We start from the raw sequence: 72089 nt of genomic DNA, 5'->3' as shown, positions 1-72089 counted from the left end.
GGCAGTTAACCATGGTTAGCGGCTCTTAACCACACCCGAACGCCAAAAAAAAAAGTATTTTTTGAAAAAAAAAAGAGTATTTTTTTTTAGCATAACAGAAACTTTTTCGTTCTTTGAAGAGCTCGCCCCCGATAGAGCTTATCGGCAAAACGAATCAAAACGCACCTGTTATTGCCAAAATTAACGAAAATGCCATCTTCCTAAAATGTCAGGACGTAAATACCCTTGTGTTTCGTAAATATAGACTAACCGGTATCCGGTTGTCGTAAGATGAAGACCGTCCAGGGTTTTGATGAATTCGAAGAAAACGTATTAATGAGCGCACGAGTACTTCGAGGGGGTTGTCAGTTGTCTTCGTTCGTCTCGCTCAGGGACGTATACGTGATTTTAAAAAATCTTAATCTCTTTCCTTACCCCTGAGTAGCCGATTCATATTCCGGGCACTTCTATAGAATGACGAAACTATCCCTCCTTCCTTCCTTCCCTCTTCGAACCTTTTTGAAAATTGAAAAAAAAATAATAATAAAGAAAATTATAAAAGAGGTATTGACGCAAGTAGTTTGTCAATCTGGAAAATCTTTCATTATAAAAAAATCTCGGTCAAATCTCGCATAAATGATGAGAATGACCCTGCCCTTTCTTAAATGGCGAATACGCCCCCCTTAAACACTTCGACCGTCCGATCTCCGACCACGACAACATCTTGACCGTCCATCCCCCGGGGTGCTACGAGTATGACGTTCTGACGGGGGTGGGCTCAGATGAGTAACAGGGCTTCATGTGAATTTATTTTGTGCTGGAGAAATGGGATGGAGTTCTCATCAATTCGTCCACAGATTTTGTCCTATGTTTGGCATATTTCGGTTCGGTCCAGTCATTTTTCCCAAATTAGCCCTCTCCATTTTTTTCGACTTCAATGGAATTTTGTCAGCTATCTATCTTGGGGATACACTGCCTGCACACAGCGCCCCCTCTGATTTTTCATGAGCACATCATCCCAAGTTTCAACTCAAAAATCCTGCTCTCCTTTGCCTTGCTAGAAAACCATTGATGAATGATGGTTCTTAAAACTCATTCAAGGTATGTGCCGACCTTATTCACCTAATCGCGACTCTATATAGAAAGTTACGGTCCCTTAAATTCTTCCTCTTCTCTTCAACAAAATTTTTCTGAAATCCGACCCGAAGAAATACACTCATCTTGCCAACTTTTTATTTACTTCAATAGGTATTTTGGTAACTTTATCACAATATTGAGCCGGGATTTTAGTAGAACCGAGTGAGAGAGAGTTTGTGTGATTGGCGTCACCGTCTGTGGACTTGTCATATAGCAGAGGGTCTGACTCTGCCATCCTCTGGGATCCATGTGGTTAGGGTTTAGGGCTTTGTTAGATATCTCTCTCTCTCTTCAGTCTTTGTATGCTCTGGCCTTGTTAAATGAATGCGAGCACACTCTCTTTAAGCAATCACACTGTTTCCTTCTTAGCAACCATTAGCACACTTCTCTTTTCAGACAAAGAAAGCTCTCCCCTTTAATTCTTGCCTTCTCTTTCCTCTTTCAGCCTTTTCTTTTCAGAGAATCAGAGATAAACGTCGACCCCAACAATTCCCTTTTTACTGCACCACACAACCCCTTCTTGCCTCTCTCTCTCTCTCTCTCTCTCTCTCTCTCTTTGCCGTTTCTTTTTCATTGATTCCCCAGAGGAGACCATACCCTTTTTTCTGTGTATTTAAGGGCACGTATAAATAAGGGTCCGGACAAAGGGAATTCATGAGAATTTCTTATGCTTCTGCTCTTTGATTCCCCAAAGGAGAGAAAGAAAAAAATGGTGGGTGTTGCCTTCTTTTTGTTTCCCTCTTATAATAAAGAAACGCTTTGAATTCATGGTGGTTTTGATTTTTTTTTTTTCTAATTCTTTGGTCCCTTTTTTCCTAATGAGTAGGTGGGCTATGCGTCTGGGAACTCATCCCCCAATCCTCTGTGGTTGGACACTCTTCTCTCTGAGAAGTTCTTCATCCCTTGCCCTCTTCACGAGGCCGCCAAGAAGAATGAGAAGAACATCTTCTGCTTGGATTGCTGCACCAGCATCTGCCCTCACTGCCTGTCTCATCACCGTTCCCATCGCCTTCTTCAGGTTTTTCTCCTTTTTCTTTCTCTTACTGAACTGCCACTCTCTTTCTTGTTTCGAGTTTTGATCGAATTCTGGTCTTACCATGACACCCTTCTGGTTTTTTCTGCATGATAGGTTCGGAGGTACGTTTACCACGACGTTATTCGGCTGGACGATCTTGAGAAGCTCATCGATTGTGCGTATGTTCAGGTTGGCTCTTTGCAAGAATTTGGTTTCCTCCCTTTTTGAGTTGAATTACTATTTTAATTATGCTTTCTTGGTATGTATTATTAAGATTTCATGAAATTGTTTGCTTTATCTTGGAAACTTTTTTTGGCTAGTTGTCAAAATTACGCTTCTCCTGATGTAATTCTCTCTACGTTGAGTGTTTTTTCACAGAGAATTCTGTATTAAATTCTTTTGCCCGAAATTTATTCCGTCTTTTAGGCTTATACGACCAATAGCGCCAAGGTTGTGTTCTTGAACCAAAGGCCTCAATCTCGCCCGTTCAGGGGCTCGGGTAACATGTGTAGTACGTGCGATCGGAGTCTGCAAGAGCCATTCCTCTTCTGCTCGCTAGCATGCAAGGTATCACTTTTTTCCTTCCTAAAATTTCTTGGTTAATTATTCGATTTCAAATTGTGGGTAGTCCTGAAGTCGATTTTGATTCGCGGGTATACCTTTTTCTGGCCTGTTTCTTGGGGAAATTAGGTGCACCACCTACTGAGAAGCGAGGGCTCGTTGTTGAACTATCTGTACGACTGCGACTACCTGCCGTTGCAGGAAGGTTTCCGGGGGGAGAGCGACGACCTCGATGATGGACAGATGACGCCGGACTCCGTTCTCGACACGCCGGTTTCGTTCCAGATGCCGCCGGCGTTCGTGTGTCCCGAGCCGGAGCTCGTGAGGAAGAAGAGGACCAGCGTCTCGGTTTCCCGGCCGTTCCGCACCTGCTCTCCGGCGACGGAGATGGTCGCCTCCATGATGAATAATCGGAGGAAGGGCGTCCCTCAGAGATCCCCCCTCTACTGACCCCTCTCTCTCTCTCTCTACCCAATTTTTTTGCTCAACTCGCCGGATCTCTGTGCGCTTTCGATTTCTCTCTTTTGGCGGGCCTCTTTCTCAATTATCGTAATCTCTGCGGCTTATATTTTTTTTACTTTTACTTTTACTGTCGAAAATTACAGTGTAGAATTATGGACATGATGGTGGTGACGATGAAGTGGGAAGGTGGGGTTGTATGGTGCTGGTGAAAACCGCCCAATTTTGTAGAGAATTTCTCTTATTGTTTTATGGGGTTCTAAATTTTTAATTTTATCGGTGAACAGAGATTTCTGCAATTTGCCGGACTCTTTTCTTTTTGAGCTTGTGTTGTCTTTTCAGTTTTCAGTTAGTATGGATATAAGATTTCATGTGTGATATATGATTTCTTTTTAAAGTTATGGTTGTTATTTTTATTGTCTTTTGATGGCTGGGGGCACATTCTCTTTGTGTCTGCAGTAGGCGAAAAGAGAGTGGATTGGACCTCACTGACAGCTAGTATGGGCGCTCTAGGTTGGAAATCAAAATCATCTTGATGGTTTTCCACTGAAATTCCTTGGCGATTTTCTCATTGAGAGAGAGAGAGAGAGAGATCGGTGGTAGTGTTTGATTGGATAATTGGAATAGCAATTAACACAGTTTAAGTAGAATTTGGGGGTGGGTCGTGATGTTAAATTAGAATAGTAACTAACAGTTTAGATAGAGAGGTGAGACCGTGATTGCGGGGAGGTGTAGCAATGGCCACATTTGAATAGTAATTAATGCATATGATGTGAGAGAGAGAGGTGAACAGCAATGGTCATGGTTCATTGGTAAGTAGTCCATGGATTACAGTTGGACATTCCTTTTAACGCAGAGCATGTGAGCTCTGAGAAAAGTATTAAAACGATTTGACTTTTCTTTTTCTTGGTGGATATGTGTGTGAGAGGTACAATTTTAACCTTTCTTTTTTTTTTCGCTTTTTTGTTTGAAAAAAGTTTTTTGAGTCACCGTGGTTTTTTACCCGTTGGCTGCCAATTGCCATTATCATAAAGAGATTTGTTGTTCCTGACCTTGTTTCACTTTAATTGTTATTTGAATAAAAAAAATCACAGTTGATAAAAATGATCATATTTATGGAGTTTTGAAAAAATTCAAACAGATAGATATAGAGGTAAGAATTTGTCGTATAGGTCAAGAGTCTATTGATGAGAAGGGGCTGGTTGTGACAAGTGATGCTCCCGATAGATTTTGAACTCGAGATGTTCCAGTGGCATTCACAAGTAGCCCCAGTGGCATGAATGGACATGCCATACTCCAGTTTATTCAATACATCACCTCGTATATACAGCTGGTGGGGTGGGTCTGTTAAATGCACTATACCTAGACCATGATATCTAGTGATTACGATACTATCCTGCTTGAGAACTTAGAATTTTTAGATGCTTTATCATCTCGAGACAGTCGCATTTGAACTGTCCTGTCCACTTATACAGTGAATGGCTGAAAGGCTGTTGGATACACTGGTGATACCTTACTGCGCTGCCAAGGTGGGGCCTAATTGGACCTCACAAGTGATATGATAGGCTTGTCCTGTACTCTTTGTGTTCCTAGTGAATCGTGGTCTTCTCTTCCATTTATGTACTCCTCAATATATATAGTGTCCCAACACAAAGGAATATGAATTCAAATGAAATGGGTATCTGGCTAACGGGTAAGTGGTTTATTTGACTTGGTAAGATTAATGGACAGTGAAATGACAGGGTCTGTACTATTAAGTCTTGGCTACTACTGTTTGGGCATGCACATACATTAGGGGTACGTTTGGTTGCATCTGATATGATTAGGAATTACATGATTGATATTTTATAAATTTAATATCAGTACCTCAAAAACAATGGAACATAAAATCTTTTTTTTAACACATAACTCAAAAGCAAAACCTCGTAAAAAAAGTGATTTGGCATAAAACTCAAAAGTAAGATTTTAGGACACATTCTATTGGGTCATTCAGTGAATTTGATTTGTATAAGCAGGCCAACATAAAAAAGTTAAACTGTGAGAAAGTGAATCTCAATTTTTTTTTTAAAATAAAAAAAAAATAAAAAATTGAGAGTCACTTTCTAATTTGCTTGAGGTTCAAAATCACATGAGACCCTATGCCATTCTGAATCTCAAGCAAATTAGAAAGTCACTATGAATCATGTTTTTTTAAAGGATCTGGCTGAAGGCACCATTAGAAAGTGAATATATGATGAGATTTTAAAAGTGAATCTCAAGCAAATTAGAAAGTCACTATGAATCCATGGGATGGCGCGGCATCGGAGCACGCCCTGACCTGATAGTTACACTATGTGTGATGCATCTACATGGTGCACAAGGACATGCTTTTGTGTGGTATAGTGGTTTTTGGGAATTCTCAAACTATGTTAACATATAGGGCTCAAGTACTGTTTGTAAATGAATGATGGATATTGCCTAGCAAAAGTATGGCATATGTTTATCTTTAGGACCTAACATTTGTTTTTTTTTTTTTGAAAGGCAAGCACCGGTTAGGCAGACCCCTACCAGCTATTCAGCGTACCACTGGGTTTTGAATCTGCAACGTCCCATCATAAGGAGACGTTTACTGACAGCTCCTACCAACCACGCAGAGCCCGTTGGTTAGTAGTACCTAAGAACTTAGTGAGAGTAATCTTGGGCAATTTTGCAGTGCTTTATGAGCATTTCAAGATTTCTGTCAAAATCGAATGGAATGGGCCAGTTTTGGATTCTATTTTGGGGGGACTAATTCAGCCCTTACTGAATTGGAAGATTAAGGCCTGATTCAGCCGAGCTGTATGAGCCAATTTGGTTCGAGTTGAGTCTGAATTGGAGTACATATATAGATTTCTTTCTTTTTGAATTTAAAAAATCATTTGTTTAAATAGACCGATTCAAAACAGTTTGATAAAATTTTTAGTGTTTTGAAAAGTTGACGCGTATTACATACACCTTGGGGTGTCATTGGGCCTGGTTTACCCGCACCGAACCCTATAGGGTCCAAGTATGGTGATAAATAAGAAGACCCAATTAAGACCCAGGTCCGGATCCAAAGGTCCAATTAATACATGAACCCAGATATAGTTTGTAAAATTTTGTACCAGACCCGGACCTGACCCGAGTTCCGATTAAGACCCACAAATTTTCAATGTAAAAATGATAACAAATATGGTTTTACCGGTTATGGTCCAGGTTTTGGTTCATTTAGTTCTTATCAAGTCTGGGTATGGTTTTTCTTATAGTGAACCTGATTAGAGCAGCCCGAGCCTGGACCCAACACCATCTCCAAAAGTCTGGTCCAAGTCCGTTTTCACCTGGGCCCGCACCAAAACCGACCTGACACCCTTAGTTACACGAGTAGTTTGGTACAAAAGCAATTAACATAAGAAACCTGACGTATAATGTCAATTTCTTATTTAGATCAGGGCGTTTAGCTCTTTTGATTGTGTTCATTCAAATTCATGAAATAGGCTTGGAAATTAGGACATGAAAAACAGCTTGTTACTTGCTGTTTTTTTTTTTTTTTTGAATTTTCACAATGTGTTTGTTTAAATAGACCGATTCAGAACAATTTGCTTCAATTTGATTCGGGCTGATTCAGGGTGTTTTCCTAAAAACTAATTGGATTCAGCAACTGATTCCAAAAATACTGCATTCCAATAATGAGAAGGTGTGCTTGTATGCTTGGCTGGTTATACTTCAAACTGTCATTTTTTTTTTGTTAAGCTCAGGGTGTAACGCATACGGCAACATGCGTTACAAGAGTAGTTTTGTCCAAAAGCAATTAAGGTAAAAAACCCAAGGTATGATATCATTTTCCTTATTTAGATTATATGCGTCAAACTCTTTTTTAGGAATGTCGTAAAAGAGCACGGATACGAGAGAAAAGAAGAAAATCAATCACATACACTGCACACGTGGTTCGCATCTTAATGATCCTACGTCCAAGGTCCCTTCTCCTCAACTATTTTTTGTGGTAAGGGTTGAGGGTTAAGATCTCTCTCTCTCTCTCTCTCTCTCTCTCTCTATATATATATATATATATATATATATATATATATATATATATATATATATATATATATATATATATATATATATATATATATATATATATATATATATATATAGTACAAGAGAAAGTTGGTAAGAATATATGGTTTTGATAAGTTCCATTGGAACTTGAACACTTGGTCATGTGAGTTTTTGGTATATGGGAGACCCACAATACAATCTTGAGTTGGTTTGTCTTTTTTGGACTCCTTGTTGGATAAGGCTTCTTGATTTTTGTGATTCTTTCTTGAACCAGACCCAGTTATTCGATCATTTGTATGATATTCTTACATCCCCCTTGTTGAGATGTAAACTTCAAGATTTCATTCATGTAAAAACTCTAATTTTACAAGGAATGAGTACAAAATATATTGAGTTACAAGCAAGAATAAAAAAAATCCCTAAAATCAAATAACCAAAACAGATATCTCCTAAATGGTTATATGCTACAACAAGGAAAGAAAAAATTAGATATTAAATTTTAGGATCTAATCGGTTAGGCTGGATCACATTCGATTTCACAAGATTATTATCTTGGTTGCTTTCTTGTTTGGCGTGATCTTCTCAATTTGTATGCACCACATGATCTGATACTGACAACTTATTTGGATCAGCCCAACCATTTGGATGAGCTTCAACACTCCCCCTCAAGATGGATTTGTGCGGATTAATTAATTATACCCATCTTGTTAACGAGCCAAATGATGGGTATAATTAATGACCCAATGTCTTTGTATAGATGTCGCCCCTTTGATCTGGAAATAAAACTGGTTTTTATAACTTGCTGTTGTAATTTCTCTCACAAAATGGCAATTTGACTCTATGTGCTTTGTTTGTTCATTAAAGACAAGATTAGCCACAATATGCATAGCTGATTGGTTATCACAAAATACTTGAGTTGGTTATCTTTGTGATATTTCAAGATGTTCAAGTAGATATCTTAACCAAGTAACTTCACAAGTGCCAAATGCTACAGCCCGATATTTTGCTTCAGCGGCGTGATGTGCTTTGCTTCTTGGAATTTTAGTAAATAGGAGATTCACCAAAGAAATTCCAATCCCGTGGTTGATCTTCTAGTGAACGAACAATTTGCCCAGTCTAAATCTAGATAACAAGATAAATTGAAATCATTACCAGATTCAAGTAAAATCCCTTGACCTAGAGTGTTCTTCAAATATCTCACAAGTTTCATGGTAGCCTCCTAATGAGGTTCTCTTGATTCTTGCATAAATTGACTAAGAATATGAACCAAATATGTAATATCTGGCCGAGTTATGGTGAGATATATGAGTCGACCCACAAGCCTTCTATAAGTTGTAGGGTCTTTGATAAGTTTACCACTATGGTCTAGCTTATGATTTAGCTTCATACAAATTTCAATAGGCTTCGATCTCATCATACCAACATCCTGTAATAACTCAAGAGTATACTTTCTTTGGTTCAAGAAGATTATTTTCTTGAATCAAGCCACTTCTATTCTAAGAAAATATTTTAACTTGCCAAGATCTTTGATATGGAAGCGTAGATTCAGAAATGTCTTTACATTTTGTATCATCGTTACCTGTGATGATGACAGTATCAACATAGACAAAGACAAACGTTCGTTGATCACCTGATATGAGAGAGAATAGTCAGCCAATGATTGTTTGAAGTTAGCTTTCTTTAGGGCAACCGAAACTTTGGCAAACCATTGTTTTGATGCTGGTCCCAATCCATATATGGATTTATGTAGCCCTTGCAAACCCAACAATTTGTGATGAACATTGAGTTTAGATTGTAAAAACTGAAACTGCAAAACAAAATATTTGCAGTTTGATTGGATAAAGGAATGCGAGATACTCTGAGTTTGCCTTGGGAAACATGGTCTTGAACAAAATAAACATTAATTTCGTGAAGAACAGGGTTAATAGCTTGATAGGTCGCTGACACATTATGGCACCAGAGGGTAGGCAGTGAATGGACAAGAACACTCAGTTCTCTAAACAGAGCATGAACCCAAAAAATTTTGACGGATACATTTGTGGCTGCTCAATACTTGGCCTCTGTGCTGGAATAGACAACCGCATGTTATTTCTCTGAACTCCAAGAAATAATGTTGGGACCAAGATACACAACATAACTTAAAGTAAATTTTTGATCATCTGGGGAACTTGCCCAGTCAGCCTCTGAAAGTTTGAAAGTGAAACCGAGGTGGATGGCCTTATCAGAAGACCATAGTGAATCTGCAGTCCCTTCACCTCAACGATTTTCTTTGGTGAGGGATAAGCTCTATTAACATACACACACATACATATATATAGTACAAGAGGAAGGTGGCCACGATACATGTCCTACAAGAGTTCACGGTTTGGAGGAGTCCCATTGGGGGATGAATGCTTAAATGGTTTCTCACATGAAGAGCCTTTGGTAAGTGGGAAACCTACAATACAATCTTGAGTTGGTTGGACTTTCTTTAACTCCTTGGATAAGGCTTGTTGATTTACGTGCACTTCTTGACTCTTCTTGATTCCTTCTTGAGCTTCCTTGATGCCAGATTAAGACCCGGTTATTAGATCTGAATGATATTCTAACATGTGTGTTTTGCTTTATTAGGAATTATAAAAGAGCAGACACCTTTCTAATAGTTTGTTACTAAGGTTGGAAAACGAGAGGAACAAATATATTCAGCTTGTAAAGAGCTTGTTTGAACTCATAAAATAGGCTTGGCAAGCGAAAAAAAACAAGTGTTCAGCTTGGCTCTACTCATGTAGACTCATTAACTGGTTAAAGTACATTTATATCATACTATTTTGCTTGCAAGCAATAAGTTTTAAAGTAAACATCTTATTGCATACAACTTCGAAGTTATGTATTTATTTTTGTACATGAGCTAGTTTGAGCTTATCTCAGTAGGTCTACAGTTCAAATTCTATTATTTTCGATTTTGAAAAATATTTTTTTTTTCGGTAAACAAGCCAGGTTGAGCTCAGCTTGTTTAACTTGAGCCACCATGATATCGAGCTCAGCTCAACTTGCCACAATTAAAAACAAGCCAAGGTTGAGTACTCTCTATCCAGTTCATTCATCTCATTTATCAGCCCTATTTGTTACTTAAATTCAACACAAGTACAACATTAGTTTTTTTTTTCCTTAAATGGTGATTGTTTGCTTCTTTGATCTAAAACCTCCTTGGTGAAAAGCAGGTTATATGTCCCCCCCCCCGAACAGGGCAGTTAGCTACATCTCATGTTCGGGGTCCCAAAGAGCACCACGTATGTAAGCATGTGCATCTCGTATCCCCATGTTTGTCAGCATTAATTAGCGTTGGAGTTTAATGCGATTGCAAAGACTTAAGTACCCTCTCCTCCATTGGTGCAAAAAAAAGACGGCTCTTGAAAAGGAGTGGTTGTAAAGACTTAAGTGTTCCGAAGATGATTATTTAAGACTCAGTCTCTGCACTGCAGGATTATCCGAGAAAAAAATCTCCCCTGGAGAAGGCCATGAACATCAACCCTCTCACTCTCTCTCTCTCTTCTATTTCTGCTTCTGTGCACATCCATTAGAAGATCATACATTGCTCCATCAAGCACCGACTGACCCTGCACATTGACTGTTGTGGAGCCTGATTCAAAGTTTTTACCCTTACAGGAGGAGGGTTTGGGGGCTCATCCCAGCGTGGGTAGCATCATTCAACTCTCTCTCTCTCTCTCTCCCTTCTATTTCTACTTCTGTGCACATCCATTAGAAGATCATACATTGCTCCATCAAGCACCGACTGACCTGCACATTGACTGTTGTGGAGCCTGATTCAGAGTTTTTACCCTTACAGGAGGAGGGTTTGGGGGCTCATCCCAGCGTGGGTAGCATCATTCAACTAAATGAGTTGTAAATCCTGATTCAGAGTTTTTACCCTTACAGGAGAGGGGTCTGGGGGCTCCTCCCAGCGTGGGTAGCATCATTCAACTTGAAGAGTTGTGGAGTCTAATTTAGAGTTTTTACCCTTACAGAAAGGGGGGTCTGAGAGCTCCTCCCAGTGTGGGTAGCATCATTCAACTTGAAGAGTTATGGAGTCTGATTCAGAGCTTTTACCCTTACAAAAGAGGGGGCTGAGGGCTCCTCCCAGCGTGTTCATGGCCTTTTGCCCTTACAGGAGGGGGGTCCGGGGGCTCATCAACCCTCTCACTCTCTCTCTCCCTTCTATTTCTGCTTCTGTGCATATCCATCAGAAGATCCTACATTGCTCCATCAAGCACCGACTGACCTGCACATTGACCGTTGTGGGTCCTTACTGATGAGCTGCCTCTAAATTTATTCGACTATGGGTCCTTAATGCACTTGAAGTTGAGTCGTTGTATTTTTTGTTGTTTGGTGGGTGGTGAGGCCCTCCTCTACTCTCTCAAGACTCTTAGATTGGCAATCTTTCTTTTGATGATTGTGGTTGTAATGTATCGTTGAAGTTAAAATGGGGAATGAAATGACAATAGAAATCACTAAAAATTTACAGAAATAAATTAGACTCAATAACGAAGACACCACTTTTTACGGATTTGGAATATGACCTCCGATTAGGGAGATATGGCCCTGACAAGTTGGTCCTAATTAGAGTAGCGATTTGCTTACTGAATAACACTACAAATCGCTATAGCGATTTGCGGAAGACACTACAAATCGCTATAGCGATTTGCGGAAGAATCTACAAATCGCTTTAGCGATTTGCGTAAGAATCTACAAATCGCTATAGCGATTTGTAGTATCTTCCGCAAATCGCTATAGCGATTTGTAGTGTCTTCTGCAAATCACTATAGTGTTTCGTTGGAGACCCGAAAATACTACAAATTGCTGTAGAAGCCCGATAATACTACAAATCAATGTTGAAAGGCCCAAAAAAAAATTTGGTCCGGAGGGCCCTCGGACCCCCCTCCTGTAAGGGCAAAAACTCTAAATCAGGCACATAAGTAGAGAGAGAAGGGAGAGAGAGTGAGAGGGTTGGTGTTCATGGCCTTCTCCAGGAGGAACCCTTTATCTCCCTTGATTTCTTCTCTAGAGAGAGAGAGGGTTTTACAGTGTTTTACGAAGAAGGAAGAAGAAGAAGATGGCGATGGAGCAATGTAGGATCGTATGTTGGATGTGCACAGAAGTAGAGAGAGAAGGGAGAGTGAGTGAGAGGGTTGATGTTCATGGCATTCTTCAAGAAAAACTCTTTATTTCCCTTGATTTCTTCTGTAGAGAGAGAGGGGGGGTTTTACAGTGTTTTACAGAGAAAGAAGAATAAGACTTTGAAGAGTCAATATCATCCTCGACTTTCTAGATAAAGAACATGTTTGTCCTTTTTTTGAACAGAAAAAGAAGAAGACTTTGAAGAGTCAACATCATCCTCGACTTTCTGGATGGAGGACATGTTTGTCCTTTTTTTGAACTGTTTGTTTTTTCTTTTTTGAATGAAGGACATTTTTGTCATTTTCTCAAACCATCACTTTATGGGAAGAATAGCAAGAAAGGGTACTTAAGTCTTTGCAACAACACCAGAGTCCGATGCAAAGTTATGTCAACATACACGGGAATATGAGCCCCATGTGCTTGTATACGTGGTGCTCATTCAAAGCCCCGAACACAGACGTGGGATTCAGTGAATCATCGGGGGTGAACATACACCACCTCGCTCCTTGGTGGGGGGTGGGGGCGCAGTTTTGGCTGGTAGGAGCAATGTAATTGGTATCGGTCCTGTATTGCTTGGCCAACAATTCAGGTGAATCGGCTGATACCGATACTCAAGTGAATTGTTCCGAATAATCGGTCAAAAACAATTAAAAATATTACTTGTCAATCAGAAAGTGACACGTGTTCAAGCCATTAAAATATAATTTTAAGTAATTTTTATATTTCTTAAAAAATAGCTGATTCAGGGATGAAGCATATAGATTTTCTGCCCATACTCACCTATACTGACAACATTGGGTAGGAGGTTATAACAAGACGCAAAATAAGATTGAATTCCTCTCATTGGTGTGCTTGTGCTGTTTGTGACAGTGAAAACTTTCACTTGTGCAGTGCATCAAAAGCACCCACAAGATTGTGGGGGAGTGCATGATGATTGAGGCTTGGTTGTGGATTTTTAAGTAAAGCATGGAGTAGAGGATATCAGCTATAGTTATGACTTGTGAGTGTGCTGGAATGAGACTGAAACTCCTGGACATGCCATACAGTCCATGGGGCACATGTGAACTGAATTCAATAATTGGTACGAACTGCAAGATGCCAACCCTTTTGCATATAATTGCTCCCAAGTGGAGAACATGAGTGACTCAGAGTTGTTGGTGCACCCCATTTGTTCACATTCTACAATATTGAACCTGGAGCGATCACAGAACTATACATTTGTTAGGTATTTGGATTTGAACACTGCATCTGAGCTAGACTAGTAAGCTTTATGGTGAACTAGCTAGTAAAGGCATTGCCATTACTCAATTATAAGATGAGAGCACGTATATCTGCTTTCGAAAGAAGGGAATCACCTTGGACGATGATCAATGCAATTATTGGAATCATGTCCTTGTAGTGACGTCTGAGCGTGTCTAGGGTTTGGATGAAAGACTGGGCCTGTCTGGATCAACCCCCAAATATAGGGTGATTGGCAGGTTTGTCAAGGAGAGAAAAACGATTCTGTGGGAACTATCTATCACCCCCAGCTTGCCTAAAGTTAAAAAAAAACAAGGGTTCAAGCATATATATAGAGTTGGGGGGCGGGAGAGATTTAGACTGACCTGTCAATGGGAGCTAGGAGATCAGGTGCCATGACATGGTACACTTTGAGTGTGCCTCTGCACCTGGCTGCCCTCCTGCTTTTGGGCCCCACGACTGACAAACTGTCAGCCAAAGATGGAAGGCACCAGGTGCAGCGGCACACCCAAAGTATGCCATGTGATGGCACCTACCTGATCCTGGCTCGATCGGTCAATGGAAGGGACGTGAGACCAATGGTCCTACAACTACAAGGGTCTTTGTACAATCCCAAGCACACTCGCAAATAAAAAAGAATAGGGTTATGATATGACATATCATGGTTCATTGGCATTATGGCGTCGTCGCCCTCCATGGTTCTCATCGTTGCCTACACATCATAGTGGGCCTACTAATTGCTACGACGGGTGCGGATGGACGGTAATAACTTCATACCATACCATCGATGGATGGTTGATATGCCACATTACCCGGACTAAGTTTAACTTTGGGCCTCTCAAATATTGCTAGATTCAAAAAAAAAAAAAAACACGCGAAACACACGATATTTTCCTAAAAGTAGAAAATTATGACAACTGATATTAAATGCATGGCACGAGAATTTTTTGTGGTTCTATTGCTTAAATGAATATATTGCAACATATTCAATTTGAAAGCTTTTCACTTAATATTTTCCCACAGATATTATTATTAGATTTGATTGGATTTTTAGTTTTCTTTACTTTCGTGATATTTTTCTCAGGAGAACTCGAGAAAATAAAATCGTTTGAGTCTCTCTCTCTCTCTCTCATGTCCTAGCTAGAAACATGACAGACCGGGCGGTGGCAACCCCTTACTGCTGGGCAATGGCTCAAGCGGGCCCAGCTTGCATTTGGGAACTGGTGTATGCATGTAAGGATTAAGGATGACAGTGGATAGGGGGACAAGGCCTCCACCTCCACCCCGTCTCAAAATCTTGTCCTCCATCACTGCCTTCATCCCCGCACAGGTTTTGATTTTAACCTCCATCCCCATTTCATGTCCTCCATCCCTGGTTCAAACGAGGCAGGGCCTCATTGCCCCTCGGTCCACTGCCATCCCTAAAGAAGGAGCAGGGCAGAGAAAAGCATAAGTTCATCCCCCCCCCCCCCATCCCTCCATCCCCGTCGGGTTTTGATTTTAACCTCCATCCCCGGTTCAAACGAGGTAGGTCCTCGTTGCCCCTCGGTCCACTGCCATCCCTAAAGAAGGGATGGGGCGAAGAAAAGCGTAAGTTCATCCCCCCCCCCCCCTCTCCGTCGGGTTTTGATTTTAACCTCCATTCCCATTTCATGTCCTCCATCCCCGGTGCAAACTGGGTGGGGCGGCGCGGGACCTTGTTTTTTCCTGGTCCAGTGCCATCTCTAAGGATTTGGCAGCCACCATACAATGATGTGCATCCATGTCATCCTCAAAGTCATTTGCACTGCCTATCAAAATGGCACCCAACAATGTCCTCAAATCATCCACCCGCTTGGGTCTGCGGAGTGGCAGCAGGCCTGGAAAGAAGGTATTGACCCCTTTGTCTTAGGTTCGACTCCCATTAGGTGTGAGGGTTTGGGTGTCGGTGAGCCCATGATGCAAGACAGGGCGAGTTCAGATCACTTAGGAGAGGTGACCCCCCACTCCAACAAATTAGTTCTTCAACGACAGACTTTCAGGTCAGTCACAAGTGAAATTATATAGTGATGGTTAAGGTTGTCACTCATTAATTAATTTAGTTGTTTCATCATCAATCAAAACCATAGCCGACAAGAAATTAAAATTGCTTCATTGATAATATGCTTTAGAATATTAAGTGATGAAATACTTTAAAATGCTTTATGATCGAATGCTTGAAATGAATGACTTATATTATGTATTTACCTTTAAATGCTTGATATATTTTCTTTAAGTTTGAGTTTGGGTTGTTTTACCAGACTTTAGCGAGTCTAACCTTGTTTTATGGGGGACAGGTAATGCAGGTAAAATATGATGAGTAGTTGGAGTGAAGGACTAGTCGAGTTGCATCCTCGAGAGTTTACTCTTACCTTGTGATCTTGGTAGACATGATTTTTTTATTTTAAGTACTTGATCATTGCACGTGGTTTGAATTGTGTATATCCCGTATATTTTGATTTGATTGTTATCTTTAGTGTAACCTCGCCTAAAGTCTTAACCGTTTTTTAAAATTATTTCTGCATTATAAAATCTGATTTACTTATCCTTATAAAAAAATAATCTCAAAATTTTAATATTTAAACAATAATTAAGGTTAAAATTTTGGAGGAATTAGACCATCAAAAGTACCTCTTTAGTAGAAAAGCGTGGGGGACTAGGGATGGCAGGGGCGGGGGACAAGATCTTATCCCCTGCCCCGTCTCAAAATCCTACCCTCCATTTTTGCCTTCATCCTCACATGAGTTTTGATTTTAACCTCCATCCTTGTTCATGTCCTTCATCCCAGATCCAAACGGGGTGAGGCCCCATTTTCCCTCAGTCCACTGCCTTCTCTAAAGAAGGATAGGAGACGAGGTAGGGCAAGCCGAGGATGTAGGGCGTGGACAGGGTAGGGTAAGGCAAGAATCGAGGATGGGGATGAGGCAGGGCGGGGGAAAGCGTATGTCCATCTCCGCATGGGTTTTGATTTTAATTAACCTCTATCCCCGCCTACATTCTCGTTTCATGTCCTTCATTCCCTATCCAAACAAAACGAGGTGGGGCGAGGGAAAGTGTAAGTCCACCCCCACCTCCATCCTCACACAGGTTTTGATTTTAACCTCCATCTTTGGTACAAACGGGGCAAGGTGGGGTGGGGCTCCGTTTCTTCCTGGTCCACTGCCATTCCTAGGGGGAACTCTCTTGCTATACAAGGGAAGCACACTGGCCACTCACTTTTCAAATCATTTCTCTCTCTCTCTCTCTCTCTCACTCACTCAATTCTTAGCATAGTTGGCAAACTCATGACTCACCCAAGTTGGCTCGGTTTCAGCATTTGCCGAGTCAGAAAAACAATAAAATCAGTTAAGACCAAACTCACCCGAGTCAATGCTTTGACTTGAGCGGTTCAGTCAAGACTGGGGCGAGTTTATCATTGACTCAGCTCAGTTTTTCACTGCCATGCAGGATATATTGGTTTTGTTTAAAAAATTAAATTCTTAATTAAAAACATTTAAAGCTTTCTAATTTTCAAAGATCCTCTTTGCACTTACCAAGGAAAATGTTTTTTACACGTCATGGTTCTCGGTGGATGAGAAACTTAAATAACATTCAATAGAGAGAGAGAGTTAACTAATTAAATGATAAATATTAACATTTAATAATAGAATCAGGACAAGAAAAGGAGATTTTAGCAAAGATGGCACTATTCAATGCATCTGATGGCACTATATCGTGATTAATAGACTCACTCAAGCAATTTTTTAAACTTTCATTTTTAGATTACAAATATCATGATTAAATTGTGATATTTATATTTGATCAAATATATCATAATATTTTGTAAATATCACTCTACTTTTATAATTTAAAATAGTGAATAACATATCATGTTTTTTAGCAATATTTCATAATACATGTAACTTGAATTTTTTTCTCTCACAAAAAAATAGTCTAAAAATATCTCTACTATGTCACTATGTACATATTTATATAAAAATTCTAAGTTGCATGTATTATTCTATATAATAATACTTATATGTTAACTTTTGAAAATTTTGTATTATAAATTATATATTTGTTATTTATTTTTAATAAATTAAACAGAAAACCTTGTTTGCCTTAGTAACCGAGTTGATTCACCCGAGTTATCTTTTTCTTTTAAGTGTGATGCGGTCGTAGTTCTCTTTTTTTTTTAGGAAAGTTGGTCGTAGTTTTCGATGTGACTAAAAAAATGACAGTGTAATAAAGCAGAGTTAGTGGCAGGCATGTTGGGAAGTGGACAACCAATTTTGCTCACATCACTATATCACTAGGGTGTCAACGGGTCGGGTTTATCCGGACCTGACCCAAACGGATTAAGACATGGAGTCGGGTATAATTTGTGAAATTTTATACCAGACCCAGACCCGACCCGATTTTCGATTAAGACCCATAATTTTTCAATGTAAAAACGATAAAAAAAAAATGGTTTTACTGGGTATGGTCCGGGTCTGGGTCATGTAGTTTTTATCGGATCCGGGTATAGTTTTTCTTACAGTGGACTCGATTAGACCTGGGTCCGGACCCGATACCCTACTCGAACATTGAGTCCAAGTCTGGTTCTACCTGGGTCTGATCAAAACCCGACCTACCCGTTGACACCCTTACATATCCCCCATTTAATTTATTTTTTTAAGTGAACGTGAGGAATATTATTTATGAAAAGTTGTTGATAATCAAGCACAACGCAGGTTGACGAGGAATCAACCTGCAAATGCAGAGAGAAGAAAGAGATCAGAATGAGGGGACGAGTCCAGCTATCATCAGGAGAAGGCCATGAAATGTCATCTTGTGGAGCTGCCCCTGTGAAGCTTAAAATCATATTACATAAGAAGGTAAGAAACCCATAAAGGATATTTTCTCAAGCAGTTTCTCTTGGTGGGTGTTTGTCTCATGCCCTTTCCTACGAAGCAGGCTCTCTTTCATAGGAAATAAAGCATCTTTCCTACATAAGGTGAAACAAACATGCATGCAGTTTCCATGGGGAAGCACTTTCCCTCCCAAGTAACCCTTTCAAAGGAAAAGGCTTCCTTTGAGTGGGAGTATAATAAACACCCACCTTAAGGGGCGTTTGAGTACCACGGTTCTCCATTCAAACGTTCAACAACGGGGATTTCTGATTCAAATTGGGCTGGATATATATGCATGTATCTTGGACCCTGGGATCTTATACACATTTGAGATCCGAGCAATCAAAGACACCCTTAGGGTTTTGAAGCTGAATATGGTTCAGCATTATCAGAAGAGCTGGTGACTGATACCAAGGGCACGTCTGATTGCCGAGAATATGAGAACCAAGGGATGGATTTGGAGTGGGCCCCAAACCAGATGCCTAGTTTTTTTTTATTTTTGCAAACAGAGGGTCTGATATCCTTGCTTTTGAGATCTGCAACAGACCCTTTGCTTTGATGCCAAAGTTGGGTGTATTCTCTAGTGGGCAAACAAGACCTGAAGTTTTATGCCAATCAACTTAATCAGTGAAGTGGTTTCCCTGATTATCCAAAAAGAAAGAAAAAAAGAAAAAAGACCAACTTATTCTTGGAAGACTATCCAATGCCAAATTGTGATGTACACTGCCTAGATCCAGCAATATAGGTCGGATCTGGTTTGAGTATAAGCACCAACATCCCAAAAGCAATATGGGCCGGATATGTTCATGTAACCCATGTTAAAATCTCCAAAGGATGATAAACTAAGAAAATTTTAATGGGTAGTTTTGTCTTTGAGGTATTCTCTCTCAGATAGTTTCATCTTTTCCTCAAGGCAGCCCTAGTTTTTTTTTATATAATGTGAAGACATGGGAAATTGGGAATATTTCATTTTCAGAAATAAAAGACAACCTCCATAAAAAATAAAGTTACACCTTCAAAAAAGAAGGACCAACCACTTTGGTCGCTAGAATCCTGAAATCTGGAACGTCAGTTCTCAAACACACGACGCAGATGCAAGACCCATAACAGTTAGATCAGGGAGCCCCTCATGGCATACCTCCTCTGCACCTCCACCATCCTTTTTCTCTCCCCCATTTTCTGCATCCAAACAATTTCCACCGCGCGTTGAATCAGCGGGGCGCCCACAACGATGACCACCACTTAAAAAACGAGTGGCCACCGACACAACCCACCCTCTTCTTTAATTTTTTTTTTTAACATCTCTCACTGTAAAACAACCGGTAGAGATTAGAGAAAACATGATACAGGAAAAACAAAAACTTATGCCAAACAAAAAAAATCTTGACAAAATAGCTAATTAGAAAAAAACTAATAACTACCCACATTTCACGGCACTAAGAACCACCACTCTCCCTTCACTGCCAACCCCACTAAGGACTAAGACCCCCCCTCCCATCCACGAAACACCACACACACCACAATGTCTCCTCCCCATGGTCAAAACCAAGGTTTTACCGTCCATTCCTTTTTCTCTTCTTTTCTATTCTCTTTTCTCCATAATATCATCTTTTATTCAACTCATGGTTGTCGATATCACCACCACACATTGATTTTCTTCTCAGGCTTTGTTTGCAGAGATTCTTCAGTCTTGCAAACACTGGTGCCAATCTCACCACCACCATCATCAACATCATGGCGTTGGGCATCATCACTCTTTCCTCTATCTTCCTCATCCTCACATTGGGCACCAACATAGTTGCAGAGCCAGCACAGGAGTGCAGGGGCAGATGGATACATATACGTCGTCTCCCACCAAGATTCAACATGGATCTCCTCCACAACTGCTCAGATTACCCAGTTTGGGATGATTTCTGTCCCTACCTGGCCAACCACGGCCTTGGCCTGAAGACCCACAACAGATCCGAGAGTTGTTACAGAACTGACCCATCGATGATCGAGATCATCTTCTACCGTCGGTTCCTCGAGTACCCCTGCTTGACGCCGGATCCGTCGGCCGCCGATGCCGTCTTCGTCCCTTACTTCACCGGTATCGACTCGCTGCGATACCTGTTCGGCTCCGATGTCAATTCGAGCGCCGAGCACGGCCTCGAATTGGCTGGTTTCCTGCGCTCGGACTCGCCGGAGATCTGGCAGAGACACCACGGTTTGGATCACATATTCGTCATGGGACGGCCGGCGTGGGATTTCTCGCGGCCATTGTCGTGGACTGAAGGTTGGGGAACCAGCACTCTTGAATTGCCGGAGTTACTGAACATTACGGCCGTGATTCTGGAGTCCCGGACGTGGCCATGGCAGGAACAGGCAGTGCCTCATCCGACTTCGTTTCATCCGGCCAGCATCGGCCGGCTGGAATCGTGGATCGGTCGTGTTAGGCGGTCCCAGAGAACCAAGCTGATGCTGTTCGCCGGTGGTGGCGGAACTTCGAATTCGCCGAATATCAGGCGCTCCATACGAATTGAATGCGAACTCAAGCCCGAACTCTGCAGCATTGTTGAATGCTCTGGTGGTGTCTGCGAGCACGATCCGATCCTTTACATGAAGCCGATGCTGAAAGCTAAATTCTGCCTTCAGCCCCCGGGCGATACGCCGACGAGGCGGTCGACCTTCGACGGGATGATCGCCGGCTGCATCCCCGTCTTCTTTGAAGAACAGTCTGCGAAGAAACAGTTCACATGGCATCTTCCTGAGGAAGAGTATGAGCGCTTCTCAGTTCATGTACCAAAGGATGAGGTGGTGTGGAACGGTCTGAACGTCACCGATGTTCTGCTGGGGATATCAGAAGAGCAAGTGAGAAGGATGAGGGAGAGAGTGATTGAATCGATGCCGAAGATTATCTACAGAAGGCACGGGAGCTCGGCCGGCTTGAGGAGGATGAAGGATGCTTTCGATCTCACAGTAGACGGCGCTCTTCGGAGGATAAAGAGCCGGATTGCAGAAGCAGGAATAGTTACTTGAAACAATTGACAGAAGGTGAGGAAGATATACACTCACAGATTCTCATTCTCCTGCGCATTGATTTGCTAAATTGAAATACAAGGAGGTTCAGAGATCAACAAAGCAACAACACAATTGAATTTTGGAGGGTGCGTCAGAGATAATCTCTCAATCCATAATTTCCTCCTTGTGTTTGTCATTAATTCGTATCTCTTTCACAATATCATCTTGGCATATTTGTAATTTATGCCACTGCTGCAATCAATGTACTCAAACTGCCAAATTTGTTTCAAATAAAAAGGTGAGTAATTGTACACAAACATGTCAGGAGGGTATCTGAGTACTGTTACAAATATTGTCTGGCTTGAATGAATTATGGTAGCAGATGATGCTTTTGCATTCCTTGGGCATCAACACCTGAAATGGTAACAAGAATAGCAGTTTTCAAAGAGTAATAAGAGGAAAGCCATTGTACCATGCACTTGATTTGGGATTCACAAGTTTGATGAAAAGAATACTATGTATGGGCAACTTGAGCAGTTAAGTTGTGTACATAAACCTAATGAGAGACTCAAAGTTGGTAAAAGAATTCGATGTTTGGTAATATGATGATTTAATTGCCAGGTACATATGAGTACTTAACAACAAAAAATACGATAACCCAAATGCCTCGGTTAATATACAATTTTAATGTCTCTTGATATTATGGATAATTGTCAGGCACATGTTTGATATTCTTCAGGATTTCATCCACTTCACAACTGCAGAAATGCATGTCGGTCCTGCTCCAAAGCTTGCTCTAGCAGTGACAACCTTTCTGCATCTTTCCACTGCTAATGGCTTCGTGTAATGCCAAAGGGATGGAAGATGCACTGGTGTTTCCATTGCCAACCAAATTTGACAGAGCCATTTCTGTCTGGACTTGCAGACGCATGGACTGCATTTTTCTTACATATTCTGTTGGATTCACATTGTATTTGCTTGCATCATCAGAATGAATACCTGATGAGGAAAAAACCAGTTACGGACAGCTGCTGACAACCTGACAGACCAGCTTTATCAAGTGAAGCTTTCATCACAGCAGGAACACATCAAAAAGCAAAACAAAAGCTTCCTTTCCATTCACTTGAATGCCTGAGTAGAAGGATTGTTTTGGTGGGACAAATGCTGCACCAATTTGCTTTGAACCATCATTCTTGAACTTGGCATGTAAACGGTTGCTTAGAAGAAACCTTATGAAGGAATACTGGCTTATTAATCCCAGAAAACAGATCAAGTGCCTTCATTTATTTACCTTCACTATGCCTGGAATCCCAGTAAACCATCCTGGTCTTCTCCACTTGCACGAAAATGGTTAAAGTTCAAAATAATTGCACGAGGAGAAAAATAGACGCTCTAAGTGCAACATTAGAATCCACAACATGAAAGCCAGAGTAAGACAATCTAGTACTCGACACTTTTCTGGTGACCAACCCAAATAACGATGATGGGATACATGTAGAGCAACTACAGCAAAAGAATGCAACGCTTGATGAATCATGCCATGAAAATATAACTACCAGTCAGTCGTGCATTTTCTTAAGCTATTCAGAAAAAATTGAAGAATTCACAGCAAGAGAATTAGCCTAAACAGGTCATCTTTCATAAACTGCACCGATCCAAGTGATCTGGACCCATCTTCCATGTTTTGCTGATTTCATAAGAAAATGAAATGACTTGAATCAGACTTGTACAACCTTATATAACTTCTGTTGGGTACACATTTGCAACTTGTGAGAAATCACATTTGACCTCTTACAGATTGATGCTGGTATGGAGTACTATGCACCAAGACCACCCTCACGATTTCCCCAATTCATTTTCATGCTGCAACATTGATTACAAAGAATGCCATTCTCCCAACTGGCGAGGACCCTCTTCTCTTTGTGATGAACACTTTAATGAAGCACTTTAACAAGGGTTACCAGCAGGACTAGGCATGCTCTTACAAAGACTGTTTGCAAGCCACAAAATCCAAAATGACCCATTGAACCAATGCACTCCAGCTACTCGGACTTGAATTGAGATTGCCATCACTTTTTCGATTAAAATCACTATAAGTAGCTCGAACCATTCCTGCACTAGCATCACCCTGGAAGAATACAGGTAACCCCATCACTCAAATCCACACATTGAGAAAGTACATCTGGCACAATCACTAATTCTAAACAGAAAATCTGTGAATTGGGGCACAGCAAGATTAATCCTAGAAAGAATTTTGAAAATTGATCAAAGCATGAGAAAGAAAAAAGCATTATACACACAAATTACCTTTAATATAGAGGGCATTTCTGACAAGACCTAGTTCACAGGATGTTGCAGCAGTGATGTCAAAGGCCGGTACATTTTTACCACCAAGTTCCCTTTGGACCTCATGGATTGAATTTTTCAATTTCACTCATCGTTTACCCCATCATGACTTTAACCAACATTTCACTAACAAAAAAGATGGATTTTGTATTAGAAATAAAAAAGAAAAAGGGAAAAAATGCTAAATCAAGTACTCAAAGTTCCATTTGACAAACAAAAGTGAGCTTAGAAAATCTGACAAGCAATGGCGTGCAGAAATGCAACATGATACTTTACGCATGCATGCGCGCACACACACACACACAACTCAGTTAGATATTTTTTGTTTATTTGGGGGATTGTAATATTGAAGCCCAACTCCTTTGCACCTCCGATTAGAGTTCCCACTTCCCTATAGACATGCTTACATCATTCCAATCAGATTCTTTTTTCATCCTTCATATGAATTTCACATAAGTTTCAGCCCTTTGACTCCAAAATCACTCAGGTTGAACATTTTGCCTTTTCCTTTTCTTTATTTTTCTGGATTCCCAGAAATAGGGATTAAACCAGATCTCTAGGGTTGTTCTGTGCTAAACATGCATTAATTATCCAATTATCAAAAAGATTTAAGACACGAGATTCTTGATGCTCATAGTAAAAACAGGTCTGACACAAGCTGTGAATCTACAAAACTTTTAAGATTATCAAAAAGAGAAATTCTAATTAAACTATTCGTCTTTTAACTGAAATAGATACATTGTATCTCAACTTGGCAGCCCAAGAGCTTTAATTTGGTTTCAGCTCTCTCTAATGTTATTCTTGATACCATTTCATCACACCGAGAAAGAGAAGGCTTGTGCTGATGCTATTGTTTATCTACTTTTTGCCAATGCATCTACAACAAATGTCCAATAAACAGACTACTTATTATTCAAATGAGACAGATAACCATCTATTTCCACTGTCACATATGTTATAGATCATGTACACCCAGATTTCCAGGACCTGCATATTACTGGTGGACACTGCTGGACGCTGATACTCTCACTAACACGCCTGGAGAGATGGCCTTGACATTCTGAGTTTCCAATAATAAGCATCTGATAAAATGTCAAAAGTGCTGACAGCTTGATGGATGTGTCCAACTTGCAGATACTTCGATTTGTGTCTGACACTCTAAAATATAACTCAACAATTTATGTAATACAAGCATCCTTTAACAAGACACAGGTTACTTTTTTTGGCTATGGTAGTGTTTTATCCAGATGAGGAGTCCCTACTCCAAAGTGTGTGAAACCTTCTTACCTTGTTGAACATGTGGCTGATTCTAATCGGGCACTCATTGAAGCTCACCAGAATTCCATTGAGCTTTGAGGAAAATATTCAAGAGCAATGGCTGGTTTTAGTTTTAGGCTTGAGGCTTAATTTTTATTTTCTGCCTTTTCCAAAGCATACATTTCAGAATTGCACACAAAAGCATGATCATGTGTGTTTGCATGTGTGCCATTCTAGTTTCTCAGGGCTTGCTTTGTCCAACACTTCACGTGCACGGACACACACACACACACCAGAATATTTTATATTTGTTGTCTTGGTCCAAGTCAAGCCAGTATTCTAAGTGTGTGGCATAAAAAACATACAATTTTTGGGGGATAAAATTAGTATAGGATGCCATTAATTTTTTTGAGTCGTATGAAGTACATGCATCAAATGTATCATGCAACTAATATATATACACACAGAGAAAGAAATATTACAACCTGTATCATCAGATTATTGAACTTTCTCCTTTACTAACATAAAACATTTTGCAGTGGATTTTTTGGATTCTTGCTGTTTTAGGTGAAGTTTCAACTTAAATAGGTTTGCAGTGACCCACTGTACATCCGCAGACTCTCTAAAAGCCCATCTCCCTCATCTTGAGGAGTTGCCATCACAGAACTTTGATATTTCTCTTTTTCCTCAGACAAGATCTATACCTGTCTAAATCAAAAGTTTGAATTTCTCTATTGAAGTTTGTGGCAGGACTTTTCTGGTAAAGTCTATGTTATCGGGTGATCCATTTTATATTTTTTCAAGGAAAGGACAATGATTATTTTCATTTTCTGTTGTAACAAGCTGTGACAAGAATGGAGATAAGCAAAATTAACAGTGTAAACTTGCATGTAATATGCACCTGAGTGATTACCAGGAAACCCATTAGATTGATTGATGGGCCATAAAACCACCAAGTACCACGTGGCAGTGAGAACAGGGCAATCCTTGAAAGGAAGGATAAAAAAAATCAATGAATAAAGAAGAGATTGAAGAAGAGGATACTAATAAAATAGGATATAGTGACATTATAAGGACAAGGTCAGGATGGTATATCATATAAGGGATGACCATCACAGTGAAACAGAGAAGTAGCCTAGTGCCAAATCTCCAAGAGTTCAGACTTTCATAATAACAGAATATCTAAATATGAAAACAAGATAGCTAATTTACTTTTCTATTTAGTGTTAAAATGTAACATATATATAATAATATAATAATAATATTATTATATATATATTATATTTTTTTCTATTTTTTATTTTTATTTTCCTTTCATTTTTTATGTAATATATATTATCTAGTTCATATTGAACTAGATAATATAGTTTGGTTAAGTTCCAACCAAAACTTAACCAAACTGTCTAGTCGTTGGAACTAGTCCAACGACTAGATTTCTAGCCGTTGGACTAGTCCAACGACTAGAAGGGAGAGCTCCTTATGAGCTCTCCCCTTTGCTCTTGTATAAATAGGGGTACAGCCCCCTCTTGTATAATCACTTCTTGTAGTGCTTTTCAAGCATCCCTTTACATAAATAAAATTATTTATTTATGTGTGTGTTGTTCCTATTTTACCCTTTTTAAGGGCTTTGCTTAAAGTGTCTTTTAGATACTTATTTTGAGTATTCCAAGGGTGATCGTGGACGACCACCATTTCATTACATGGTATCAAAGCCACAGGAATATTAGATCTTGGAGAAAAGCTGCCTCGGTTTCCGTGCCCTTTGCAAAAGCATTTCACCACTTGAAGAGAAGTGTTTTATCACTTCATTGGAAGAGTTTCTACATCTTGTATCTCTTTCTTTTTCGTTCTTTTATTGTTCTTCTCTTCTATCCCTATTCTTTCTCTTCCTTTGTAATCGATGGATGACAATAATAAAGTCACCATCATTCCCATGAAACTAAGTGATACGAACTATGTAACATGAGCTTCAATCATTAAGCAACATATATGGGGAAAAGGTCTTTGGGGGGTTGTGGATGGTTCCGAGTCAGAACCTAAACCATCTCTTACCAAAAAAGAGTGAGATAAAGAGGTTCCTCTATCGGAAGAGGAGAAAATCAAGGCCCTAGCCTCTTATGAGAAAAAATGGAAGGAGTGGAGAATGGCTCATGCAAAAATAATGTCATGGCTTATCAATAGCATTGACATTAAAAAGTGCTCAAGTCTTGCCAAGTTTAATCATGCCGATAAGGCATGAGAATACCTTAAAAATATGTATTCACTTAAAGATATTGCACATGTGTGCAACCTCCAAGAAAAGGTTTGAATAATGACCCAAGAAGATAAAACGATTTGTGAATACTACAATGGGTTGTCAGAACTTTGGGAGGAACTTTCTCTCTTAGAACCAAAATGGCATTGTTTCGAAGACATCGAGCTTCGTCAAAAGCAACTAGATGTTGAACACTTTTACTAGTTTATAACTGGATTAAGGCCGGAATTTGAAACCACCAAATTGGCCCTTCTTCACCGGAGAAAAATTTCGTCCATTGTTGAAACTATTGAAAAATTAACAATGGAGGAAAATCGTTTTCGGAAAAGTTCCTCTAAAGTTGATGATGATTCTGTCCTAGCTGTGTCTAGGCCTGGGAATCATACTCGCACTTAGAGGCCACCTCATTTTGAGAGGCAAAATGGTGAGTTTGATAAAAGAAAAGTGATTTGTCATCACTGTCATGAACCAAGGCACTGTAGGCCTCAATGTCCAAAATTAAAGAAAAGAGATGAAAAGAAGGTTGTATAAGTTGTAGAATCAAAAGACCAAGATGCACGTGTTTCTATAGCTCAACTTTTGGAGACTCTTCAGCCTCTTCTTCAAAAGACATCGTCTTTCGCTGAAGCTTCAACTGGAGCGGCAGTTGCATCTGTTTCCGGTCCAGGTAACTTTCCTTGGCTTTTAGATTCTGGTGCATCATTTCATATGACCCCGCAATATAAATGCTTATCTGAATGTTTTAAAAATAACTCAAGTATTTCAAAAGTCTTTACAGCAGATGAAACATCTCTTGAAATAAAAAGAATTGGGTGTTGTGAAAAAAACCAAAACTTTTTGTATTCCAGAAGTTAGATATATCCCAAAACTTAATTTGAATCTCTTATCTGTTTCTCAAATTTCTGATTATGGATGTAATTCTTCGTCTTGAGAAAGCTCTTTATAGTCTTAAACAGACACCAAAAGCCTGGTATGACAGGTTTAGTCATGTTATGACTGATATTGGTTTTTGTTCTTGTTTGACTGACACTGCCTTGTTTATTAAGCAATCTGATGCAGGTATCATCATTCTTCTTCTTTATATGGATGATATGATCATCACTGGAGGTGACAAACAGAGAGTTGCTAATATCAAAACTCTTCTTAAAACTCATTTTGAGATGTCTGATCTAAGACTATTACGATATTTCCTAGGAATAGAAGTTGTTTATTCCCCCAGAGGGTATTTGATATCTCAATCTAAATTTGCTTCTGACATTGTTTGTAGGTCTGGCATCTCAGATGAAAAGAAAGTAGATACTCCAGAAGTAGTTAATGTTAAGATGAAAATTGATGATGGAGAAAGACTTGAAGATCCTACTCCATTTAGACAACTTGTTGGAGCTCTTTCCTACCTTTCTATCACTCGGCCAGACATTGCACATGCCATCCACATGGCTAGTCAATTTCAACATGCCCCCACCTCTGTTCACATGGGAGCAGTCATGCATTATTAGATATTTAAAGAGTTCTCTTTCACGAGGACTCTTCTTGTCCGCATCATCCTCTTTAGATTTAATTGCTTATATTGATGCTGATTAGGGGGTGATCCTAATAATAGGCACTCAACCACTGGGTTTTGTGTGTTTTTAGGTGAATCTCTCATATCATGGAGGTGCAAAAAAGCAGCAGAAGGTTTCTCTTTCCTCCACTGAAACCGAATATAGAGTCATGACAACTACCACAATGGAGGTTGTTTGGCTCTGAATACTGTTAGCTGACATAGGAGCTGAAGCAACACAGGCCTCACGCATGTGCTGTGACAATAAGAGTGCAATCTACATCGCAAGCAACCGGACCTTTCATGAACGCACCAAACACATAGAGATGGATTGTCACTATGTCTGAGAGGAGTTCCTGCATGGCACTATTGATCGGACATATGTTACATCAGAATACCAATTAGCATATTTCTTCACCAAATCTCTTGCAGCTCCCAGATTCCACTTCCTTTTAGACAAACTTTCGCGCATTGTACCGTAAGTTTGAGGGGGAGTGTTAAAATGTAACATATATATATATATATATATATATATATATATATATATATTATAATAATATTATTATATATATTATATATTTTTTCTTTTTTTATTTTTTATTTTTTATTTTTTTCCATTTTTTATGTAGTATATATTATCTAGTTCATATTGAACTAGATAATATAGTTTGGTTAAGTTCCAACCGAAACTTAACCAAACTGTCTAGTTGTTGGAACTAGTCCAACGACTAGAAGGGAGAGCTCCTTATGAGCTCTCCCCTTTGCTCTTGTATAAATAGGGGTACAACCCCCTCTTGTATAATCACTTCTTGTAATGCTTCTCAAGCATCCCTTTACATAAATAACATTATTTATTTATGTGTGTGTTGTTCCTATTTTACCCTTTTTAAGGGCTTTGCTTAAAGTGTCTTTTAGACACTTCTTTTGAGTATTCCAAGGGCGATCGTGGACGACCACCATTTCATTACATTTAGGTTTTATTATTTTCTTTGTGCATGCAGTTATAGGTCTTGCAGTGTGTTACAAGCTGTTATCTTAATTTTATACTTGATCCTTTTTCTTCCTCTTCTACTGTTCTTGTGAATTATGTGCTTGGTCTTGATTTACAAAGCATCACAAGAAGTCCAAGATTTGTTTACTGTTAGTCTTAGCAAAGATGGTAAAATGTTCGGGAACAGTGATCTGATAACCCATGTCCTTGAACTGCCCAAGGTCCAGCTTCCAAAAAGATCATCACATCAAGATCAAGTCAACAAATGCTTCAAACTTGGCCATGTCATGACTAGATGCGGACAGCTTCAACCTGGGCCATGTCAAGAGCCCCACTGACCGCTTCAGTTGCCAAGCCTGTCAATGTTTCATCCATTATCAAAGTCTTTATGTTAAACATTTCCATCTTCAAATTCTAAAAAAATGACAAGAATAAAATCGAAATTAATCTTTAGAAATGCTGTATATCTAGGCAGTCTGCCTTGTTGAAAACAAATATTGCCATTCATTGATAAAGAGGCCACTGGTAGAGCAAGGAAAGGTTACCTGAAATGGATGAATTGTGAATCCATACGTCTAAGGTTTCAACAATTTTACAGTGTCATCATTTGAAATGCTAAGATCAAGCACAGCTGATCCACAACCAATCAGAACTCTAGCCAATTACCTTTTTTGTTTTGATAACCAGAGAAAAAGTACCTTGTACCGAGTTCATTGTCATACAAACCCAGGTCCCCTTCCCCTACCAAGGAGTACACCCAGCTTCAGCCTCAGCATAATTAAACTGAAAATATTTGAAAGAATAATTTACAAAAAGCCACCTAACATTTCAGTAACTACATTTATAATTTATGTTTCAAAGACGCTTGGTCCTAAAATCATTCAGCTGATCTTTGTTTAGTCAAACAAAACGACTAAAATTCCCGCATTGTCGATTTGTATAACAAAAGACCATAAGAGACACAAGATAAGTTGCTGCATACGAAAAGAAAAAAATTGGCATTTTAAACCTCAGGTGGGTATTTGAAATGCATTCAATGTAGATGGTTGAATGTAATAACCTGTATCATAAATAACTGATATGTTAGGTGCCTTTTTGTGAATTGCTTTATTTTTATTTATTTTTATTATCAAGCTGGGAGATTAAGGCTCCCCACCTTTACCTACAGTAGACATGCTATACATACAGTTAATAAACCCAATCTGGACGTTTATCTTTCCATAGTACATAGTCCCCAACTCTTGAAACATGTTTCAATATTGAACACAGCTTGGGGTCAGGCCCCCTATATCGAAACTGACAGGAAGATAGTCTGGACCAATCATTGGTCATGGTATGCACCATGCCTCTTTGGGCTGCCCTCATCCAGTTTACCCATCCTTTATTATTTGAGTGAACCCAGATAATATCTTCTGCGTATGGAATAATTTCAAACAGCTCTTCAAGGCATTTTTTTTATATTTATATGGGGAAATCACCCCAGTAACAGAGACCTAGCCGCCGCACTGGTTTTGCCTGCCATATTTACGGTTGCTCTCTTGGCATCATAAAACTCTGTGGGTTTACCCCTTGCCCCAAGGGAGTCGCCAGGTTTCGGCTTGTGCAAGAGGTGACACCCACTTGGATTACAAGCTAGAGTTACTCAGCTCGGTGTTGCTTCCTTTGAATATTTTACTCTTATAAGACAATTGCTTTTTAAGAAATCGTTTAATGTGGGGCAACTTTTCGTTTATTTATTCGGGTGTTTATTCCATCCCATCCTATAATATGGTATGAAATATTTTGCCAATTGGATAACTTTCAGACCTAGTCAAACCGGACATGGAGTTGACCAGTGGGTTCAACAAGCTTATGAGGCCTAAAATCGAATTCCGCTAGTGCATATTCCGCTAGTGCATAGGGCTGCTGTTGTTTTGTCAAGGTTGGAGAACGTAACGCTGGGTGGTGGTATCCTCAACTCAGAGTTTTACCTTGCAAGGAGGTGGGCCCATTAAGTAACCCAGTTCCCGGTGAGGATTTTCTTTCCTCATAAAAGAAAATTATGAGGTTGCGTATTTTTAATGTGACAGTCGTGTTAACTAGTAGGGATGGCAGTGGACCGGGGCGGGAGCAGGGGCATGAGTGGGGACGGGGGACAAGGTCTTCACCCTCGCCCCGTCTCAAAATCTTGCCCTCCATCCCCATTTCATGTCTTCCATCCTCGGTTCAAACAAGGCAAGGCAGGGTGGGGCCCGTTTCTCCTTAGTCCTCTGACATTCCTAAAGAAGGATCAGGGATGGGACGGGACAGCGCAAGGCAGGGATTGAAGATGGGCATGGGGTAGGGCGGAGAAAAGCGTAAGTCCATCCCCACCTCCATCGCTGCGCGGGTTTTGATTTTAACCTTCATCCTCACCTCCATCCCCATTTCATGTCCTCTATCCCTAGTCCAAATGGGGCGAGGCGGGGCAGAGCCCGATTTTCCCCCTGTCCACTGTCATCCCTATTAACTAGTTATCCAATATGGCATGAGGACTATATGTCTTCAGTCCTAAGTCAAAATCACTACAGCTTTGAAAACCCCCAACCCCTTTCCCCTGACATGGACATATTCTCTATAGCTTATTTGGTAGGCACATATGTATTAGATTATACATTTTCATGTTTAGATGCATATTTAGTATAATAAAAAATTGATGGCTCATGTTGCATCAAAACTTAGTGAAATATATATCAAGATTTCTCATCAAAACAATTCAATTAAATCCATGGTTTTTAGTGAACAAGCAATGATGAACATATCTATATGTTAGGATTAAACAAGTACATGCAACTATGTTCTTTAGAAGCTCTCTCTCTCTCTCTCTCTCTCTCTCTCTCTCTCTCTCTCTCTCTATATATATATATATATATATATATATATATATATATATATATATATATATGTGTGTGTGTGTGCGTGTGTGTGTGTGAGTAAATATTAGCTACTAATAAAGGTATAAAACTAATGAGCTTGAAATCATAGGTGCAAGTTGTATTTATTCAATTTAACCATCCATATGTGTTCAACATGGTTTGTTTGCTAAGGATCAAGCCTTGGATCATGCTTTTCGATTATAAAATTTTGACACATTGTGGGCTATTGATGTTTGGACCCCTTTAATGACCTAATTACTTGTAATAATCACATGAATCAAAACAAGTTTCTGACTAAAAAAACCATGTAGATTACATCCATAATATTTGATTTACAAACAATTGAATTTTTAAAAAAAAAAGTGATTTCTTCTCATTAGTTCCATACCTTTAGTAGTTAATATTTACCCATTTGCTTTCAAAGCTCAAAGCGGATCCCATAAAGCCATTTTACTTTATTTTCACTATAGAGACATTTTCCCAAAGCACATGGCTGTGTGCTAAAACATCCCCCATTGAGTGATCTTTGTTGCACCTTCCTTTATTTAAGAGCATTAACAAAAGACCAGACTCTTCCCAATTGGGTAGATCGCTTGGTTAAAAATAAGTTTTGCTGGATATCATGATGCCCAATTTCAGAAGGCACGAGTTGCGTGTAACTGGTGTACTGGCACAACCCAAGCTTCTGAGCCGAGCCTTAACATCTAATGACCCAAAATTTAACCCAAATTTTGAGGATATTTTTTTTACAACAGCGAAACTATTCGACCCATTCTAGGTTAAGCATCTCGGGTACGTCACAAGAAAATCAAAGCAACACTATTCATTCCATTACCAATGAAATTTGATAGTAAACCAAATGTTCAGAACATTACAAAAGCATAAATGAAAATATCTAAGCTAAGTCAAGTTATCCTGGAAACATCGAAAATTCGTGTATCATGGTCTCTACATCATCCCGCAATTACTCTGTGTCATCTATTCTTCACCTGAAAATGATAAAATAATAGGATCAGACTACAACCAGTCTGAGTAGTAGAATTATTATGATTATGCATGTGTACAATGTAACAAGGATGTGCAATGCTATTGGATATTTAATGAATTGTAAAGCTATGGCATAACATGGAATAATTAAATGAATATCACATGAACATTTAATAACATCACTCATTTCTGATATATGAATAAGCACAAATAAATGATAACAAATTCAAGCATAAAATCTCATAAATTTCACATGAATAAAGAACATAAAATACTTATTTTAAGTTTCTCTTTAATTATCATGTGGGTACTCGTAAGTCAAGGCAATCATAACAGAAGATAACATTTGGAGGTTTATTATGTAGTGTGTTTTATTAACCCGAATATCTAACTGAAACTAAAATCCTAACAGAATGGTTTAATAACTGAGAGAACCTCCTGAAGGCCAAACAAACAGGATGCATCCTTAACTTCTACAAAAAAACTTTGACCTACCACCTAGGATAAATTGGTAGTCTGAGTCCCCTAACAACGAGAAATGGAGACCAATGAGACATTGTCACTCGAAGCTAATGTAACACACATCTCCGGAGTTGTGTACCACCTACCCTCTCCAAGGCAAGCCCGAGTCTAAGTGTGTTACTTGTCTTCTTAATTTTTGTTACCTGACTTCTCAAGGCTTCTACATGATTTGAACCCAGTAACGCAATGCTACAAGTGCTCACAAAAAATAATGAATCATACTACAGTAGTAGTATATTCTAAAATATTTCCACCTTAGATAGGTAGATTACTAATTTATCCATTTATTTATGCAATTCTCACCTAGAGTGTTCCGCTACCTTTAAATCGAGCAAGCACAAGTGCTCTGGTACCTTTAAACCAGCCAGGCAAAAATATTAAATTTATATTCACTTTTGTATTAATTTTATAAACTCGAGGGGCCAATACGGAACCCTCAATTCTTTGGCTTGACAACTCATGTGCCAGCATCAAACCGACCCGCAGGCTCAATTATGTATTCATTCTTTCAGAATTGTAGGTAAGTTACCTTTCAAGTTAATCACCTAAAAGTAATTGTAAAACTTTGTGCCTACAGTCATTTCATAAGGCACAATTCTATTATCACTCAACCTTGGACTAATCACTTCATAGGAATAGGGCACATACAGTCAGTCTTTTGCATTAAAGTGTTTATAAACAAGATGTTACCATTGGTATAGTGTACAGTTTACAAGTTTTATAAACAAGAACTTAAAGTATTTCACTATACAATCTATGTATATTTAGAATTTACGTAAAGGGACATAAACTTTTAAAAGCAAACCTTACATGTAAGGATACTATCATTGAAAGATTTTTCAGCAGTATATACCCAGTTTATTGTTGTTAGTGAGTGATAATTTTAAAGGAAACACATGTAGTTCCCACCTATTATGACGTAGATTATGGTTGATATAGCCATTTCCCATCTTGAATGTTTCATCAACATGAGTAGTACAGGAATGAGCAGACCGTTCACCAATTTTTACTTCCAGACAAAGAATTTAATTATGCAGACGCAGATTTTTAATCACGGAGTTTAATATTACAAGCATCAAGTTTTACAACTATGCAGTCAACGATTCCTATCATTGACCTTATTGCAAAAAAAATGTTGCTATCAATGAACTCAATACAGAAGGATAATGTCTTTTATTAGACTTAAAACATAATTTATTTCCTATCACTGCATTTATTATACATAGCAATTCAGTCACTGATCTTAAGACAAATATGTTCAATAGCAAGACATAAGGTTCCACACGAATTTGAAATAATTCAGGAAGCATACAAATACAGACTGTTGTTCATGGCCTGACATAGAAATACGCTGCTACACACACTCAGTCCAGAATTTCTGTTTTAACATGCTTAAACCTAAAATTTTCTAAAGTGAACTCATAGGCATTAAATCTCATTCTTGGATTCACAGAGAGGCTGATTACGATACTTGTGCTATTTAATATTATGTAAAAAGAAAACATCCAAAAGCATACACGTGAGTCTGAAGAATGAATTCTGTCATGTACTTAATAGAAAATCCCTGCATCCTTGAATATACAACAAAAATCGATTACATTTAGTGCATTTAATTAACACAGAAATTCTAACTTTATCATTGAACTTAATCTATATCAAATTATGTCAATACCCATACCACAGACAATCGATCTTGTGATTGTGCTAATGCAGAACAGAAACTTTAATATGTAATTCAAATGCCAAATCGGCTGATCAAAGTATATATGTATTACAGATTATTTATCTAATATATGCAGGTATATCAGAAATGTTTTACCGCATGACTCAAGAATATTTCCAAAAACTCAGAACACGCTGATGAGAACCGTTGCACACTTCAGTTAACATAGCATAATGTGAACAATATGGATGTGCAACCCTTTTTCCAAAACCAAAACATTCAGCCAAATTCTCAAATTGAAAGTGCATATCTTACATGTGATTTTTTTTTAATCTAAGCATGCGAATCAAAAATCTTTTTATCGCATATCTTACCAACCAACTCTAAAACTCAGAATACGTATATGAGAATTTTGGATCAATCTAAGTTATGCATATCTGTCGTTGAATTTAACACAGAAGATCAAATAGTAGTACATCAAGTTCTACCACAAAATTTTCAATTAGTATATTTCAGGGAATGCAATATCCACCATATATTATTTATCTACTATGGAGAAGATAAGTAAAACAAAACATGGTCGGCCAAAATTACGCAGTTCCAGAAATTACCCATACATATGACATTTTTTTTATAATCAGAATACTATAGCATGCGTTAAAAGTAAGAACACGTAGAGCATTGTTTTCACATTCTGAATTCACGCATGTAACGTTCAGAGAACTTTTGATTTTCCATCTCACAGAACCCTACAAACTCAAAATATGCTAATCAGGTGATTAAGTATATATTTTCTAAAGTGAAGACATGCACAATCAATAATTTATGTATAGCACGCACGCAGAACATGGATTCCGCATTTGCACAGATTAAGCCCACATAGATGGGTTGTGCAGCAACATATTACATTCTTAAAACAATCACACTACAAAATCACAGCAAATCCTACCTCTGAGTCGAGAACCCATTTTCTTTCATCGATTTCCCCCTTGCTGTCGTGCTTTCGTGAAGTTTCCTCTTTGGACCGTATAAGAGAGAAAGAGATGAGGGGCGGTTTACCTCTATTGGGTGGAGAGTTTAAACAAATTCATGAAAGGGGGAGAAGGGAGTTCGTGGTTGGAGCCGAATGAGGAGGCAAGAGGGGTCGTGGGAGATGAAAGGGAAAGAACAGGCGTGAATAGAGTTTTACACCCCCTCCCACCCCCCCTTTTTTTTCTTTTCACGTTTAGGGTTTAACATGTTTTATCCTTTTTGTTTTTTCACGTTTTTTTTTTCTTACTTTAAGTGATTCCACGGCATTAGGGTTCAACAATGAACCCTTACGTGTGTGACGCCACCTATTTTGCTATTTTTTTCTTCATTTCGGCCATGCCATGACGTGTGCTAGTGTGGCAAAAAAAAATTATATGCTTTTGGATCTTCTACACTGAAATCCATGATCCAATACGTTCATAGATCCATATTAGCTATCCGGGTCCCATCCAAAGATTCGAATCTTTTAATATTAAATTACAAGGATTCAAAACTTCTGATATGGATCTAAATAAATTACTATAGATCCAATATAAAAATTTTAATTAGACCCTTACGATTTTGATGTAAAATATACATTAAGACATCAAAATTCTGATGTCAAAGATCCAAATAAAGCATTTTGGATCCAAATACAATGCTATGGATTCCATATAAAAAAAATTCCTTCCAAGATTCAATTAAAAATTTATGGATCCATATAATATGCTTTGGATTCAATATCAAATCTAACTATGATATCGATGATCCAATATTAAAGATCTGAGCCATTAACTGGAATCTACTAATAGATATCCAATTAAGATATTTGGGATCCAATATCGAAGATCCGAGCAAGATATCTAGGATCCAAATAAGAATAAAAATAAAGGCAATGAGAATATCCTCGTACCAAATTTTGACCATGAATTTCAAGTCTCATTAGGTAATAAAATTTTACAAGTCTTACATTGTTTCCACCTAAAAAGAATTTTGTCCTCGAAATTCTCATTCAAGGACTAATAAAAAAGACTGAGGTACTTTTCTCTCATATTGGGGTCTGGTTCCCATGTACTTTCATCGATACCATGATGTTATCATCTAACCTTGACGAGAGGAATGGTCTTGGATCTCAGCATTCATTCATTTAACTCTAAAATCTTTATTGGCTTCTCTTCCATAGTTAGGTCTTCCCGTATATCCACATCCTCGTACTGAATCACATAGGACATATCGTGGATATAATTCATCAGCATAGACACGTGGAATACATTATGAATCTATGTGTATTGAGAGGGTATAGCTACTCGATAAGTTGTTTCACTAACTCGATCCAAAATATTGAATGGACCCACATAAATGGGACTCAATTTTCTTTTCTTTTTTAAATCAAAAAACACTCTTGGTTGGTGACACCTTTATAAAGACCCGATCTCCCACTTTGAAGGTGAGTTCTCTGCGTTTTTGGTTTGCATAACTATTCTGGAGACTCTAAGTTGTCTACAATTTATCTTTTATCATCTGGACCTGTTGAGTGTAGTGTTGTATCACGATTGGTGATTTTATAGATCGTTCACCAATTTTGTTCCAATACATGGGTAATCTGTAGGGTCGCCGGAGCCATACCCATGCTCGCATGGTAACTGTTATTGTAAGTAAACTCGACCAATACAACATATTTGTCCCATTCGCCTTTTCAATTCAGCATATAAGCTCGTAACATATCCTCTAGTGTTTGTATGATCTTCTCTGATTGCTTGTGAGTTTGGGGAAGAAAAGTGATACTCAGGTTTAGCTTTGTACCCAAGGCCTGTTGTAACTGTCCCCAAAATCGTGAAGTAAACTGTGGATCCTGATCGGATATGATCGAGACTGACACTCCATGCAAACAAACTATCTCTCTGATATATAAATTTGCTAAGCTCTCTAGATATTGACTGATCTGTATGGGCAAAAAGTGAGCCGATTTGGTAAGTTTGTCCACTATTACCCATATAGTGTCATGTTGTCTTTGGGTTTTGGGTAAAACTACCATGAAATTCATGGTAATTTTCTCTCATTTTTATTATGGGATCTCCATCTGTTGCAACATTTTCCTAGGTTTATGATGTTTGATCTTGACTTACTGGCAAGTCAAGCACTTTGAGACATAACTGGCAAATTCAAGCCAATAAATAGAGTTTATAATAAAACAGAAAAACCATAACCTAATATGGATCCAAACCTTAACTATGATCCAAACATATTAAAAAATCAAAATATAAAATAGACTCACAAATAGATCTTGGACCTGGATACATCCTGCTTCAACCCTGCATTTTTCTCCCTGAGTTTGAGAAGTCTCACATCGAGTCTAGCTCGCTTTCGTTTCTTCCAGTTTGGTGCAAATGCTACAAACCACTGATCTAATGCAACTTCATACACATGCGGATCCACTAAGAATAGACCTAGATAACCAGCTAATTGTGAGATGTGATTCATAGTGCCCCAAGTTTGAAGAGTAAGATAATGTGGTCCCTTGGTGGTTGATTTAAGATAGTGGCAAATGGATCTATATATAAGATTTGGGTCAAACTAGAAAGGTTAATTTGAGTATATTTTTAAACTAAATTAGGCGGGATTGGGTCTAGTTCTTCTTTGAATGGGTTTGGGTATAGGACTGGTTTTAGGATAAGAGCTCAACTAGTTTGGGTTTTAGAGCAGATGAATTACAAGGCTCAAGTGGGTTTTGGGTCAAGATATGATTTATTTTAAGGTTCAAATCTTTCATTTGGAGTTGGCATCTAATAGGATTTGGTAAAGGTTCCAAATTAAATTTTTTTGGGTTGGGTTCATGAGGAGTTATGACTCATTGGGTCAGGATAAGTGATGCAATGATATGGTGTGAACTCGGTACACATCGATCCATGATCCAGGATCCAAACGCACGCGAAAGCTTAAATGATAGAGAATTTAGACAAAACTCTGATAAATGGGTTTTTGGGACCCGAGCACTAGATTTTGACAGAAATGATCCATATGAAAGTTGTGCATGACTCATACAACTTTCCAACGAATTTGAAAATACCAGATTCAGAGCAGGGTGTCCATTCCACAGATTCAGAACCGGGACTGCTAATCAAGTCTAACACAAACTGGTGAATTCGACGGACAGTCTGTTCGATGGGATTTTTGGACAAGCAAACGTTGGAGTTTGTAAAAACTCACAACTGACAAAACAAAGGCCGATTTAGACCTTTCTAAAACTCTAAAGATCAGAATTTTCTGAAATTCCTACAATCCGCTATAAATTTTTAAAGTTATAAAATGATAATATCTAATGAGCATGAAACAAGAATCTTCAAGCAAAATAACAGTAGCAGAAATTGATAATTTTAGAGCATAAAGACAATGATTCAACGAAATCTCCAAACATGAAAGATGTATATTTAGCTCATAGCTTTTCACAAAATCAAAAAAATCTAAATTTCATGCAGAAAATCTTCAGATAACAGCAAAATACTAAATACTATTTCAAAAGTTCTCTAGCAGAAAAAAGGCAATGGCCTTCTGTCAAACCGACATCTTGACAGCAAATTTCAGGGACTTAAATGAATGAATCTCAAAAAATGTTCAACTACAAATTTTAGCAAATTGTCTTAGCTTTCCAGAAAGCTAAAGAACGCGAAAATTTGTTCAAAATGAGCCTGACATGACTATTTTATCATAGACATCTTTGTTAACTCGTAACAGCGTTTTGGTCTTTTGAAAGGGATCCGAGTTCATTCACACACAACAATAACCCGAAATAAATTAAGATCAAATGAGACAACTCTTAACATAAAACTCTTGTAAGCATGTATACACAACTCTCTAATGGTTCAACACAGTTTAACAATGGTAAATCTAGAACAATCGTAAAATGAATGCGAATAAGAATAGCAAAAGACTAGAAAAAAGAAACCAAGGATAATATATGGATTGGAGATGATAATGGCTGCTGTTGGGAAGCAACCGACACCACAAATAAACTTTGAACCGTAGGAATGGATTTCAACCACCATAAACAAGCTATCACATCCACCCTCACAAGGTGATATATGGTTTCACCTTCTTCTCCAAGCAACCTTCCACCAAAATATCCACACTCAAGAAAAACTCTAGCCACACCAAAACTCACAATTTTTCAAATGAAGAAGAAGCCTCCCTTGCCTTGGTCGACCTCCCGTAATTAAAGGCCTTGGTGCTTGGGAAGGGCCACATTAAAGAGGCCATGGGCCTTCCCAAGCCTTGTGCCAAAAATGAGCGTGTAAGGCTTCGTTTTTGCCAAGAGCTATTAAACCTCCAACAACCCACTTTTGACCTCCTATGTTCAACAAAATTTGAATGAGGTTAAAGATGGACCACACCAAGGTGGCGCTACCTAGGACCCCCTCTTATGAAGATGGATCATGATCCAGATCTAAATAGGCTACGAACTGGATCTTGCACAAACACAAAAGAGAAGCGAATTTCCGAAAAAATAAAAAAACTACCCTTGGACCCCATACACCCTCTAATACCACAAAAAGATCCTATATGGTACCAGAACTATCCGGATCGGTAGAATCTGGCTCCTAAAAAAATAAATAAAAAAGATTACATGAAATAACTATTGTTGAAACAATATCCAAAAATATGATTCCACAATGGAATCAAAACAATAAAAGGAGCACGACGAGCATCAACTAACTTTTGAGAAATAACTATCTCACTTATATAATGATGCAAATTCCTCAAAACCCCAAACGGATGATTTCATGGTAGACAAAAGAATGGTTTTTCTACTTAAGGCATCATCGACAACATTATCCTTTCCTGCCTTATACTTTAGAACGAATGTAAATTCTTGCAGATATTCGATCCATTTGGCTCTACGGGCATTCAACTTATGCTGACCATTGATGTATTTGAGAGCCTTGTGGTTAGTATGAAGAATAAATTTGTGATGTATCAAATAACGCCTCCAGTGCATTAATGCTCTAATGATAGCATAGAATTCTTTATCATAAGTACTATACTTCAATTTGGCTTCATTAAACTTTTCACTAAAGTAAGCAACAAACTTATATTTCTGACTCAACATAGCACCTATACCTACACCAGATGCGTCACATGATAACTCGAAAGCAAGATCAAAATTAGGCAAAACTAACATTGACGTCGAACAAAGATAGGATTTCAAACGCTCAAATGATCATTGAGCCTCTGGATTCCATTGAAAGGTCTTGCTTTTTATACAATCGGCCAGCGGAACAACTATACTGCTAAAATGTGGAATGAACCTCTTATAGAAGGAAGCTAACTCATGAAAGCTACACACGACAATAATGGAGTTTGACACATGCCAATCTCGAATTGACTCGACTTTTGAAGGGTCAACAGATATACCTGTCGTCGAGACCATGTAACTAAGGAACAAAACTTCAGTGGCCCAGAAGACACACTTATCTATAGATGCATAAAACTGTTCCTTTTTTAGGATGTCAAACACTAAATGTAAGTGTCCTAGATGTTCAGGTTCGGTTCAACTATATATGAGAATGTCATCAAAGTAAACGACCAGAAATTTGCCGATGTAAGGTCCAAAAATTCGATTCATGATTATCATGAAGGTAGATGGAGCATTGGATAGACCAAATGGCATTACGAGCCATTCATAAAGACCATCATGAGTCTTGAAGGCGGTTTTCCATTCATCGCCAGACCTAACTCGTATTTGGTGATATCCACTTCGTAGATCTAACTTAGAAAACAACTTTGAACTAATCAGTTTGTCCAACAGATCATCCAATCTCGGAATGGGAAACCTATACTTGATGGTTATCTTATTGATAGTTTGGCTATCAATGTACATCTGCCACGTTCCATTCTTCTTGCACATGGACTAAGGCTTTCACGAATGTGACCTTTAGTCAATAATTCTTCAACTTGTCTACGAAGTTCTTCATACTTCGTAGGACTCATGCGATAATGTGGGGCATGTGGCAATACCGTGCTAGGATGTAAATCGATATGATGTTAGACTTTCCGCAGAAGGAGTAATCCGTCCAGTAATTCATCAAGAAAGAGTTCACGAAATTCCTCTAACAGGGGTGTGATTCTAGGATCCATGGTGTCAGACTTTGACTCACCATGCAATGAATCAGAATCAACAGAGAACAAGAAGTATCACATGCTAGATTGACTTAGAGCCTCTTGGAGCTCATGTTTAGCAATAAATGCATTTGAAAACTTAACTTTCAGAGGAGCAGGTTTGGATGAAGTGGGGTGGGAAATTTGGGTGGAAACTGGAGTACGAGAAGATGATGAAGATGAAGACAAAGGTGGTAGATTCTTAGATGACTTTAAATGAATCTTCCGCCATTCGAAGGTGAACGAGTATGAATTAGATCGACCATTATGGATAACAAAACAATCATACTGCCATGGTCTTTCGAGTATGATATGACTAACATCCATGGAGAGCACATCACACTATATGTGATCGAAATAGATATTTCCAATTGAGAATTTGACCAAGCATTGCCGGTCGACACGAACATCAACGCTCTTTTAGAGCCAGGACATCTGATACGAATGGAGACGAGTCTTACAACTCAAACCTAGCTTAGTCATAGCTTCTACAGAAATGACGTTCTCACAACAACCTGAGTCTATGATGAACCGATACACTTTCCCATTAATGGTGCAAGCAGACTCAAATATGTGAGTTCTTAGCCAACGATCATTTGTTTCTTACCTTGGGGCTAAATAAACTTGCCTCGTGATGAGTGCTTCGCCTCGATCAGGCAGCAACACATCCTCTTCCACAAACTCTTCTTCTGGTTCCTCTTCAAAGGATTCAATCTCCGGGTCATAAATGGGGTCAAACTCGAGATTGAATTAGACATCTTCTTCCTCATGAACTCCCTCAACGAATAAGGCCTTGCCACGACACTTAGTGGACTTATGGTCAGGTTTCCCACAAGTATAGCATTTGATGGGTGTGCTTGAACTAACGATTCTAGTTTGGTTTCCTACCGGGCCATTCTGGCTTGCAACCCTAGATGAGTTTGACGCATTAGGGTGACAGTAGGGTGGAGAAACTTTCACATTGAGGATCGTAGGGGCTCACACTGTTGGTCTAGTCACAGAACTAGGCCTAGCTAAGGTCTTTATCTGAGTGGACCTCTCCCATTGACGTGCTTTTTGGTGTGCCTCAGACACAGTCTAGCACTCTACAAAATTTAGCATATCTTGTAATTGGAAGTTCAGACCTCCAATATATTTCGATACTAACTGTTTTTCACTTTCATGGATGTCGTTCAGTGCAACGAGATCATGAAATTCTTTGGTGTATTGATCCACCGATCTGGTTCCTTGTTTCAGACTTTGATATTTCTGATATAGCTCACGATGATAGTTTAACGGTATAAATTAAGCACAAAGCTTCTGCTCTATGTGCTCCCAACGCTCAATTGGGGCTCGACCCTGATGTCTGTGTGTCTGCTTGAGCTGGCGCCACCAAGCTGCAACTCGATCCTTTAATTTGAGGGATATCAACCCCACACGACGATCTTCGAACACCTCCTTAAACTCAAGGATTTTGCGAACTTCGCTAATCCAATCTAGAAATTCTTTGGGAGTTCCAATTCTCTTGAATTCTGGGATATCAAAACGTAAGCCCGAATCCCAATGGGATCTCCTAGGCTGTAGGTTATCTCTCCTCTCTGAACATCATCGATGTGACTCAAAGTCATCATCATAATCATACGAATGAGTTTCACGAGTTCCTTAAGAACTGTGTGAACTCCACTCATCACGCTGATCGTTAAATCTAATATTTTTTGCCATTTGATGAGTTAAATTCTCAACTCGACGATTAGCCTTGGCGAGATGTCTTTACAGATCTTGCACCTCATATTTGTGGTCACGATCATCGTTTCTTCTATTAAAATTATTTTGACCTCGACCGCCCATTGGACCGGCCATGATGAATGGTACCTAAAAAAAAATTGGACTCCCCATAACACCGATAATCGTGTCGGATTGAAAAATCTAACAACCCTCGCTCTAATACCAAAATGATGCAATGATATGGTGTGAACTCGGTACACACCGATCCATGATTCAGAATCCAAACAGATCCAAACGCACGCAAAAGCTTAAATGATAGAGAATCTGGAATGAACTCTAAGAAACGGGTTTTTGGGACACGAGCACTAGATTTCGACATAAATGATCCATATGAAAGTTGTGCATGACTTACACAACTTTCCAACGAATTTGAAAACACCAGATTCATAGCAGGGTGTCTCTTCCACAGATTCGGAACCGGGACTACTAATCAAGTCCAACATAAACTGGCGAATTCGACGCACAGTCTGTTCGATGGGATTTTTGGACAAGCAAACGTTGAAGTTTGTAAAAACTCACAACTGACAAAACAAAGGCAGATTCAGACCTTTCTAAAACTCCAAAGATCAAAATTTTTTGAAATTCCTACAATCCGCTATGAATTTTTGAAGTTATAAAATGATAATATCTAATGAGCATGAAACAAAAATCTCCAAGCAAAATAACAGTAGTAGAAATTGATAATTTCAGAGCATAAAGACAACGATTCAACAAAATCTCCAAACATGAAAGATGTAGATTTAGATCTTATCTTTTCATAGAATAAAAAAAATATAAATTTTATGTAGAGAATCTTCAGATAACAGCAAAATACTGAATACTATTTCAAAAGTTCTGTAGCAGAAGAAAGGCTTTCTGTCAGTCTGATGTCTTAACAACAAATTTCAAGGACTTAAATGAATGAATCTCGAAAAATGTTCAACTACAAAGTTCTAGAAAATTGTCTTAGCTTTCCAGAAAGTTAAAGAATGCAAAAATTTGTTTAAAAATGAGCTCGACACAAATGTTTTATCAGAGACATCTTTGTTAACTCGTAACAGCGTTTTGGTCTTTTGAAAGAGATCCAAGTTCATTCACACACAGCAATAACCCGAAATAAATTAAGATCAAATGAGACAACTCTTAACATAAAACTCTTGTAAGCATGTATTCACAACTCTCTAATGGTTCAATACAGTTTAACAATGGTAAATCTAGAACAATCGCAAAACGAATGCGAATAAGAATAGCAAAATACTAGAACGAAGAAACCAATGATAATATCCAGATTGAAGATGATAATGGTCATCGTTGGGAAGCAACCGACGCCACAAATGAACCTCGAACCGTAGGAATGGATTTCAACCACCACGAACAAGCTATCACATCCACCCTCACAAAGTAATATACGGTTTCACCTTCTTCTCCAAGCAACCTTCCACCAAAATATCCACACTCAAAAAAAATTCCAGCCACACCAAAACTCATAATTTTTCAAATGAAGAAGAAGCCTCCCTTGCCTTGGTTGACCTTCCCTAATTAAAGGCCTTGGTGCTTGGGAAGGACCACATTAAAGAAGCCATGGGCCTTCCCAAGCCTTGCGCCAAAAACGAGCGTGCAAGGCCTCATTTTTGCCAAGAGCTATTAAACCTCCAATAACCCACTTTTGACCTCCTATGGTCAACAAAATTTGAATGAGGTGCAAGATGGACCACATAAAGGTGGCGCCACCTAGGACCCCCTCTCATAAAGATGAATCATGATCCAGATCCAAATAGGCTACGAACTGGATCTTGCACTAACACAAAAGAGAAGTGAATTTGCAAAAAAAATAAAAAACTACCCTTGGACCCTATACGCCCTCTAGTACCACAAAAAGATCTTACATGGTACCAGGACTATCCGGATCCGTAGAATCCGACTCCTAAAAAAATAAATAAAAAAGATTACATGAAATAACTATTGTTGAAACAATATCAAAAAATATGATTCCACCATGGAATCAAAACAATAAAAATAGCAGGACGATCATCAACTAACTGGAAGATCAACTAGGACCATGGATGTCCTGCAAGTGTGTGGATCTCCTTGGGTAGCGATGTATAGAACGGGTCTGGGTATTTGGATTGGGATCCAAATCCACTTCTGTCTTTGGATGCTCTGCATCAATAAGCTTGGGAAACAAAAGTACGGTTGCATATAACGAGTGAGTGAAAAGAAAAGTTCCTATCTTTTCATTTTCAATCACTTTTGGGCACGTCACAATAAGAAAAAGATGAAAAGAACCATACCTTTTGTGTGGGGTTGCCCGTTCTTTTAGACCAAAATCTATACTGATAAAAGACTGAGCCTGGACCATCTGAATTTGGCTGCACCAGAAGGCACGAAAGATCTCATAACAAACTATGAGCCAAACCCACTTTACACAATAGAGTTTGGGAAGGAAAAAATGTAAATAATGGGTTTCGAGAGAATCTGGTTAGTGCAATATTGGATTAGTTACTTGGAAAAGATATTTGGGTGAGGAACACATCAAACATATAATGCCTAATATGTACAATATCTTAAGCATGCAGACACATGCTTTTGTATTGAAGGGACTAGATTATTAGTAGGTTGCAAAATTAATCAAGAATATTGGGATAAGATGGATGATTGTATTTGTTAGCATAATACAGCAAACCAGCTTATCCAAAGTTATGCGTTTTATATGTCACTGAACATCCAAACTTTATAGGATTCTTCTGCGCTTTTAGTTAATTGCATTGAAACCATATTTTCATCACTAATTAATGAAGGATTTAAACGAAGGCTCTAACCAACGTTATAAATCTCCTTCTTGGGGAAATGTCAATGAGGAATAATCTCGTGACATTTTGAAAAATCAGTCTTGCCCTGATAAAATGTAAAAAAAAACAGTATATAATAAAATTATAAATTATATAAAAATATGTGCCAAAATATAAATAAATAATAACTAATATAAAGGCCCTGAAAAAAACGCTTTTACTGTGACAAAATCATTATAGAAATAGGTGATACTTAGAAAATATTGCTCTCTTAGTATTACATCAGGGCCTCTGGAAACATTGTGATAGATTATAACAATTCTATAATATCGGCTGGACGTTTGATGCGATCACGGCCTACAGGATCTATTTGAATCTAATTTTGCAATTTGGATTTGTTTCTTTGGGTCTTTTTATTGTACTGGGTATTCAATCTGTGTATCTAATCTGTATATACATTTAAAATTTTATTAGAATTAGTTTTTTTTAATTAGATACTCATTAAAATAAGAAATTTGAATATATTAAGATTAAGGGATTCTATAAATAGACGAGAACTCCTAGAGATTTAAAAACCCTGAAATTGATAAGATATGAGATAATTTCTAAACTTTTTCTAAAAAATCACAAAAACAAACCTAACTTTTGACATATTTACAAACACTGCTTAACTTTTAAAATATTACAAATACAAGCCTAACTTTCCACAATTGTTTCGTTAACTAGGTGTGTATTCATAATATCTAAAAAATTAGTTAGTGTTTGTAAATAGGTCAAAAGTTAGGCCCGTTTTGTAAATTTTTCTGTTTTTTTTAACCTTTTCCGGTTATCTTTTTTAGATAATAGACTTTCTAGTTATTTTCAGTTCTCTAGTTAATTTTAGTCATTTCTTAGATAATCTAGTTGATAACCTACTGTGGGTGCCAAATCTGAGGCCTTCAGGAATGACCTTCCTGCTTCTCTACACCAATGTAAGTGCAACTTTAATTCATCAGCACATTGTGGGTCTCATGGTGCATGTGACAATCTGTCACTTTATGTGAACTGGGATGCCATTCACCTAACAGAAACTGATCATCAATGCCTGGCAATACTCTTGCTAACAGGCTCTATCAGTAAACCATCCATCATTTTCCCTTTGGCAAATAAAACCCGGACTAGTGGGAGATTCATCATGTAAGATGGTATATTGGCCATTCTTAGAGCAAATATAAAATTCCTGTCTGTGTGGTTAATTTCCACCATGCAGGGTAACATGCTGCACCTGACATTTCCTATACATGCAGCAGACATTTATTCAGAAAATTGGGATAAGTTGGGATACTTCCAAATTTAATATTCCAACTTATCCCATTTAGTGCTAGCTAGGGCTAGCCACTCTAGCCTTGGTAGCTTCATTGCCAAGGTTGATGGCAGAAGGGAAAAGGTTACTTCTAGCCCTTGTAGAATGACTTGAGCATTTGATTCAGCAAGACAGCAACCTAGAAAACTTTGCCACCTGAAGCATTTTAACAGGTTGAGTTGAGTAAGTCAATGGGTCACTCATTGATTAATAATGCTGAGATAGGCTATTCCATCAAGGTTTTAAACCAACCCAGATTCATGTATCAGTGTAGGTCAGACCTGATATCACTGTGTTTGCGTTACATCCGGCAACATTAATGTACCTATTGACAACGAATAATTTCAAACGTGTGTGTACACGAAATACCATTGGCACACAGTAGAACAAATAATGTGCTTATATATATATATATATATATATATATATATATATATATATATATATATATATATATATATATATATATATATATATATATATAGAGAGAGAGAGAGAGAGAGAGAGAGAGAGAGAGAGATGGGTAGGTGCTTAATGATACGTGCTTAATGGGGTTTTCTGCTCTTCTGGTGTTTTTTTTTGCAGTTTTGACTCCATAAATGTGTTGAGCATGGTCGATTTACTAGGATTCCACACTTGGATCATGTGTTTTCTATGAAAAAAATGATATTTAGAGCCTCAAAAATTTACAAAGCTTTTGGACCATTGATTTTTTGAACTTTATAAAAAAAAACCCACCCATGTGTCGGAATGAACACTCTGATCCCTATAAAATCAAGTACATAGATCACATCTGTATGGTCAAAATTTAAAAATAAAATGAAAAAAACATGAAAACCCATTCATTAAACATATTTCACCTACTCATTACTCTCTCTCTCTCTCTCTCTCTCTCTCTCTCTCTATATATATATATATATATATATATATATATATATACTTCTATGGTGGTACCATACCACCATAACTTGGTACACACTTGATTTACATAGATCTATTCTCCAAATGCAAAATCTAAACTTTGGATCAAGTACAAGATGTTCTATTTACTGTTAAAATTGAGCTAGACGTTTTCTACCATTTCTAGACTACCCTTATTGTCATGAATTGTGAGCTGTTGATTTTCACTATCTAAAAAATATGATCTTATGATGTATCAGACAAGATAAAACTTATTAACATAGTAAATAATAAACACATCTCTGCAGTTAGATCTACCATTTGGTGCAGTTAGATCTACCATTTGGTGGTTATATCCGTACAAACAAGCGCGCATCTCCTTATGGTATTATGGTATGGAACCACCTTATATTTTCACTATATATGTGTGTGTGTTCAAAAGTGCGAGACCCCACACCATTGAGAAGGGTTAAAATAATAAGAAGGGATTTCATGGATTGATCTGTCACAAAGACAAGGAAGATCCTGAGAATCTGCACAGTGTAGATTATGAAAGTGAAGGATACGTAACGCCCCTTGTTTAGTTAAAACAGTGGCAGAAACAATTTGCCGATTTAACAATACATAGTGTGAAGGACTGAAATGTGGGCCAGGATCACTTACAGAAGTTGTGCAACACGATCAAATTTGTTTATTTGAGAAGGTTATAAAAATATGTGAGAACCCTTTTCAGGTTGAAGATTCGAAATGGAAGTTCATCAACTCCTTTGTTAGAATGGTGTTCAAGTCAATGAAAAAATGTATAGAAAAAGGGCAGAAAAGATACGGAAGGGGAGATGCAACACATATTCTCCATGAGAGAAAAAAAGTAACAAATTTGGCATCATTAACATGCTCATCAACTCTGATACCCAATAGTCCAATGGAGCAGCAGAAGGTAAATAAACTATGGATCTCACAAGAAGATTCTGTTCATATTAAGACTAGAGAATCTTGAATTATAGATTAGTATGAAATATACAAATATGTTGGTAAACGAGTGCAGGTGTGCTGTTCATCAACTTAATTTACAAATGTTGGAGATGAGGAACTTGGTTGTGTCAGGATGCCTACCGTGAACAAGTAGAAATAAAGAAATCAGGAAGTGAATTATTGCACGTAAGAGTAGGTATACCAAGGCACATCACGTTGAAGAAGAAAGCAGTAAAGGTCTCATGGACCATGAAATGATACTGAGGGAAACACAGGCTATTGTTCAACCGGTTGAATGACTCAACTAGTTGAATGAACTCATGAACGGGATCTTATTGCAATATTGATGGCCAAATTGTAAATAGCTGGGTGTGCTCCCTCGGTGGGGTAGGGGGGACCTCAAGGGTTTTACCAACCAGAGGCCAGCCAATTTGCTGTCGGTGATAGGGTTTTTTCTTTGGCAATAAAAAATGTAAATAATTAATGGTTGGGATTGAATGAGATAGCTGGATGGTTAGGTTGCATTATCATAACAATCGAGTGTTCAAATTCCAGAGGTTGGAGCAGGGACACAGGGAGCCACTTGAGCGCTAGATCATCTTCATAGAGGTTGTCCCCCAACTTGCCTATCCAAAAATAAAAAACAGGAAAAAAAAGATGGTTGCACAAATTGATGCAGAAAGCTGGAAGAATATGAGGCTAAATCAGAATGTAGCTTGAGACAAATAAAAAAATAAAAAAACTTCACAACAAGCCCCTCTTACATGTAAGCATATAGGCCCTTAGGGCACTTGTGGAACAGAAAAAAACTCTCAAAAGAAAAGAAAGTTTTGCCTATGAGAGTTTTTGATATAAGAAGTTTTTCAAAAAGAAAGTTTTTGGCTTGTTTGTATAGCATGAGAAAAACAGTGCATGGACACAACTTGTCAGTGTTATTATATCTCAATATGGCACAAAGAAACCTACAACACTCTATGTCGCACCCCATTCTTATATGTCAGTATACAGTGAGGAATGATGGCACCCTGACACAAGAGCCGCTCATCATGTCACCAAGTTTGAAAATTAATCATTTTGGTTCCTCAAAATTTCGTAGTTTGATTTTAAATGATATCCTACATGTGTCAAATATTACAAAGAATTTATTGTCTATTGAGAGATTTTGCAAGGATAATTATATCTACTTTGAATTTTATGTTAATCGTTGTTGTGTGAAAGATCGCTGCAGAGGCACTTTCCTCCTGCATAAAACAAGGGAGGTCTTTATTAGTTTAACATGGGTGACACCCATAATGAGGCATTAATTGTATAATGACACATGAGGTTTGGCCATATTATACTACGCATAGTGTACTAGATAGTAAATAAATTTGAATTATCATATAAGAGATTGTCTAATAAAATCGTGTGTGAGACATGTTTGAAAGAAAAAGTTACAATTTACCTTTTGAATACTCCACTAACACCTGTCATGGTCCTTTGGACATAGTTTATTGTAATATGTGGGGGTACTACTCTAGTAATTGAAAATAATGATTTTATATATTATGACATTTATAGATGAAAATAGGAATGGAGTAGGGATTGTTATAAGTCGTCAGTTTATAGATAATGTAGTTGAGGTCCGTAGGAAGGGTGATAGAATTTTACTTATTAAATTAGTATTAGGTACGGATATTATTAATATTATTAGTGTTTATGCACCTCAAGTAGGTTTAGATGATTCCATTAAGCATCAATTTTGGGAAGATTTAGATGGAGTAGTACAAGAGACATCTTATGGAGAAAAGCTTTTCATCGGCGGTGACCTTAATGAACATGTAGGCATTAGTAGGGATGGATTTGAGAATATCCATGGAGGCTATGGTATAGGAGAAAGAAATGAAAGTGGAGAAAGGATTTTAGATTTTTGTTTGTCCTATGATATGATCTTAGCAAACACTTGGTTTAGGAAGAGAGAGTCTCACCTAGTAACATTTAAAAGTGGGGTTAATACGAGTCAGATAGATTTTTTCCTACTTAGAAAGAGAGATAGGGGTTGTTGCATCGATTGTAAGGTTATACCAGGAGAAAGTGTAGCTACACAACATAGAGTCTTAATTTTAGATCTTAGAATTAGACAATGCCGCAAAAGGGATAGACATAGGATAGATCCTAGAATTAAGTGGTGGGCACTGAAAGGAGCTAAACAAGGAATGTTTGTAGAGCAGGTAGTTAAGGAAGTTGATTGGTGTCTCGAGGAGGATTCAGAATCAATGTGGAATAAGATAGCGGGTGGTATGAGAAAAGTAGCTAAGGAGGTATTGGGTGAGTCTAAAGGCGGTGCACCACTAGGTAAGGATACATCATGGTGGAACGAGGATGTCAAATTAGCTATTAAGGTTAAAAGAGAGTGTTATAGAAATCTAAGTAAGAGTCGTGATAATGAGAATTTGGAGAAGTATATGATAGCAAAGAAGGAAGCTAAAAAAGTTGTTCGAAACGCGAGGGCTAAGGTATATAAGGAGGTTTATGACAAGTTGGATACCAAAGAAGGCGAGAAGGATATTTATAGGCTTGCAAAGATGAGAGATAGGAAATCGAAGGATTTGGGTATGGTTAGATGTATCAAAGATGAAACGCAAAGGGTTTTAGTCAAAGATGAGGAGATTAAGGAGAGATGGAAAGATTATTTTGATAAGCTATTTAATGATAGTCATGCTCAAGATCTTGGAGACTTCTCCATTCCTTTTCATGAGATAAATCGTGACTTCATGCACAAGATTCAAAAGAAAGAAATTGCAGAGGCTTTGAAGAAAATGAAATCAAGAAGGGCAGTTGGCCCAGATGGTATACCTATCGAGGCTTGAAAATGCTTGGGAGAGAAAGGTTTAGAATGGTAGACAAATCTTTTTAACTTGATTTGGCGAACAAATAAGATGCCTAATGAGTGGAGGAAGAGTACTTTGGTGCCTTTATATAAGAATAAGGGTGATATACAAGATTGCACAAACTATGGTGGTATAAAACTCATGAGTCATACTATGAAACTTTGGGAGAGGGTGATTGAGTCTAGGTTGAGGAAGGTTGTCATGATATCGGAGAATCAATTTGGTTTTATGCCTGGAAGATCAACTATGGAAGCTATACATCTTCTTAGACAACTTATTGAAAGATATAGAGAGAGGAACAAAGATTTTCATATGGTTTTTATTGATTTAGAGAAGGCATACGATAGAGTACCTAGGGACGTTCTTTGGTGGACAATGATGAAGAAAGGTGTTTCTCTCAAGTACATTAGTATAATTAAAGATATGTATGAAGGAGTAGTAACCAATGTCCGCACTTGTGGAGGGGTGACAACCAATTTTCCGATAACGGTTGGGTTACATCAAGGATCTGCTTTAAGCCCTTTCCTATTTGCGATAGTGATGGATGAGCTTACGAGATCAATTCAAGAAAATGTACCGTGGTGTATGTTGTTTGCTAATGATATTGTTTTGATTGATGAGTCTAGAGCTGGGGTTAATGCTAAGTTAGAATTATGGAGACAGACATTGGAAGCTAGAGGTTTTAAGTTGAGTAAGAGTAAGACTGAATATATGGAATGTCGGTTTAGTAAGCAACGAAGTAGTGATGGGAGTGTAGTGAAGCTTGGTGAGCAAGATATACCGGTGAATGATTATTTCAAATATTTGGGATCCATCATTCAAAAGTATGGAGAAATTGATGAAGATGTAAATCATAGGATAAAGGTTGGGTGGATGAAATGGAAAAGTGCTACTGGAGTGCTGTGCGATCGTAGAATGCCATTGCGGTTGAAGGGAAAGTTTTATAGGACGACTATTAGACCCGCTTTACTATATGGTACGGAATGTTGGGCTGCCAAGAGACATCATATTCAAAAAATGAGTGTAGCTGAGATGCGGATGCTTAGATGGATGTGTGGAAATACAATAAAAGATAAGATTCGGAACGAAGAGATACGTAAGAAGGTAGGTGTTGCACCCATTGAAAATAAGATGCGAGAGAATCGTTTACGGTGGTTTGGACATATTCGGCGAAGGCCTAATGATGCTCCAGTTAGAAGGTTGGAGAAATGGGAAAATATATTAGTTAAAAGAGGTCGGGGTAGGCCTAGGAAGACTTGGATGGAGATGATAGGAAAGGATATGAATGCTTTGAACCTCACCGAGGACATGGCGTTGGATAGAAATGATTGGAGGAAAAGGATTCATGTGGAAGACCCAAAATGAATTTCTTTTTTGGTTCATATCGCTGACCCCAATTGTTTTGGGATGAAGGCGTAGTTGTTGTTGTTGTTGTTGTATAGATGAAAATTCTAACTTGGTTTTATCTCATTAAACATAAATCTGATGTGACTGGTGACTGGTGTCTTTAAAATTTTCAAGATGCTTGTTGAAAATCTTGTGGGTAGAAAGATAAAATATTATACTGATTGGGGAGGAGAGTATTAAGCTCTCTTTAATTTTTTGGTTGAGAGTGGTATAGAACATATAATTTAGTGTCCCCACACTCATGAACAAAATGGGACAGCTGAGAGAAAACATCAACACATTATTGATACGGGTTTGTCTATAATGCTCCAAGCTGGGGTTCCACAAAAATATTGAACATTTGCTTCTAGTATAACAATTTATCTTATTAATTGATTTTCTTTTAAAAATAATAATGATATTTCTTTAATAAAAAAATATTCAATAATGATCCTGATTATACATTTTTTAGAGTGTTTAGATGTGCATGCTATCTCTGTTTACAACCTTATAAGAAATATAAATTGAATTGCAAATATGAAAAGTGTGCGTTCATTGTAATATGCTCCTCAACATCACGGATATTATTTTCTCAGCTTAATCGAAAAGGTGTACACCTCACGACATGTATTTAATAAATCTTGTTTTTCGTTTCAAAGTCAGCACCATAATACTCTAAAATCGTCTTAGGTATAACAATCTGTTGTCATTTTATCCCTTGATCTAACTGTAACCGTCCCACTAGAACTCAATGAAAATCAAAATACCCCATTGCCTGATGAATCTTGCTTATCGACCTCTAGGATAATGTCAGATCAATCTCCTCCCAATTATGTTTCTGAGCTTATATCCAATGTGAGTGCTCCTCCTATCAAAGTTCATCATATGATCACTATGTTTCAAGATGGTTCATTAAAACTCAATGCTTTTCAAACCACAAAATACCCTGTTCTCATAGCCTTGCTTACTACCATGCTCCAAGACCAAGAACCTGTCTCCTTTAAAATGGTCTACCAAGACACCAAGTAGCATGATGTCATGCAAAAAGAGAATAATGCTCTTCTAAAAAATAAAACATGAACCCTTCTTCCTACAAGCGAAGCTCTACATATTTTAAGTTGCAAGTGGATTTATAAAATTAAGAAACATGCAAATGGGTCTCTTGAACGCTACAAGACCCGCCTTATAAACAAAGGCTATAATCAACAAGAAGGACTAGACTACTTTGAAATACTAAATTCAGTGATCAAACCAATTACCATCACATTGATTCTTTCCCTTGTTGTCAATAATGGATGGGTTGTTCGTCAATTAGATATTTTAAATGCTTTCTTGCATGTGTACTTATCAGAAAATGTGTATATGAATTAGCCTCCTGGTTTTAAAAGTACTCAGCACCCTAACCATGTGTGTAAACTCCAAAGAGACTTGTATAGTCTCAAACAAGCTCTTAGAGCCTGGTTTGCTAGGTTGAGTTCTTACCTACAAACTCTTGGTTTTTTTAGTGTTCGAACAAACACGTCTCAATTTCTATATAGAAATCAACATAAAATTGTTTATGTTTTGATATATGTGAATGATATTATAGTTAGTGGCAGCTCTTTCAAGCTTGTGCAATAGTTAATCAACAAACTCAGTGAAGAATTTATTGTCAAAGTTCTTGGCCCCCTACATTTCTTTCTTAGTATAGAGGCAAATTTCAACCAACATGTACTTGTTCTATCTTAGAAAAAATATATTATAGTCCTACTGATAAAAATGTCTATCCTAGGAGCTAAATCTGTCTCCACGCATATGACTTCTTCACTTGCTCTTTCAAGGACATCAGAAAATAAATTTAGTGATCCCACCTTGTACAAGAGCATTGTGGGGTGTCTTTTCAGTATGCTACCTTCACACAACTAGATATATCTTTTGCAGTCAATAAAGTATGTTATTTTATGCATATACCTAGTGACACTCATTGGGCAGCAGTTAAATGCATCCTATGATACTGAAAGGGGATGCTACACTACACTTTTATGTTAAAATCGTCCTCCCAACCAGTGTTTTTCTGCATATTCAGATGCCAATTGGGTAGGATGCCCAGATGACTGTAGGTCGACCAATGGGTATGCCATTTATTTTTGGTCTAGTTTAATTTCTCAGAGTTTCAAGAAGCAAGCTACTATTTCTCGCTCAATATTCAATCCAAATATAGAGCCATAGCTAATTCCATGATATGATTAACCTAGCTTAAGTATCTCTTAAAAGAATTAGGCATGATCAGCCTTATAGATTCCAACTCTCTGGTGTGATAACGTTAGAGCATCCTACCTAGTGGCGCATCTGGTTTTCCATAACCATAGCAAACACATTAAAACTAATCTACATTTTGTGCGTGATAAGATTGAGAAAAGATAATTACTAGTCAGATACATTTCAACTCAAGATCAATCGGCTGACGTGTTAACCAAGCCTTTGTCATCACCACATCATCAACTCCTCTATTGCATGCATGCTCAATGTGCTCCCTACCCCCATTGATCTTGAGGGGGGATGCTATAAGACACATTGAAGGATATATACACATATGCATGACAGTGAGTCTTGTTCAGGCTCACGGTGGACTTGGTCTTTCTCAGGACTCCTACTCCATGGAGGACTCTCTCAAGAATGACCTTCTCAAAAAGGTACTATCTCAAGGACCCTCTCAAGAAATAAGCTCACATGAAGGAGGAGTCTCATATGAAGCGAGTCCAAACCCCAAAATCGTGTGGACCTCCTGAGACCCTTGAGCTCTCAAAAAATTTGTAACCCCGATGTCCTCTCAAGTCTACAAATACAATAATAATCAGAGCTCTCATGTGACCTAATTAAAGTGAGAGCATCTTTTGTGGACGTAGGCACGCATTCTGCCAAATCATGTAAATCGTTTTGCCATCTTCTTGTGTGTGGCGTTTTACCGACTACTCACAAGCCAACTAGTGTCACTTTTCTATTGGGCATACCACATCTTGGACACAAAATGGACAATAGATTGCGCAATGCTTGATAATTTGCATCAACAAGCCTTTCCCCCCCAAGTATCAAAACATAATATTATGGTTAGGGATGTCTATGAACCTGATTTTATCATATATTCAACCAAATTCAATGCCATGCCTTTTAGTTGCATTTGGTAAACCAAAACCATATCCGATTCTAATAAGATGCATACATGGTTTTGATTTTTTTATATCAAATATGACAAATATTCAAATTTGACGGATATCCAAATCAGTTTACACTTAAAAAACCAACATGGTATGAGCTTTTCAGCATCCGAATTTGAATTGGAATCTGTTAGCCAACATCTGATTTGTCGAATATGGTATTGGCCACATCCAATCCAGAATCGGAACCGTTTACATCCTATCCTTGATTAGGGTTCACTAGTATGAGTGGTACGATAGAATAGTAACAATAACAATGGTAATAATCATAATGTATGTACGAAGGATTCTTATATGATATGTAGTCGTCGAGGAATAAATAACCCGTACATGTCTCCATTAGCCGGGTCAAGATGTGAAAGGTGGGCCCGGATCCACGTCGACCAATGGAGGTACACAGGGAGGCAGCTAACAAACCGAAAAAAAAGAAACGAACCCCTTCTGCGTGCGTGCCACGCCAGCACAAAATGACACACGCCGTGCAATGATTTGAGAGAATGGTGCCTCGATACTTATGATCTGGGCAGGCTGGGCAGGTCGGGCAGCCGTGGGAGCTCATCTGGACCGTCGATCCAGAAGAGGGTCCGGAAGCCCACGTGTGGTCGACGTGTCTCGACTCTTTGATGTCGTTCAAAAGTTGACCTTTTCTACAGTGTCATTTTCGTGAATTTTCGATGATGTGAGAAACTTATATTGATTAGGGGCTCACATTCAATTTAATATTTAATATACCTTTTCAATTTGGTCAGTCTTTTTTAATCCTTCACCCTTTTTCACCATTGCTTGGCAAGTCATGAGAAACTCTTTCTTTGACTTTGGATGGGGATGGGATGACTTTTCCAATCCAACCAAGTCAAACATACAGCCAACATGGTTTGTTTAATATATTTTTAGTTCAATTTCCTAAAAAGTTGGGCAAATAATCATACCCATATTGATTTTCTTTGCCCAATGTAATATTAATTGGGCAAATTTGCATGTTGGTCAATAGTAATTTAACCTACTTGAGAAGAACGTAGACTAATTGCAATAAAAAAGGGCTGGTCAAAAATTCAAAGGAAGCTTGTTCTCAGCTTCCCTAGGTGGTCACACCCCACCACCCCAAACAAACAAGACACGGGAAATCAGTTTCTGTGAAGCTCGAACCTCCACATCTGCCAGCAGACCACAGTTTGTGAGTCAAGTCCGAGTCAGATTACGTGTCTTTGTACGTTTCCACACGCTAATGAGTCACAACAAACGTGGATGTCACCAACTTTTCTTATATTGACTTGTGTTGGTCATTTCAAACAATGAGCTTAGTAGTGCAAAATTGACAAAGTCAGGTACTCGTTCTTTGGGTAATTGGACTATGTAAACCACATGTAAACTAGTTTGCACTGACATTTTTTTATATATGTATATATATATTTTTAAATTCCACTATATATATATAAATATTTTGTTTTATAGAAAAAAAAAACTCTTACATCATCTGATTAAGATGTATAAGAAGAATCTTATAAGATTTGAAAATCAATAACTCAAAATTTTTGTAAATATTCAAGCATACAAAATCACATTTCTTGATTCGGTTAAGATGATTCAATAGTCGATTTCAAGCAAGTGAACCATGCTAAATACATCTATATATAAGATTAGATTTGCAAAAAACCTACAAAAATAACGGTTCATGCTAGTTTATATATTTTGTTGGTTGCAGATGCATTACATTCGATGTAGTCCATTTGCTTGGAATCAACTATTGGATCATCATAAACAGATCAAGAAATATGGTTTTGTATGCTTGAATATTTACAAAAATTTTAAACTGTTGATTTTCAAGCTTTTTAAAATATCTTTCTTATACATCATAATCAAATCAGATGATCTAAGAGTCTAGTTCTATAAAACCAAGCACCTTGATTACATCCTTATGATAATTTTTTTTTAAAAAAATAAAAATTATGAAAATCTCGACGCATACCAGTTTACATATTTGGTGGTTTACATATTCTAGTTACATATATATATGCCCACAAGAACCCTCGACAAACCGACATACGAGAGTGATAGGTAGGCCAATTGGTTGGATGATGGGTAGGCCATGTAACTAAGGCTTTTTTATGGATTGGAAAAAGCAAACTTCTAGAACCCTTAAAAAGCAGCTTCCAACTTTCTACCCGTGATCATGCAGCCATCTACGTCCCATCATTTGGTTGGTTTCGAGAATGGAAATAATTTGAGTTCCCATAGCTTCCCACCCAGCTTGGCTCCTAACTAGATACAATAACAGATTCATATTTTTATCCAGGTCTCGCTTGTGCAGACTATAGATGTAAGTGGGTTGGATTTGGCTTGGATGTAGGGTCTACTGAATCGGACCTGATTGGATACTGGATAATCGGGTTGATAGCTGGATGAGAAAGAGCAGTACCAAATCTGGATTTGATCGGCTTCAAATGGCTAACTAGATATTCTTTTACAGTAGTCAAGTTTGAATCCCGTTTAGGCTAGAAGTCAGATGTAGTCTCATATTAAATCCAAACCCAGATCCTTTCCTTTTCTTTTTATGACGAGGAACCGTGTCATTTACTGACCCGGCAACCCGGTGAGGTCACAGACACCAACACACCCAAGCTCTTACAGAACCCACTAGTTAAAGGCACCCACACATCCGGTGAAAGTTGAACTTGGGACAAAAGTGTCAGCACCTTTTCCCTAGGGCTGCTGCCACTCAAACGACCCTTTATTTCTTCTGAACCTGGATTTGGTTGGATATCTGACTCAAATCCAAATCTGATGCTTCTTATTATGCCAAATCTAACAATTGGATATTTGACTCAAATCCTAACTGTCAACATCCCTAGTGCAGACCCCAGATGTAACTTTGCTCCGTGCCAACCACACCAATATTCATTTTCCATCCAACAATACTGCACTTCTTGAAATGCTTTGCTCCCACCAAAACCGGATCGGATCCAGTCCATATCCAGGTTCTTATACTTGATCTCTGCTCCAGCTTTTGTTAGTTTCCTTCCCGGCTCCAAACCGACATCTAGAGAGAGAGAGAGAGAGAGTAACAACCAACCATATATGTGGGCCCAATTGAAAGCCCCAAGCAAAAGACCCGGTTTGCCAACGCTTGCCTTTTGCTTTTCTTTCTTTTCCCCTTTTCAACCCACCTTTTCTTTCTCTTCCCTGCTCTCCTTTTTCTAAGATTTCCCTATCATTTTTGGCACTCGTGGGAAGAACGGCATCTGTTACGCCAGCTAGATTTCGACACTGATCACACGTGTCGAGGCACAATCTCCCTGCACGAACTCTTAAAAAAGAAAAACGACAACAAGTTTCTAAAAATTGCAATTTGACCACAACCGGTCAAATTAAAATGGACAGAAAAGCGGGTAGGGCTTGGACGGAGGAGGGGAAGGCCCCCCTCTGTCCCGCCACCAAAAGCGAGGCAAGCACGTGACCTCGACCGACTGACATGGATCCACGTGGATCCGCTTCCCGCCCGCGTACAGTGGGTCCGTGCCAGCTGTCGCTGACCAGGACGTCAGAGACGAGTACGCACGTCTTACGTGGCAATCGCACCGCCTTTTTCTTACACGTGTCGAACTTCAGGCACGTCGTGACCCTAACGGGCCCCAATTTGTCCTACCTCCACGTGGTGGTTTCCAACCTCCTCCGCAACCACCGGCTATAGCCGGTCAAGACAGTTGGAGACAGGAAGACTGCAAGTTCTAGAGAGAGAGAGAGACGACTCTGCATAGATGTCCGATTTTTCCATGAATTAAAAAATAGATTTTATTAATAATATTTTAATTGGGTAGTTAAAATTTAATTTTATTATTAATTGATTTTTTTATTGGGTAATTAAATTAATTGAAATTTCAAGGAAAGATTGCCTACTGTAATTCAACCACCCAGATGCCTTGCAGAACACGTCTTCCGCGTAGGCAAAACGCTATAAATAGGCATCAAAATCATCACCACCTTTCTTCTTCTCCTCCCTCTTCCTCCTCTCGTGTTTCTCTCTCTCTTTCTCTGTCTGTCTCTGTGTGATCGGGGTCCTTGGCTTGCTTTGTTATAGGTGTTTGTTAAGGTAATGCTTCGCTTCCTTTCTCTTCTCTTATTTCTTTCTTTAATTCTTTTGTATTGGTTCAGTATGTTTTCTCTCTTGTTTTGGTTGTGGCCTTTGTGGGTGTGAAGAGAAGGATTGACCAATGAGCCATTGGTGATTTTGGTGTTTATTTTAACAAGATAAGAGTGTTTCTTGTTGATGTTCACTGGATTCGTGGGTGGTGCTCTAGGATTGTTGATGGAGTCTACTGTATGGTATTTTTTTTGTCTCTCTGGTGGGTTTTCCCTATTGGAGATGTTACTCGTTTAGATTTTGATCACCATCATCATTGAATGGTAAATGTTTCCTTTGTGGAATGCATTTTTACAGAGGATGTGATTTTGGCTCTTTTTTTTATGGGTAAAAACAAAAAAGGGTGGTAGGCTGAAAGTCAAGTTTTACTTTCTGTTTTCCTCCTAAAATTTACCTTCCTGATGCGTAAGGATAAAGAGAAGGCTGATTCGGAATTGGGATATTTTTATTTAGTAAATTCTGTGATTGTAATTAATGGCTTTAACTTAGCATAACACTGCCGACAGGCTGTCCCTCCGTGACTGTTTATTATTCAGGATGATGGTATCGTGAACACTGTGTGTTCTTTGTTTTTCCCTTCCTACTTTTTTAGATTCAAATTGTGTTCATATTTTTATTAAGTAATGGAACAATCAAATAATGGTGGAAACCCCTTTCTGCATAATGGAGGTTCTCCCACCCCCCGCCCCGAAGATATCTCCTCTCACACAGTGGCATGTGGTCAAGATAAACAAGTCTTTATCAGGTTGAAACTGCAAACTATTGACATTGTCATCCTTGTAAGTTTGGTGTTCTGATGTCTACTTGAGACAGAGACACAATGCAACCAAATTCATAGCACCACCTGTATCGAATTGTAGTATATTTTCATACCAAATCATGTTTGTTTTTTCTACATTTGAACTGTTCTCTTTCGGAGAAAAATAAAAAAGGGGTAGAAGCAAAGGAGCTATTTGAAGTTTCTCGGGTACATGTTATATATATATGAGCACCTTGAAAGCAAAAGTCTTTGGGTGTAAAGCCTAGATTTTTGTAGCCAGATTAGAATCACAACTTGGTTTTGATTGTGGGCAATGTACTCTTGCTTTCCTTTTTGTGATAGTTTAGTTTGGTATTCTGCTAGTGGTGTTGAACTTTATGTATCCTTCTATATTGCTTTCATCATATAGATTTGTTTGTTCTTTATATTTTATTCTCAGGCTTGAATTTTGAAATGCACAAGATAGGATATTTAGTTTCATTTTTTACTGATAACCAATCGAGGTTGATTTTAACCCCTTGAGTTCTGATGAAGATCAAGCAATTTAAATTTGGTTCTATTTTTTTTTTTTTTGTTATGTTATGTTATATTCTCACTGTTATAAATCTGGATCAAGATGAAGTCCTTTCTCAATTCATTACTTTGTGCCTCCAGAACTCTTTCTCTTTCATAGTGATATGCATGAGTTCCCAGGTTCTTTGTCTCTGTCAGTTCTTATCAAACGGCATGTTATATCTATTTATGAGAGAAAACGGTTTACTCAAGCAAGCTCAGATGAAAATGCACACACAAACACATGACATCAAAGCATAAGGAGAACCAAGCACTCTAAAAGGTTGGGCTGATCAACAAATCAAGTGATGTACGAAAGAACTGGATATTTGATCATACGTTGGATAAAGAGCAAGGAATATCTTAGTCGATTTAAAAGTCCCATGATTCACCAAGATTCTGTGAGTCTATGTGAGTTCGTCTACTGATTAACTTAGAGCAATGCCTAGGTTAGGGAACTGAATTTCATATGAGTGTATTGAAATGTTTGTGTATCAATTCTCCTGTTGTTTGAATTGGTTCAGGTGCACCATCTCTAGGTTTTTCTTTTGTTTTTCGTGAAAACTCAAATGGTTTAGTTCAGTCAGAGTGATACGCATAACTTATTCAGTTTGTTGTCCCTGATGATTTTTTTTTTCTTAATGCCATTTTGCTTGCTGTATATAAAAGATTGCAATTTTGGAAAAGAATTTTTTTTGTTACATTAGATATTTCTTTGTTTGTGTCAACAATATTTCCCTTATTGGGGGCTTTTATTTTACCGGATGCTGCTCTTTGACTGGCAGTAGATCAAAGCATTTTGCCTGGACTTGGGACACCTATCCAACCCTGCTGTGGTTTCCATTCTGCAAATGTTTGGTTAACCGACAAATGCATTGCAGTTCCGGGGATGATCAGGTGAGTACGAGCCTCGTACTGTTTACAGTTTGAAATTTCTTAACTTCAAATTTTGCAAGGAACAATTCTCTTTGGTGTTTAAGATATACACCTGGACAGCAGCATTGCTTGTGCCTTAATTGTAACATCTTACATGATATCAGTTTCCAGGAAGCTTGCTCTTGATGGGCTGCACACATAATCGCAGAAAAAAGAAGACATTGAAGAGGTGGTTCTTTATAGATAAAAGGGTTGGGTAAATATTTGGACTTTGGGAAATAAGCCACTTGTCAATAATTTTCATTACTCGATTTTATCCTCCAAATTTATTTGTAAAAGTAACCATCAATCTGGATCCGATGGATCTTAAGACAAACCATTCTTCTCCTGTTCTTACCGATCCTGTTCCAATAACCAAGTCAAGACTAGGTATACCCTCTAGTTTGTTGCTTTATTCTCCACAAGGAACTCCATTCTCTCCCATGCTATGCCGATCTATCTCAAAGAAGAAAATGTTACCAAGTAAACTTGATGATGTTCGGGCCAGTGGTTGGCTTGATTCTATGAAAGCTTCCTCACCTCCACGGAAGTTTTTTCCTAGAGATTTTAACTTGGAAGTTGCAACCTTGGATGGACCTGAGGCAGCATATCGTTCATGGGCAGTAAGTTTTCTAACCATTCGAGACTTCTTGAATTTCATACATTTCCTGGTCCACTATATGCAATTTCTACAGATAGATATTTATCTGCCTTCTAACTCTATTTGAATTTTATGCAGCTCAAGTATCCATCAGCTCTGAGTTCATTTCAGCAGATTACAAACTCTGCAAAGGGGAAGCAGATAGCATTGTTTCTCGACTATGATGGAACATTGTCACCAATTGTTGATGACCCAGAGCGTGCTTTCATGTCTAATGCAGTAAGTCTTAGCTCAAACTCCAGCTACACATTTTCTGAAAGCAGTTAGTTGTACTTCCACGGGTTCACTTTTCATGTTATATATGTGCTGCTCATGTTCTCCTATTCCACCCTATTTCAATTTTTAGATGCGGGATGCTGTAAAAGCAATAGCAAAGTGTTTTCCAACAGCAATAATCAGTGGAAGATGCCGTGATAAGGTGTCACAATACTACTAACTTCTCACTTTGTACCCTTTATAGCTTTATGATTGCTGGTCATTGTGTCTTTTGATGTATGCCTTTGGATATGACTCATGTTACAGACTTGAATATTTGCTTGAATCATATCAGGTATTTGAATTTGTGGGATTAACCGAACTGTACTATGCCGGGAGCCATGGGATGGATATAATGGGCCCTGTTAAGCACTGTTCATCCATTTACAACCATCCAAATTGCATTAGGTCTACAGACAATGCGGTGAGCTTGCATAACTATTTCAACATGCCATCCTCAAGTTCATGTTTGTTTGTTTTTTGTCATTCCTCATTACCATTTAAATCATATCCATTCCACTCTCCTCTCTTCATTAGAATATGCATAAATACAGTACAGCAGCATTTCTGCTGTGTGGTTCACCACCAAAACAGCTTAACAGAAGAATTTTTTTAGCTACTGAATGCCCACCTGCAAAGCAGATGCTTCAAGCACATAACGCACTAGTAATATTTTTGTTGTCATTTACTTGGCTACATCCTTAAGCAAGATACAATTCCCAATTCATGATTATGCGTAGTCATGTTTATGGTGAAGACGAAAATAGCACGAGTCAGTAATCTCGCCAGGCAATGGATCTATTTCATGTGATACAATAGAAAAATGATTTGTCTTTTACCTTTTTGAGGAAAAAAAAAGACATTCTTTTATAATTCCTAAGAGAAACTGATGAGTTATTAACTTCTTTTCCATGAAAAGATTTCATTTTTCCTCGTTACCTTTAGATCTTATGTTTTGTATCATCAAGCTGTGGAATAGGCCAGGTGGGATCCGAATATGTTGCCCTTCTGCTAAGGGTTGCACTTTAGCCATCAAATTCAATCCTTAATTCTTTTGTAATTTTTAAACTTCTCCCTTATTTCTCGATAGATTCCCATCGAAATAATTTTATAGAAAATGATAATGCTGAATTTCTTTCTAAAAGAATGATAGTGTTTTGGTGATCATGGTTCTAGGAAAGCACTTTTGATCATCTAATTAAAACTTGATAATGTTGTGCAGGGTAAGGAGGTTAACTTGTTCCAGCCTGCTAGTGAATTTGTACCAATGATTGATGAGGTAAAATCAGATGCTTTAGCTTTTAGCCATCAAACGCTCTTTTCATCTTTTCCATGCTCTTTAGGGGTTTTCAATTATCACAGGTTTTTAAGTCACTTGTGGAAAGTACTAGAGATATTAAAGGTGTGAAGGTGGAGAATAATAAGTTTTGTGTTTCGGTACACTATCGGCTTGTGGATGAGGAGGTGAGAGCTTTTCAGTCGGCATTTTAGTTTAGTCATAAAAAATGGTGAAAGATGTATAACATGCATTATCTCTTTTGTTGATGTTTGCAGAAATGGGTGACAGTTGCACAATGTGTTGGTAATATTCTAAGTCGCTACCCTCGTTTAAGGCTAACCCATGGGCGGAAGGTAATTGTCAGACCATACTGTTTCTAAATTGTTCTCAATGTTTATAACCATATTTGCCTGACAATGATATCCTATAATGAATAGGTTTTGGAGGTTCGTCCGGTTATTAAGTGGGACAAGGGAAAAGCGGTCGAGTTTTTGCTAGATTCGCTTGGTGAGTCTTCAATTACGTTTCTTGACTGGTTTGGAAATAAAGGATCCTTATGCATATGTTGTATGAAAGAGCGGGTGTTGAATGTGATCCTGAATCCTGATGGTTGGAGTAACAACACTTTGATTAAAGGGATCTTCGATTCTGAGTCTTCACACTTGCCTATCAGGATGGTGGTGTTTACAATTTTGTGTTGATGCAGGTCTAACTAATTCTGACAATGTACTTCCTATATATATTGGAGATGATCGTACAGACGAAGACGCTTTCAAGGTAAGAGAATATGATGTTCAGGACAAAATTTACTGATCCTTTGGGTTATATTCATTTTGAGAATAAGGGAATGATTCCAGTAATGCCTTGTTATTCCTCAATTCATGGCTGTTAAGAGTGCCAAACAACTATGGAGAATGTTTGGACGTACAGCCATAAGCTTGTTACAGAAAGGCCAAGTATCTGCTTAATGATGTTTTGGTGTTTGAAATTCAGGTTTTGCGCGAGGGCAATCGAGGTTATGGCATTTTAGTGTCCTCGGTGCCTAAAGAAACTAATGCTTTTTACTCCTTGAGGGATCCAGCCGAGGTAAACATAAAGCTTGCTTATCATATAGCAGTTACGAGTCTGTTGTACCCTTTACCCTGTCAATGAAAGTAAACATTTTGTGTGCTTTCTGCAGGTGATGGATTTCCTCAACAACCTGGTTAGCTGGAGGAAGTCAGCCAGGGAAATGGATAACTGATCATTTGTCGTGTCCATTATACATGTCAATAATAAGTTATATACGGAGTCAGATTTGGGGAGGTGGAAGCAGGATATTGTCCATCTTCCCAATTCATTTGTTTTTTCATTTCTTATATAATATAATTAATTTATATGTAATTTTTTGTTCTCTGTGTGTGTGTTTTATGGTCCATATCGAAAGAAATCAGACAAAGTCGTCCTGATTTTTGTGTTATCAACAGCTTGAAGAAATTTATATCCTATGTTCCCCGCTATTTTATGTCCCATTCTCAGAGTTGAAATGGAACAGTTGAACCGCCGGTATGGCATTTTAATAGTTTCCAGTAAGCTATCGGTAAAAAGGATGTGTGCTTGTGAGGATCCAAGTCACCTCAAGAAATTCAATTGGTTGACTGTATGGTGATGATATCGTATTCTCTTCTCTATAATCTGATAGTTTGATTCTGACATGATGGGCTTTTAAGTCACCAAAAACATGCTAGTCACAGAATGAAGGAATCATCTTAGACCATCTAAAAATACCATGATACAGTTACCAAATGTTCCATAGGATAACCATATAAAAACCAAGTCAACATTGGAATTTGCTTTTATATTGATATCCTACAGATATTTGGTTACTGTATCATGGTATTTTTAGATGGTCTAAGATGATTCCTTCATTCTGTGACTAGCATGTTTTTGGTAATAGAATGCAACAGTCATGTAAGGAAGCAACATCCTTCGGAAGGAAATACCATGTTCAATAACAGCAGCAATTACGAAAAGAAAATTTCATACCAAATGTTATGCTAAATCATGCAAGTCCTACCAAACCTCATTATGGAAGGTTGGTTTTCTAGATTTAGAACTCAAATTCTGTGTCCTACCAAACCTCATTTGTGGAGCAACGGGAGCAAGTTGCACATGGCACTGGGTCATGGTTAAATACCATGTCACACGGATGCAAATCGTTCCACCAATTTCTACCCAAACTCGTTTATCAAATTAACCTGGCAATCAGAAAAAGGTAACAGTGTGCTGATACATGTAAGTTTGGTGTGCTGGGACTCTTCTTGGACCGGATTCACACATTTGGACCTGGGTTATATGACAGAAGTCCATAAGCTGAGTTTGGGCCAAAGGAGATGAAAGACAGTTTTGGTCAGCAGTTTGTTAAAAATGTCTGCCACTTGAAGGTGAGAAGGAATGAAGCTAGTGATCAACTTTCATTGAGCCACTTTTTCATATAGTAAGTGGTAATGAATCTCAATGTGCTTGGACCAATTATGAAACACTGAATTAATGGTCATATGAAGAACAAAGAGATTGTTCTAGAAGGCAATAGGAGATTGGAAAATGAATACCCCGAGGTCACGAAGAATAAAAGAAATCCATGTGAGCTCGGCCATCAAAGATGCAAGTGATAAGTATTCTGCATCGGTGCTGGAATGCGCTACAATAGGCTGTTTTTGGCACTCCAAGAAACGCAGTTACCACCAACATAAACACAAAATTCAGAAGTAGAGCGACGGGTGAGGGGGCAGCCGACCCAATCTGCATTAGAGAACTCGTAGAGGACTAAAGGATTATGAGCAAGGAGCTGAATAACATACATAATAGTGCCTTTAATATAACGAAGAATTTGATTTACATGGAAACATTGTAGGATCATGCATACACTGACTGACAAAATGAACATTGTACGATAAGTCAGGCCTAGTAAAAATCAAGTATTATAAGCTGCCGATGAGACTTTGGTAGAATCAAATATTCTCAAAGGGCAGAGTATTTGGGGGTGGGTGGGGACGCCCAACCATGGGTGTGGATATTGGGCGACAAACTTTCATTTGGGCTTTATCCATAGTATCATAAGAGTATCAGGTCTGATTTAAGAATAGGCCACCATTAAATTTCTGAACCTGGACTCTCAAAAAACAATGTAAGTCACGCAAATCCTCCATATCAATCTCATCTCTCAACTAGTGCATAACATCAGATAGGAACTGAGAATCACTACCGATGATGATGATGATGTCATAGAAGTAAAAAGATCCTACCCTGAGAGTTGCCGCAGAAAATCAAGGAGGAGTTTGTGACACTGCAATAAAAACCATGGCAAGCAGGACGTGTTGAACCGGTCAAACCAGGTTCGTGATGCTTGTTTAAATGTGCAAACATGCATCGGTTTGGCTGGATCCCCAAACTCAGGAGGCTGGTCCATACAGCTGTGAAGAAATGCATCTTTTATATTCAACTAATGAATTGGCCACTTATATGTTACAGCAATTGACAAAACATTACGAATAGTAGTAGGCTTGATAACATGGGAGAAGGTTTCAATGAAATCAACTCCTAGTAATTAAGTGAAACCCTTGGCAACCAGCCAGCCTTCGAGTCGGCCCAAAGTATCATCAACCTTTAACTTGGTCTTGAAAACTCATTTGCAACCTACAACATTCATGTTGGTCTGTCTTGAAACAAGTTCTCAGCTCTGGGTTTGGGACAATGTAGACATTTCCTCCTTTACCTGGAACCACCCAAGATGGACTAAGGCTACTTTGACGCTTTTAGCTTTAACGGGGACATCAAGTTCGACTAAAAAATACCTAGTGTTTGGTTTAACAATCTCGTGTTTGGTGTGAGTCACCATACCATGGTTGTTACCTGAATTACCAATCAAAGTGGGAGTCGATGGAGTCAGCAGTAAGCTACTGGAGTTGGAGGCCTGAGTTGTGCCCCCCTACAAACCTGTATTAGCTAATGTATTATCGAGGTTGCCATCATGCTGACTAAATCTGGAGGAACTGAATCCAATGAACTCCAATGGTCAATGAAATGTCAGTGATGATGCAGTCTCTACGGGTGACAATTCTACCCGATAATGTCATTCGAAGCTACTGAGAGTGATCTGCAAGAACGACGTTACTGCTACTAGTCTTGAAAGGAAGGAATGTTAGGTGTAAGAAGGGAGGGGAGAGAGAATTCAAAAGAAGAAACATGGGTTGTTTTAGAAAAAGTTTGGTTTTGGTGACGTGGAATAGTCCCATATTGATGGTGTTTGAGTTTGTTGTGGGCTTTATAACTCACATGTAAACTCTTTGACTTGTTCTTGAGAACAAGAGGTTTGGATGACTACTACACACACGTGCGTGCTCGCCCGCCGTGCCGAGCCGGGTCGGTTCCGGTCATGTCTCCTCGGATTCTATAACGGGTTCCTTCCACGCTTTATAATCATTCATGGGTTATAAAAGCGTGGTTAGGGCTGGGGTTACACAGATCTTGATGCACTGATTTCTGAAGAAGAGCTCTGCGGTTTTTCTTTCCCTGTTGCTCTCTCTCTCTCTCCTGAGTTAATCCCGATCTGCAACATCGGTTCGTAGATGTTGTTTTCGAAAGACAATCCGTCGAAGTGCACCGTTCTGATCGTTGAGGCTATTGTATCATGGGGGGACGCTGGACCCTGTTTGCACTGTATGTGGGGGTGAATCTTCTCTAAGGGAGTACTTTCGTACGTCTTAGCCTTTTACACAGTATTAACATGTTTTCCTTGTTTTTATTGTGTTCTGTGCATCTGTTTGTGCATATGCTGTTGTCTGGATTTTGGTTTTATGCGGAAATCAATATGCTTGATCCCTGTTCCTGTTTCGATCAACTGTTAATCATGAATTTCATACTGCTGTGTATCCTGATTTATGTCATGATGTTGATTGTGAAACGGTGTGATCCGAAAGATGATCTATCAGTCTTAGAGAAGATTCTAAGCATGTCGACCTCTTCTGTTTTTGTACCAAAAGTGGACATGTCCGGTATGCCAGAAAAGTTTGCCGGTCATAATTTCAAGCGTTGGCAGCAACACATGAAAATCTGATTTATAACGATAGGGTTGTTGTCAGTTCTGGAACTCGACTGCCCTTCAGTCTCTGATACCGAACTTGACCCTGTTGCAGTCACTGCGGCTGTAGAGTGAAAAAAAGACAGTATATGTCGTGGTTGCATACT

At 38.4% G+C, this 72089-nt stretch overlaps 3 protein-coding genes and 1 long non-coding RNA gene across 7 annotated transcripts; 3 read left to right on the top strand and 1 right to left on the bottom strand.

The window, feature by feature from the left end:
* Positions 1-1707: 1707 nt before the first annotated feature.
* On the top strand, positions 1708-3372 carry LOC149821720 (protein RGF1 INDUCIBLE TRANSCRIPTION FACTOR 1-like). The gene is made up of 5 exons (XM_089981499.1): positions 1708-1828; positions 1943-2134; positions 2246-2320; positions 2558-2698; positions 2822-3372. Exons 1-5 carry the CDS (start codon positions 1784-1786, stop codon positions 3140-3142), a joined length of 774 nt encoding a protein of 257 aa, XP_089837625.1. The 5' UTR covers positions 1708-1783; the 3' UTR covers positions 3143-3372.
* A 16082-nt stretch (positions 3373-19454) lies between these two features.
* Positions 19455-21806, top strand: LOC149821719 (putative xyloglucan galactosyltransferase GT19). The gene has a single exon (XM_089980644.1). It carries the CDS (start codon positions 20224-20226, stop codon positions 21505-21507), a length of 1284 nt encoding a protein of 427 aa, XP_089836770.1. The 5' UTR covers positions 19455-20223; the 3' UTR covers positions 21508-21806.
* An 11762-nt stretch (positions 21807-33568) lies between these two features.
* LOC149821718 (uncharacterized) lies at positions 33569-37088 on the bottom strand. The gene is made up of 2 exons (XR_016425912.1): positions 36893-37088; positions 33569-33760 (listed from the first exon to the last, which is right to left on the bottom strand). It is a non-coding gene; the product is annotated as an uncharacterized LOC149821718 (long non-coding RNA).
* A 25190-nt stretch (positions 37089-62278) lies between these two features.
* On the top strand, positions 62279-68246 carry LOC149821717 (putative trehalose-phosphate phosphatase F). 4 transcript variants are annotated; one of them, XM_089980703.1, is made up of 13 exons: positions 62279-62390; positions 64542-64650; positions 64801-65291; positions 65408-65548; positions 65676-65747; positions 65880-66008; positions 66807-66863; positions 66947-67048; positions 67139-67216; positions 67301-67370; positions 67570-67640; positions 67857-67949; positions 68044-68246. In XM_089980703.1, exons 3-13 carry the CDS (start codon positions 64989-64991, stop codon positions 68104-68106), a joined length of 1179 nt encoding a protein of 392 aa, XP_089836829.1. In that variant the 5' UTR covers positions 62279-62390; positions 64542-64650; positions 64801-64988; the 3' UTR covers positions 68107-68246. The 4 variants fall into 4 exon arrangements, with proteins under 4 accessions (XP_089836829.1, XP_089836827.1, XP_089836828.1 ...); XM_089980701.1 differs by having other exon boundaries at positions 64794-65291; XM_089980702.1 differs by having other exon boundaries at positions 62375-62390; positions 64539-64650; positions 64794-65291.
* Positions 68247-72089: the final 3843 nt, after the last annotated feature.

The sequence above is a fragment of the Nuphar pumila genome, chromosome 11 (genome assembly GCF_984573655.1).
Source record: "Nuphar pumila chromosome 11, dmNupPumi1.hap1.1, whole genome shotgun sequence".
Classification (NCBI taxonomy): domain Eukaryota; kingdom Viridiplantae; phylum Streptophyta; class Magnoliopsida; order Nymphaeales; family Nymphaeaceae; genus Nuphar; species Nuphar pumila.
This window is presented reverse-complemented; position numbering and strand designations above follow the sequence as displayed.

What these genes read in the sequence shown, in the direction of transcription:
- LOC149821719 (XM_089980644.1), top strand. Translation starts at nt 20,224, where the DNA reads ATGGCGTTGGGCATCATCACTCTTTCCTCTATCTTCCTCATCCTCACA.
- LOC149821720 (XM_089981499.1), top strand. Translation starts at nt 1,784, where the DNA reads ATGCTTCTGCTCTTTGATTCCCCAAAGGAGAGAAAGAAAAAAATG. An exon ending in TCGATTGTGCGTATGTTCAG is followed by an intron (nt 2,321 to 2,557) that starts GTTGGCTCTTTG and finishes TCCGTCTTTTAG; the next exon opens with GCTTATACGACCAATAGCGC. An exon ending in TCTGCTCGCTAGCATGCAAG is followed by an intron (nt 2,699 to 2,821) that starts GTATCACTTTTT and finishes TGGGGAAATTAG; the next exon opens with GTGCACCACCTACTGAGAAG.
- LOC149821717 (XM_089980703.1), top strand. Translation starts at nt 64,989, where the DNA reads ATGGATCTTAAGACAAACCATTCTTCTCCTGTTCTTACCGATCCTGTT. An exon ending in GGCTAACCCATGGGCGGAAG is followed by an intron (nt 67,217 to 67,300) that starts GTAATTGTCAGA and finishes TATAATGAATAG; the next exon opens with GTTTTGGAGGTTCGTCCGGT. An exon ending in CCTTGAGGGATCCAGCCGAG is followed by an intron (nt 67,950 to 68,043) that starts GTAAACATAAAG and finishes TGCTTTCTGCAG; the next exon opens with GTGATGGATTTCCTCAACAA.